Raw genomic sequence first — 71318 nt, 5'->3', positions numbered from 1 at the left:
GAGCGTAACATGAAGGAGAGCTATAATGCCGTACAGTGCTTATACAAGGTCTTAAGGGCCATGAAGTGGACAATCTCTGAAGAAGTCAACTGGGGGAGGAGAAGTACAAGCGAGGCTCTGAGAATGACAGGAGAGTACCGACAGGTTCCGATAAACACTCAAAAATATCAACAAAAGTTTTGATGATCATTTACAGCGTTTCCCCTGCCTCCAAAAAACATGCACATTGAGTGTGGAATACCAAAATAAGATATGGACAGTCAAGACATAACAATTTAAATGGACTTTTATTCTTGCCTGAGGCGTGTGCTCGAAGGTTCATGTTTCTCAAATAGGTCAACTATATAGTTTAATGTACATGACTTAATGTATGTTAAGTACCCCCTTGACATTACACTCGTAACAGGAGGCAATTCAATGTATCAAACAGGTCAGAAATAAGACAGAACTATTAGTGCATCCTGTTGGACTTGGTCCTCTTTGTCAGCTTGTTCTGGTACACTTCTCATCAGTTATACTGCTGAGAGTTACGTTTTTACCATCTTACAGTGGGATCATGTGTATTTAAAGCCTGCTGACATTTGGCAAGTAATTGTGCTATCGCCCTTTCTTTAAATGTCAAAGCTGTTATATTTCCTCAGTGTTTAACTGACTGCTGCAGCAAGGCTAAATGGTAATTGTCATTCCGCTCATTGCTAGGTGATCAGCTCTAATTTCAGACGAGGTCTCCATTATGTGGGTAGCAGTTCAGCGATTTACAAGGGACGTGCATTTAAGCACTTTGAATGGAAGTTATTTGTGAACAAATGTTCAATTTCTACGGTCACATAGTTCTATAAATAGCAGCACACAGTATTTCTGAATAGAGCACACATATTTACATAATTTTAAAAAACAGTTTATTTTTTACATACATTACACATGACAACGTGACTGCTAGTGTCAAAATACTGTTAGCACTTAACCATTCTTACGGTTACATCGCCCAATAACCAACAGATCCAGTAAGAACGTGAAATGGGGCAGGTTCCCAATACTGCTGTAATATTTGTGTGCACAGATATCATTCTAGGCAGTCGTTACATGAATTGACCAGGCAAGCCACTCCATGTACTATAGACTTCAAGTGAAGGCAGGAAACTGTATTGTAATCAGTCAAACCTGTAGAGCTGACTGATACTGACACTCAGAGCCTTGATCATTGTCCCTAACTAGGCTGTTGTTGAAATCTCCCCTCAGCTCCTCTATGGTCAGCTCCAACAGCATCCGATATGCTTGCAAATCCTTGTTCTCTGTAAAACATAGGATAAGGTCAGAATACTACAAAATACAAGAAATTTGACTAGATGAAACCACATATGAAGACACTCAGTAAAAAGAACACATGCAAGTTCACACTTACTTTAAAAGCTGTTCTAGTTCCCTTTTGATTTTGATGACAATTGGTGGACCATGATAGGTTAAAGATGTGTACAACTGGACCAATGAGGCTCCAGCACAGATCTTGTCCAGGGCATCTTGTCCACTGGCTACACCCCCAACTCCAATGATTGGCACCTTACCTTCAATGAGAAAGAACAATACTGGGTGAATGAAGAGAACATTCTATACAGCCCAGCCCACAATAAATCAATCCAAATCAAATGTATTTATATAGCTCTTCTTACATCAGCTGATATATCAAAGTGCTGTACAGAAACCCAGCCTAAAACCCCAAACAGCAAGCAATGCAGGTGTAGAAGCATGATGGCTAGGAAAAACTCCCTAGAAAGGCCAAAACCTAGAAAGAAACCTAGAGAGGAACCAGGCTATGAGGGGTGGCCAATCCTCTTCTGGCTGTGCCGGGTAGAGATTATAACAGAACATGGCCAAGATGTTCAAATGTTCATAAATGACCAGCATGGTCAAATAATAGTAATCAGGCCAGTATCAGCTGCAGCAACAACCATTAACAGTGTTATGATGATCCTTCATGGAGCCAACCTACCTTTTGTCAAGCTGTACATCTCTCTCACTGTGCGTGTAGAGAGCTCCTTGATGGGCTGGCCGCTCAACCCTCCCCCCTCTTTACTCTGGGGGTCCTGTAGGGTCTCAGGCCTGGATACTGTAGTGTTGGAGACCAACAGCCCATCCACACCAAGCTAAAACACAAACCATGATTACCTATTTGACATTACCCCATAACACCACATCAAAACAAATTTAAGTAACCCAATCATTGAGAATATTTCACGATCTATCTGTTTAAAAGTGAGTTCTGTATTCCATTGGAGTTGGTGTAGCATCCTAATAAAATTTGATTTAATTGTTCCAGGCACACTTAAACGAATACACTCAGGCTGCGTTTAGACAGGCAGCCCAATTCTAATTCTTTTGACCAATCAAATTAACTCTGAAAAAGATCTGATGTGAAAAGATCAGATGTGATTGGTCAAAAGACCAATTAGTGGAAAAAAGATCAGAATTGGGCTTCCTGTCTAAACGCAGCCCGAGTGTATTAGTTTAAGTGTGCCTGGAACAATAATAATGCTACACTAACTCCAATGGAATACAGAACTCACTTTTAAAAAAGATGGATCATGAAAAATAAGTTACGATTTGTTCATCTTCATTCTCAATGATTGGACTGTCCGACACAAATTTACCGTAACGTATCTAATACTCTTTAAATATTTGCTGTGCTTTCTATCGGTCTTTTTCCATTCGGAGTCTGTCCCCTTACATGAACACAGAAAAACAGAAACACTCCTCCAGTCACCTTAACATAGAGAGTGGATAGGAGGCAACACTAATGCATTCAAATCAATTTGGTGACATAAGTCCTCTGCTGGCTAAGACCCACGGCTGCAGGACTGATCTGATGACGGCTACAGAACACAAGCCGACTACGTGAGTGGGGTGAGAAGTGTGCTCAGGAAGATGAGCAAACAGGAAAAACACAGATGACCAAAGTAAGCAGCCCCAAGTCATTGGGGGCTATATACTGTAGGTTAAGGCTTGGTGAGTAGGCTACATAGAGAGGCCCACAGAACCACACTGACCTGTGTGGCTAGGCCTCTGACTGACCCCTGTGTGGCTAGGCCTCTGACTGACACCTGTGTGGCTAGGTCTCTGACTGACCCCTGTGTGGCTAGGTCTCTGACTGACCCCTGTGTGGCTAGGTCTCTGACTGACCCCTGTGTGGCTAAGTCTCTGACTGACCCCTGTGTGGCTAAGTCTCTGACTGACCCCTGTGTGGCTAAGTCTCTGACTGACCCCTGTGTGGCTAGGTCTCTGACTGACCCCTGTGTGGCTAGGTCTCTGACTGACCCCTGTGTGGCTAGGTCTCTGACTGACCCCTGTGTGGCTAGGTCTCTGACTGACCCCTGTGTGGCTAGGTCTCTGACTGACCTCTGTGACCACATCAGCAATGTCCTGCTTATCCTGGGCGGTGAGGTCAGGGGCAATCTTCACCAGTACAGGTGGCCTGCTCCCCCCCTGTAGGGCATCACGCTCCTTCAGCACCTGGATGGGAGAGGGGGGTGGTGGAACGGGGGGGGGGGGCGACAGGAGGGTACAGGGACATACACATGAGCCGCCACAGACACACAACCAATGCGATCCATCACATCCACACAGGTCAATGAGATTTAACAATTTACAGCACAACATGGAGACCAAACAAGAGCAATATAGCTGAGCAGTTTTTCCTAAGGTTAATCGTGTTCAATCCAAACAGTGCTGTGCTTGTGTGATGTGTATGTTGTCTAATGGGAAGTAGAAACCCAAATGAAAGATCACCGGCTATATCAATAAAAGTCAAACTGAACAGAAACACCAGACTTCAATAAAGGAAAAGTTTCAACACCATGCTTTCTGGACAGCCAACGATACATAAACTATAAACATAAAATAAATGACATAAATAGTATGATATCCTGGTTAATTAAAGGATAAATAAATCATATCTAGGTCAGTCAAAAATTGCCACCACTGACCTTGTACAGCAGTTGTCGAAGTTCCCCTTTCCCCTGCAGGTCCCTGAGGCCTGGGGTGTTGGGGCTGCTCACGTTCACCACCAGGTAATCAGCCAGAGGGCCCAGCGTCCGCACCCCCTCCAGGTAGTCTGCCACTGCGTCCTGCGACAGCTTGTTCTTTCCCAGGTTGATGCCCAGGGGCAGGCCAGCTAAGAACACACAGACAACAGGATATATTACAGTTATGAGTCCCTGGGAGAGGTTAAGGTCAGAACATAAATAGAATACATGGGAGTGAATTAAGAGAAAACACAGTCCGCAAGCGTCAACTGCGTCACGAGCGTATACCGCATCAAATGACGCCTCGATAACACAGACACCGTCATTGTATTTTGGTACACCAGAAGTACATTAACTTCCAATGGAACGCCGCGTTTGCCTCACAGCATTGAGTTGCAGAGGCAGTTGCAGTGCGTTCTGTGTGGCGCATAAATTGGATTTATCGAACGTATGCATCAAACTGTATGCGTTCACAGCTTGACAGACATGGTAGTAGAAGGTGAATGTTGCACACATGTCCAGATGATGATTTTTCTCACGTCTACGCGGAGCAATGCTGGTGAAATGCGCTGATAAACTGTCAAAAAATAGACTGTGGGTGCATTGTTACCTCTGGAATTGTGAAATGTATAGCTAAAAATGTCAATTTAGTGTTCATATGTTTAACAGCGTGCCACCATTGCCTATATAGGCTGGTGATTATGAAAAACGGTGTAGCAATACAGGAACGCAACGACATTCTACATTTAGAAACTGGATTTGTTTCAGAATTAAATATCACGTGGTCAATGTCATATCTTGACAGTATCACCGTTGTTGCTTACTGCGGATTGGATTGAAATACAGCTCAAAAAATGTGCATGGTTAGCGAGTGCCTTGGTTTAAATGAATCAGATCTGTTCCAGAGATTGAGTGGGTTGTTTGTACAAAGGGAATTCGAGGAATTGTTATGATCTTCCCTACTTTGCTATGTAAAGTTGTATGGTTAAAAAGTAAAAATTTGGTTGTAGGCTAAGGTTTATCTGATAAATACACTACATATTTGAAAGCAATACAGCGGCCTACCTGTTTTGATTTCGATCATGGGCATATAGTCTAGGCTACTATGGCTGGAAAACCTGGAATGAGGTACCTCAGATTGAGAGAGTATACAACTGTTTATAACCGCTTTCCATGACAATCGCGGTGTAATAACTGGCTTACGTTACGTCGTCTATGTGAATTAATGCTTGCTACTCTCGCACAAGTAAATTCACGCCGTTGACGGACTTCCCCCTTGTGATTTCGGCTTAATGTCCCAATCCAAATCAGTGGGGAACATTTAGACATCCCCCTTGTGATTTCGGCTTAATGTCCCAATCCAAATCAGTGGGGAACATTTAGACATCCCCCTTGTGATTTCGGCTTAATGTCCCAATCCAAATCAGTGGGGAACATTTAGACATCCCCCTTGTGATTTCGGCTTAATGTCCCAATCCAAATCAGTGGGGAACATTTAGACATCCCCCTTGTGATTTCGGCTTAATGTCCCAATCCAAATCAGTGGGGAACATTTAGACATCCCCCTTGTGATTTCGGCTTAATGTCCCAATCCAAATCACTGGGGAACATTTAGACATCCCCCTTGTGATTTCGGCTTAATGTCCCAATCCAAATCAGTGGGGAACATTTAGACATCCCCCTTGTGATTTCGGCTTAATGTCCCAATCCAAATCAGTGGGGAACATTTAGACATCCCCCTTGTGATTTCGGCTTAATGTCCCAATCCAAATCAGTGGGGAACATTTAGACATCCCCCTTGTGATTTCAGCTTAATGTCCCAATCCAAATCAGTGGGGAACATTTAGACATCCCCCTTGTGATTTCGGCTTAATGTCCCAATCCAAATCAGTGGGGAACATTTAGACATCCCCCTTGTGATTTCAGCTTAATGTCCCAATCCAAATCAGTGGGGAACATTTAGACATCCCCCTTGTGATTTCGGCTTAATGTCCCAATCCATATCAGTGGGGAACATTTAGACATCCCCCTTGTGATTTCGGCTTAATGTCCCAATCCAAATCAGTGGGGAACATTTAGACATCCCCCTTGTGATTTCAGCTTAATGTCCCAATCCAAATCAGTGGGGAACATTTAGACATCCCCCTTGTGATTTCGGCTTAATGTCCCAATCCAAATCAGTGGGGAACATTTTGTTACGAATGCTCTATTTTACTGAAAACTAGTGAAATATGGCAAATTGATTTCAATCAAACTTGAAGCAAACGCTCTCCATCAAAGATATAAATCAATGTTTTAAAAATACAATGGTGAAAATGTTTTGTCGATAACACCTGACAAAAACATTTCAGTCGTTTGCTTTTTGTCTGTCAATACAAGACAGTATAGGCTAGTACTGTTCTGACTTGGAGACTCATTTGTAAGTGTTTACTAGCTCCTCTGCCAGAGTGTGATTGGTATTAGGAACAGCCTGGGGAAAGGGAATCTCCATATACAATAGGGGCAGAGGATTATAGTGTAGTGTAGTTGGCTGTGTTCCTGAGACACTTGTCAGCTCACTGTCCAACCCATCTATCAGTCTGACAGACAGGACAGAAACATGAGTTGTGTCTCTAGTACCTTTAGTCAGCTCTACCTGGGTGCCTTCTCTTGCCTTTAGTCTCTCCCGTGCTGCTGCAAGACCACAGCTGTTGAACCCATATCTGAAACATACCCACAACATAATCAAGAGGTTAAGTTGATGTAATACACAAAAATCCATACATTTGCCAAAAAAGCAATCAGCAATTTAGGCTCCATTCCTTTATCATGCCATTATGATACAGTATGTGTTAATCCCCAATTGTCTAGAGTGCACATTCAATTAATTTGATTACTAAAATCCATAATACATGAAATCCAGATGTTTTTTTTAGCCAAATAATTGCAGTAAGTTGAGTAAAACTGTAATAAACACCACCATAAGGAAATGAGGCCTTTAATCATCTAATGCACTCATCTTGACTTTTAACTTCTGGGAAGCTGTGTTGTTGTTCACTGAGGAGTGAAAGAAGCACTCCGGGCATATTATTATACAAGCGGCTTGTTAGTCTGAGCATCTCACATCCCTGCATATCATACATGCTAAATTGAATTAATCATATTGATTCTAGCCTAATATACAAAAACTTACTGTCATTTACTAACTCCATGAAATAAAAGACAAACAATTTGGATACATCCTCAGTGAGCTCCAAAAGTACTGGGACAGTGATACATTTGTTGTTGTTTTGGCTCTGTACTCGAGCTCTTTCGATTTGAAATTATACAAAACTACAGCACTTTTTGTATATACAGTTGAAGTCGGAAGTTTACATACACTTAGGTTGGAGTCATTAAAATCATTTTCAACCACTCCACGAATGTCTTGTTAGCAAACTATAGTTTTGGCAAGTCAGTTAGGACATCTACTTTGTGCATGACACAAGTAATTTTTCCAACAATTGGTTACAAACAGATTCATTCACTGTATCACAATTCCAGTGGGTCAGAAGTTTACATACACTAAGTTGACTGTGCCTTTAAACAGCTTGGAAAATTCCAGAAAATATTGTCATGGCTTTAGAAGCTTCTGATAGGCTAATTGACATCATTTAAGTCAATTGGAGGTGTACCTGTGGATGTATTTCAAGGCCTACCTTAAAACTCAGTGCCTCTTTGCTTGACATCATGAGAAAATCAAAAGAAATCAGCCAAGACCTCAGAAAAATTTTTGTAGACCTCCACAAGTCTGGTTCATCCGTGGGAGCAATTTACAAATGCCTGAAGGTACCATGTTCATCTGTACAAACAATAGTTCGCAAGTATAAACACCATGGGACAAAGATCATACTTTTTGGAGAAATGTCCTCTGGTCTGATGAAACAAAAATAGAACTGTTCGGCCATAATGACCATTGTTATGTTTGGAGGAAAAAGGGGGAGGCTTGCAAGCCGAAGAACACCATCTCAACCGTGAAACACGGGGGTGGCAGCATCATTTTGTGGGGGTGCTTTGCTGCAGGAAGGACTGGTGCACTTCACAAAATAGATGGCATCATGAGGGAGGCAAATTATGTGGATATATTGAAGCAACATCTCAAGACATCAGTCAGGAAGTTAAAGCTTGGTCGCAAATGGGTCTTCCAAATGGACAATGACCCCAAGCACACTTCCAAAGTTGTGGCAAAATGTCTTAAGGACAACAAAGTCAAGGTATTGGAGTGGCCATCACAAAGCCCTGACCTCAATCCTATAGAAAATGTGTGGGCAGAACTGAAAAAGCTTGTGCGAGCAAAGAGGCCTACTAACCTGACTCGGTTACACCAGCTCTGTCAGGAGGAATGGGCTGAAATTCACCCAACTTATTGTGGGAAACTTGTGGAAGGCTACCCGAAACATTTGACCCAAGTTAAAGGCAATGCTACCAAATAGTAATTGAGTGTATGTAAACTTCTGACCCACTAGGAATGTGATTAAATAAATAAAAGCTGAAATAAATCACTCTATACTATTATTCTGACATTTCACATTCTTAAAATAAAGTGGTGATCTTAACAGACCTAAGACGGAATTTTTACAAGGATTAAATGTCAGGAATTGTGAAAATGTATTTGGCTAAGGTGTATGTAAACTTCCGACTTCAACTGTAGTCCCCCACATTTTAGGGGACCAAAAGTATTGGGACAAATTCACTTACATGTGTATTAAAGTGGTAAAAAGTGATGTATTTGGTCACAGATTCATAGCACACAAATACGACATCAAGCTTGTTACTCTACACATTTTTGGGATGCATTTGGTGTTTGTTTTGGTTGTGTTTCAGATTATTTTGTGCCCAATAGAATTGAATGGTAAATTGTTTGTGTGCATCTATAAATTGTTGCTCTTATGTTTAACTGGTTTGGAATTATACTTGTTTAAGAGAAGATAAAAATTAAATAAAGAAATTCAGGTAAAATAATGCCAATTTTGAGTCACTTATTGTAAATAAGAATATGTTTCTAAACACTTCTACATTCATGTGGATGCTACCATGATTATGGATAATCCCGCATGAATGATGAATGAGAAAGTTACAGACGCACAAATATTATGTCCTCTCACCATTACAATAACAGGTGGGGGGGGGGGGGGGTGACTCCAAAATGCCAAAATACACTTTACCATTCACATTCATTTCTATTGGTAACAAAATAATCTGTGAAACACAACCAAACAAACAGCAAATGCATCCAACAAATATGTAGTCACAAGCTTGATGTTGTCATTGCATGCTATGAATATGGTACCAAATACTTAACTTTTTACAACTTTAATACACAAGTGAATATTTCCTAAAATGTTTGGTCCCCTAAAATTGGGAGACTATGTGAAAAAAGTGCTTTAATTACTAAACGGTTCACCCAATTTAATATAAATTCCCTCAAATTAAAGTAGACATTGTATCATTCCAAAGTACTGGAGTAGAGGCAAAAACATTTTTAATAAAATTGCTGTCCCAATACTTTGAGCTCACTGTATTAGCCCTACTGTTGTTGTGCTAGGGTAGTGTTAACAGTCAGTCTGTGTAGAATTTGCTTTTCAAAACACTAAAGAAAATCACAGAAATGTATCGCCCCTATCCCTGAAGAAATTGGATGGTCCTGGATATTTTTTTTTTTAAATGTTTAGAACAATGTCAAGCAAGCATAGACAGCCATGACAAAACGCACACCTTTGTGTATCAATTATTTACAAATACATAGATTTACATTTGGATCTGGGAAGCTTTTTCCTGAACTAAGGATTAACTTCTCTGACAACCAATATGTCCCTTCATATACGCAAAGTAGTGTGTTCTAACAACTCGTGAATATGTATGTTCGTGCCTTGGCATCTCATTTAACAGCACTTTTCAGAGAATGAAAGCGAACGCAAGGAGTTAGCAGTGGAACACCCTGATAACATTCATTTGGCTCCTTAATTTCAGTGTGAAGAAGCTGTGCTACAACAATTGTAGTCTGTCACCAGGCTCAACGTAAAAAAAAAAAAAAATTGAAACGTGAAGGCGGCAGGCTTATTCCCTTTGAACAGAGTGGCGAATGACAAAATAAACTATCTGTGATGTCTCTGTTCGCTGCCGTTTGACACAGAATTCACAAGCTAAAAACATTCATCTATAATGAATGACAGCCATGCCATGGTTCAGTAGCCATGTCTAATTCATTCAAAACCGTACCGGTTGATGACCGCCTGGTCAGTGGTCAGTCTGAAAACACGTGGTTTGGGGTTCCCCTCCTGGGGTTTGGGGGTGATGGTCCCCACCTCCACGAAGCCAAAGCCTAGTCTATAAAGCCCGTCAACAGCCTCCCCATGCTTGTCAAATCCTGCTGCTATCCCTATGGGGTTCTTGAATTTACAGCCCATGACGTTCACTTCCTGGAATAAGAAGTAACAACGCCAGGTCAAACTGTTGCCTAAATTCCATAGAAGTACACAGTGACCAAAATTACAGTAACAACTTAGATTAAAAAGGTTAACAAAGAGATTTGACTAGTTAGGGTGAGTTATGAGACAGTGAGGAGTGAAGGTTCTCAAACAAAGCATTACATTCCATTCTAATATTACACCAGCACAAAGGCAATTCAGTGTAAGCAAGGAGTCAACACACCCAACAGGCTAAAGGGCACCTCCTCCCATACTGACCAGTGATACTGGATCCTGGTAGCGGTTCAGAGGCACCAGACCCAGGCCGATTAACCTCACAGCCATGACATGGGCTGTCTCTGCTCCCACAATCCTCTGCAGCAAGGGCATGAGCTGGTTGGTGTAGAAGCGCTCATCTCCCACAGCAGTGAGGTAGGAGACAAACAGGACGCTGCCGGACCCAATGATCTTCACTGCATCTTTCAGACGCTGCAAAGAAAAATAAAACAATGTGATGGGAATAAACTGAACTATGATGCACTGTTGTTGAAGCACATCAGGTGAACTGAGGGGAGTAGCAATTATTGTTATTTTACTAGATGACAGAGAGTGAACCATAATACCAAGAGAGACTAGCGTTACCAGCTCTGAACAACCCATGTGTACAACCCAGTGGGTATAATTTAGCATGCCTGTCTGGTCATTCAGGATCCAGCAAACAGTTAACTAGCTTATCACTTCACAGAGGCTGGTTACATGAACTTGCTAGCCACATGGTAGTAAGCCAAATTGAGCAAAGTTAGCTAGCTCACTTCATTCAACAACACTCTGATTGTAGTAGCTAACGTGAAGTGGAAACTTCCCAGTTTCGCTTACCATATAGTCAAAACATTGTTCATGACAAATACAAACTATTAAAACAACACTGCTTCATCAATGATGTTACCTTCAGTTGTCCCGCCATGGATGTTATATCACTTTGCAAACGTCTGGAAGCATTTCTTTCACGTTGCCGAGAATCACTTCCTGAATGTAATCTCACGATACTTCAAAGGCAGCTCCGAAAACGTCAAATCAGAGTTCAGTGATGATTCTGTATGATAAACATTACAATTTGTTAGGATGAATATAACAAATGAATATGAATATGACAAAGGACTCATTAGTAACTCTAGTAATTCACTGAGTAAATTTGCACAAATAAGATCAAATAAAACCGCAGATGTTCAAAATGAAGGGATAGCTTATGAGCCTAAATTAATTTTATAAGCCAATTGAAAACCAAAGATGTATTGTTACAACCCTGTTCAATGTCAATATTAGGCCTTGGCTACATCAATTGACTTGTAGATTGGGAAAGGTTTTTCTTCAAAATGTCTGCCTTTGAGTGACGTAAAGGCACTTTTTCACTTTGCATGTTGTTTGAGTGTCTGCAGGGATTTTCCTAATAATAGTAAGAGTGTATTCAAAGTTTCTCGAAAGAAAGCTTTCTAATTTCCATAAGATGGGCAGAGTCTGCCTTTCTTCTGAGATCAGTACTTGTTGCAGATTGTAGGCTATCGTAGCTCTACCATCTATAATGGATTTGTTCATACGGTCTCAAGCCCTTGAGCTGGTCTCAAGCCCAGGAGTCCTGCAAGGAGCGAGGAGGGAAACTTCTGGGGGACCTGAATTGCAAGACTAAGAGCTTCCTTCAGGACTTCTCAAAAGAGAGACACACAAAAAACCTCACTTGGTGGTTGGCTAAGGGTGTTATAGGGAAGTACCAGGGGCCGGTGATCGGTGAGTAAAAATACTGGTAACCCACTAGAAAATACTAGTAAACCACTCTATACTATGGTTCCAGGGCTGCACTGTGTCTTTTGCAGAGGTTTTGTTTGACACTGATTTCCTTATAGCTCTAATTGAAAAAATATTGGGCAATCTGATGTAGTTACATCCATTTTTGGACATATAAATGAATGAAATGTACCCATTGATTCTTGAATAATATGAGCTCAGTTCAAGTGTTGTACCCCATCAGAACTCAAAATATAAGCTTGTTTTCCTCCAATGTTTGTAAACAAACTAAATGTAAACAAACACTGTATAGCCTCAACACATTTTTAAAACTATAATGTTGATATCATGGATTGTCAGTCCTTGCATTCATAGCTCTGTCTATGAATTTGAGAGTGGTTACCCACTGGGCACAGATATCAGTTTAATGTCAAGTTTTGATTTAAATTTGTCAACCAACATGATTTCAACGTAAAATAACAAAAAATATCACCATGTCATTGACTTCATGTTAAAAGTTGGGTGAAAAAAAAGACAAAATGCTCTTACATTGATTACTTTTTTCAAAATTCTGTCAGTTTTCTACATTGATTCAACTTCATCACATGACATTATTTTGTTTTAATGATGTGGGAACAACATTTGTTGAAATGATGTGGGAACAACATTTGTTGAAATGATGTGGGAACAACATTGATTCAACCAGTTTTTGCCCAGTGGGTACATTTCTCTAGCCCCATCCCTTAGCTTTTTAGTAAAACGGTGGATGGGAGTACACTTTGTTATTGTTTCAACTGCTGATTGCAGCTTTAAGCTCTCTGTGAACCATGAAAATTTTATAGATTTTCTAATTCAATGATAAAGTTGAGTAATCTTAATTAAGCCACTGCTTATGGTCTTCATGGAATTCATGAGCTGTACAGATGCACTTTGTAAATGACAATCATGTCTTAACTGGAAACCCTGACAGTTACCATTTGTGAGCCACGTCTTCACTATAGATATATTATCAGTGTCAAATGATGACAGGAAATCCATTATTTTTATATAATGAAACCTATTTCCACCTGTCTTGGAACATAGCCATAGGGAAAACTTAGAACCAAGCTTTCACACTTGATCCGTCAGCTATAATATAAGGATTTTTTAAATGATACATTTTTGTTGGAAAACAGAATATTAAAATAACAGTATTATATGGAAAACAGTCAATTTCATAACTTTTCAATAATTGTTTCATGTGTCTGTAGTGTATAATGCTACAGGAGAGAATGATACTTCTAAGGGTAATGGGAGGGTCCCGCTCCTCTGCACCTATGTGATGATGGATCCCTTTCAGCTGGTGACCTCAACCAACTGCAGCGCTCGGCGTGGCTACCTCTGCACCCTGGGTACAGCACCTTCAATAACCCCATTTTAACATGTTTTTAAAAATGTGTCCTGATGCTTATTGTAAGCAGATATGCTGCAACATTTTCTTTCGTTGTTTAACAATAGTGTAGAGGCCTCAATGATATCCTGAATGAAATCTGTGCTGTACAATTCTTGTTCTACAGTTTTTAATATCTCTACAAATGCATCAAAGAGTATGGTAAGTGGCTTTTATTAGTGGCCTTTATCAGTTGTTGTAATCCTATGGTGCAGCGTCAGTAAAGTTATTGTGAATATGAATGGTTCTTGTTGACTTTTGTAGGACAAACAGGGAGCAAGTGGCAAGTCAAGACACTGGAGAAGCCATCAAATTAAAGTCAACCGTAAGTTGGTGGAAAGTACGGTGGCAAATTTGTTTCACGGTTTCAACCAACCATTTACTTCCACAAACTAAACGTCTCTCTCTCTTTCTCTCTCTCCTCTCCTTGTTATCCTACAGCTATGTCAAGGAGTCTGTCTAGCATGGAGAAACAAGTGACCAAGATGGATGAGCTCCTCAAGGTCAGAAATGTTGCCATGTTAAAAGTGCAGTGCGATATTTTGTCACATCCCACTGTGCACAGACGTCAATTCATCATCTATTCCACGTTGGTTCAACGTAATTTTGTTCAAATTACATGGAAACAACGTTGATTCAACCAGTGTGTGCCCAGTGGGATGTTTTAAGCACTTTTTGCTATCAAAGCATTAACACAATTATAGTTTTCAGTGGTTGGTAGTTTTGCAGTCATATCCTCTGTTTTGTTTCAGGAGGCTCAAACGGAACTGGAAAGAATGGAAAAGGCTATAGGAGAGCCTACAGACGCCAACGGGGTAAAGCATCACAATGACAATGGACCTGTATTAAGTTGGGTGTGGTCAGTGGAGTAGATGACAAAGTTTAGGGCCACTGGAACTTTCAGTCATAGTGCTCTCTCTCACCACAGAGCTATATTATTATCAAATCAGCAAACAATGAATGTAATTAAATAAGTGATACTGCTGTATCTGGTCAATTTGGACCTAACCTGTACCCTCCCCCAGCAGAAAAAGTACCTTGAGCTTCTACTACATGGAACACAGATGCTGTTTCCAAGTGCTTTGAGATTAGACAACACAACAGCTAGCCTCCTCATCAGCTGCGCTGGGGGTGTCATACTCCTCAAAATGAAAAGATGTAGCGAGGACAGTGACACTAAAGTGGTGGGTCAAGCAATGATAGCATAGTTGTACCACAGTAGGTGCACGTAAAATGTAATTGTTGGATTACATACTGAAAACCTAATGTACTGTACATACTGAAAACCTAATGTCCATACTCTAAACCTAATGTGCTGTACATACTGAAAACCTAATGTCCATACTCTAAACCTAATGCAATGTGCTGTACATACTGTAAACATATAGATCTGGTTTAGTGTTGTAACATATGACAATAGAGAGGGCATTTTGCTGATGCTCTGCTGTCTTCAAACAGGACAAGGAAATGTTTGATTTGACCTTTGAGATTTATAAGGCGGTAAGCTTAGTAATGACCACAGAACTAAATGAGGCCTTCATCGTGAAGCACCCAACAGGCAGCATCTACCAGATCAGGTTAGTGTTAACAACCTGGGCCTCAACCATCTCACTCTACACTCATAGAAAAAAGGGTTCTAAAAGGGTTCTTTGCACAAGGAAATGGTTCTACCAAGAATAGTTTTTTGAAGAAACCTTTTTGAAAGATAAGAGTTCTTTGTAAGGCAAAGAAGCGTTTTCATCCTAAGAACCACTTTCTGGAAGAAAGGGTTATTTGATGATCGTTTGGAAGGCAAGACAGATTCTTTGGAAGTCAAGAAGGGTTCTTCTGCATAGAATAACCTTTTTTGTAATTTTTTTTCTTTCTTTCATTAAAATATTTCCTGAGCATTAGTGTTTACCTCAGTCCTTAAACTTTAACATCTGGAGTTTGAGTAATCTGATCAATTTAAAAAATATATGTGTGAGGTTTTAAACTACCCATATGTCAATATTTGTGTATGTACTGTATCTGGTTAACGTAATTAACGTAACACAATTAACGTAACACTCAATGGTGTAAAAGATCCCCAGTGTTGGTGTTAATAACCAGAGTCGAGTATGATTGTGTCATTTTTACTCTGTGCACAGTCGTGGCCAAAAGTTTTGAGAATGACACAAATATAAATTTTCACAAAGTCTGCTGCCTCAGTTTGTATGATGGCAATTTGCATATACTCCAGAATGTTATAAAGAGTGATCAGATTAATTGCAATTAATTCGTCCCTAATTCGTCCCTATTTGCCATGCAAATAAACTGAATCCCCAAAAAACATTTCCACTGCATTTCAGCCCTGCCACAAAAGGACCAGCTGACATTATGTCAGTGATTCTCTCATTAACACAGGTGTGAGTGTTGACGAGGACAAGGATGGAGATCACTCTGTCATGCTGATTGAGTTCGAATAACAGACTGGAAGCTTCAAAAGGAGGGTGGTGCTTGGAATCAATGTTCTTCCTCTGTCAACCATGGTTACCTGCAAGGAAACACGTGCCGTCATCATTGCTTTGCAAAAAAAGGGCTTCACGGGCAAGGATATTGCCACCAGTAAGATTGCACCTAAATCAACCATTTATCTGATCATGAAGATCTTCACGGAGAGAGGTTCAATTGTTGTGAAGAAGGCTTCAGGGCGCCCAAGAAAATCCAACAAGCGCCAGGACCGTCTCCTAAAGTTGATTCAGCTGCGGGATCGGGGCACCACCAGTACAGAGCTTGCTCAGGAATGGCAGCAGGCAGGTGTGAGTGCATCTGCACGCACAGTGAAACAAAGACTTTTGGAGGATGGCCTGGTGTCAAGAAGGGCAGCAAAGAAGCCACTTCTCTCCAGGAAAAACATCAGGGACAGACTGATATTCTGCAAAAGGTAGGGATTGGACTGCTGGAGTCATTTTCTCTGATGAATCCCCTTTCCGATTGTTTGGGGCATCCGGAAAAAAGCTTGTCCGGAGAAGACAAGGTGAGCGCTACCATCAGTCCTGTGTCATGCCAACAGTAAAGCATCCTGAGACCATTCATGTGTGGGGTTGCTTCTCAGCCAAGGGAGTGGACTCACTCACAATTTTGCCTAAGAACACAGCCATGAATAAAGAATGGTACCAACACATCCTCCGAGAGCAACTTCTCCCAACCATCCAGGAACAGTTTGGTGACAAACAATGCCTTTTCCAGCATGATGGAGCACCTTGCCATAAGGCAAAAGTGATAACTAAGTGGCTCTGGGAACAAAACATCAATATTTTGGGTCCATGGCCAGGAAACTCCCCAGACCTTAATCCCATTGAAAACTTGTGGTCAATCCTGAAGAGGCGGGTGGACAAACAAAAACCCACAAATTCTGACAAACTCCAAGCATTGATTATGCACGAATGGGCTGCCATCAGTCAGGATGTGGCCCAGAAGTTAATTGACAGCATGCCAGGGCGGATTGCAGAGGTCTTGAAAAAGAAGGGCCAACACTGCAAATATTGACTCTGCATCAACTTAATGTAATTGTCAATAAAAGCCTTTGACACTTATGAAATGCTTGTAATTATACTTCAATATTCCATAGTAACATCTGACAAAAATATCTAAAGACACTGAGGCAGCAGACTTTGTGAAAATTAATATTCGTGTCATTCTCAAAACTTTTGGCCACGACTGTAGAGTAAAACACTCAAAACCACACCCCTCATTATCATATTTCTCAGCATGCTCTATTGCAGGTTGATTTTCAGAATTGTTTGTTTCAATATCTGTGTTTTTGCTTGTGCATTGATTGGTTGATTAATCTTATGCTACACAAAGATAAATAGCATACATTTTCCTAAACTAATTCAATCTGTTAGAAGTTGGACTAATTTCACTCATTTCTGAGATGGTTGTTCCAGTTTAGATGATTTAGGTAGTCCCAATAATCAATCTTTCCAACCCTGGCAGTCATTCTAATTGCAAATTGCGGGAGATTAAAAGTGTTGATTGTTGGATATCCTCACTCTGGCTGGATTCCAATACTCTGGCTGGATTCCAATACTACACCTTACTTTGCAAACCAGCATAATGTGACTTGCAGACCTGATGTGGCCTGTAAAACAGAATTTCTTAACACCACTTAGGGTATAACTAAGCCCTCAAAGAAAGGCCTTATGAAACATATAAAGTATTGTCATACAGAGATTAATTTTAAAGGCTAATAAGACTGGTGGAAACCGTTCATTGAGGTTCTAGTAAGAACTCTTCAAAGATATAAGGGTTCTCGGTAGAACCTTTAGAGGATGAAATAGTTATTGTTAGAACCCTTCATAGAGGGTTCTATGCAGAACCCTTCATAAAGGGTTCTAACTTGCACCAAAAAGGGTTCCCCTATGGGGACAAACCAATGAACCCTTTATGGTTCTACTTAGCACCTTTTTTTCTAAGACTGTATAACTATGCATCTTGCTGTCCTCTACTTGAATGTAAGCTGTCTGACTCTTGTCTTCTTGTCTTCCTCAGCCTCACCCAATCACAAATGCATAACAAGGTTCTAGGGTCAGAGGACGATGCATACATCAAGCTTCCACCTTTCTCAGCATTACATTCCTCTCTGGAAAACCACTCAGCTGTTAATGTACAGGTTTGTACGGTAAACAACATTGATGTTGTTTCGTTGTGCAAATAGTATTTTATTCAGATATTATTTTATTCCTCTCAGATGACCACTTTTATGGGCAACCCATATCCGTCGACTGAAAACATCACAGGAACAGTGTGTACCCTTGTACTAAGGGATGGATTGACGGAAATCAGTGTAGAAAACTTGACAGAGCTAATTGAGGTAGGCTACAGGATAGAACAGGCCAACTACTTTAACTTTAGCCTGCTGTCATTCCATCCTCATTTCCCTAACAGAGATGAGGGAACCATAAATGCAAATAGGTTTGGTTGTTTCTCTCCCTTCTCTATAGATCGTTCTGCCACGCCCAGATGCTCCTGTGCTCTCTGGTATAACTGTATCATTGGAGGAAGGGGCTCGGGTTGGGACCTCTTTCAACACTACGGACCCCAACATCACAGTCATATTCACCGTAGAGCCCAGTGTCAATGTGTCCATAGAACTGCTGCTGGGCCTGGGCTCCCCACCCAATGACACCCACTATAAACACCGCACCGTCCTGAGACACACAGGTAGAGGAGGATTCCACCACCATAGTTACCGCTTGGCATAGCATTACACCCACTGTGCTACTGCTTTCAGTCAATCTAGCTGTCTGGTACGCACGTAGATTCACATAATACTTTGATATTCATGGTGATTCACAAGCTTTAAGACATGTCTGTCTGACATTTCACACTGTAATTGGAGGTCGGGGTCTCAAACGTATTGTTGGTTTTCCTTCTTAGCCTGGGTGGTACAGAGTAATCCATGTTCATAGCCTATTGTGGTCTTTCAGAGGGTTATCGCTGGCTGGTCACCCCTGAGATGATGGAAAAGGGAACAGGCACCTGGTATGTGAATGCCAGTCTGTTTAACTCAACCTGGAGCAAGGGCCTGACACTACAGATCACCACCTTCACTACTAAGTGCATGTACTGGAACACTAAACAGCTGACATGGAGCATAGCTGGCTGCTGGGTGAGGCTGCTATTAATGAGCCCTATCCCTCCTTTGTCTCCATCAGAGTATGAACAAACCTAATTGGTAAGCTTCGAAATGTGTTTGTGACATTGCGAAAGCGTTTGTCTGTGTTGTCTTGTTCTAGGTGGGTATACAGTCAACTCCCATGATGACACATTGTCTGTGTAACCACCTGACGTCGTTTGGGAGCTCTTTCTTTGTGATGCCCAACTACGTGGACGTGTCGCTCACAGCTCAGTACTTTGCCACAGTGAATGAGAACTATGTGGTGGTGGCGTTGCTCTCTGCCTTCTTTGGCCTGTACCTGGTCACTGTGCTCTGGGCCTGCTATGCAGACAGGAGGGCCCTCACCAGGGTGAGTTTATCAAGGCGTGTACAAACACAAATACACACAAACTCATGATCACACACACACACACACACACACACACACACACACACACACACACTCACACTCACACACACACACACACACACACACATACCACACACATACACTCACTGAAACACCTTTTTTGTTCACAGAGGAAGATGACACTCCTGAAGGATAACCACCCATGTGCCAGTTATAACTACCTACTGAATGTCCAGACTGGCAGTCGGAGAAGGGCGGGTACCTCTGCCAATGTAAGATGGGGTGGTAACTGAATAGATCCTTCATTCTGTGGTCAGTTTACTTAGCATAGGAATTAGCTAATCAGAGTATTTGTTTTATGTAGGTGACAGTCAAGTTGTTGGGTACACAGGGGGAGAGTGAGCCCCACCACCTAAGTGACCCTGATAAACCAGTATTTGAGAGAAGGGGTGTGGACTTGTTCCTGGTGACCACACCCTTTCCCCTGGGGGAGCTGACGGGCATCCAGCTGTGCCATGACAACTCTGGGGGGCACCCCTCCTGGTAAGCACCAGGGCAGATGACACATCCTCCCTGTAATTATTGTGACTTATTTAAAGTCAAGGTCAAGGCATGTTTAAACATGATTTGTGGCACACTGAACTCTTAGGTTCGGTTAAGAATCTGCAGGGACAACTAGGACCTATAAATACTGGGCTGTTAAAGTAGTTTAGGTGTGACATTATCAAGCTTTGCTCCCCTCACCCTAGGAGACCTGGTAGAGTTTCATCACAATGACACTTCAAAATAGCATCCTTGCCTCCTCACCCTACCTTGTCACCTCCTCTCCTCCTGTTTAATACCTGTCTTAATGCTGTCGTATTTATCTCAATATCAAATAATTTCTGAGTAACAATTAAGTACCTTACTGTGATTATTTTCAGTTAAAATTGTCAATAAGAAACAAAATAGCTTCTTAGCAAAGGATTTTGCTAGGACTATCTGGGAGTGGGAAGGGGAAAAGTAGCTGTTATTAACAGAGAGGTTTGGAACTCTATTTCTTATTGGTCTGTTGTCCCCAGGCAGAACAAAACTCCATCCCACCAAAACAGGCTGAAATTCCAGGGTATCTTTTTAAACAGTTCTTACACTAAAAAGGCATTATCATCAATTTCATAGTATTATTCCAACCTCATAATGTGGAAATATAAAACACAGGGAAATCACGTTTTTGACTGCACTGGGCCTTTAAATACCACAACAAAAACATTGCAACCACTGCTATGCTGGCAGGGACTTGTTTTTTTTGTTTTTTTATCTCTACAGTCTAGAAATCTCTATCTCTACACAGGGAATAATAAGCAGTTTCCTGAGCGTAATGTCACGTTTCCTCCCACTAGGTATCTCAACAAGGTGACGATCCAAGACTTGCAGAGACAGAAGGTTTGGCATTTCCTGTCCTCATCATGGCTGAGCTCCGAAAGGGGGGAGGGGCTGACCAAGAAGACCCTCAATGCTACCAAGAAGAATGAGATCAGAAGCTTTAGGTGACTGACCACTGGTAGAATACAATGTTACAACATGTACAGTATGTAGAGGATTTCTAGGCAAGATCAAACATCTTGCAATGTGTCATGGTGTCACGTTCCTGACCTTATTTCCTTTGTTTAGTCTTGTGTTTAGTCTTCCTTTGTTTAGTCAGGACGTGAGCTGGGTGGGCATTCTATGTTATGTGTTTCTATGTTGGGTTCATTGTTAATTAGCCTGATATGGTTCTCAATCAGGGGCAGGTGTTTTACGTTTCCTCTGATTGAGAACCATATTAAGGTAGGCTGTTCTCACCGTTTGTTTGTGGGTGATTGTTCCTGTGTCAGTGTTTGTACCACACGGGACTGTTTCGTTTCGTTCGTGTGTTCCATCCTGTTCGTGCGTTCATGTGTTTTGTTCTCAAGTTCAGGTCTGTTCACGTCATTTGTTATTTTGTAGTTTGTTCAAGTGTTTTTCGTCTTCGTTTAAATAAACGTGATTATGTCTTTAAACTACGCTGCATATTGGTCCGATCCTTGCTCATCCTCAGACGAGGAGGAGGACGAGCGTGACAGAATCACCCACCAACCAAGGACCAAGCAGCGGGGTAACAGGCAGCGGCAGCAGGAGCAGAGTCTGGATTACACTACGTGGGAGGAGATCGACAGGTGGGCGATTGTTACGCACGCCTCTAAAAAGAGGGAACGCAACTCCCTGCTGCAACTCAACTCTCCGTGAAGCGAAAGAGGTATGGACCGTAGGTGCGAGTAAGGATGACAAAGGCAGAATTTACCGTTACTAGGATTTATTTCCTACACGGTAATATGGGGAAAAGGGGCTGGACGGAACCAAAGCAAAGAAAGTAAATATCAAAGCTTCCCCCTCTCCTATCTAACCTGCCTACCCACTACTTACCTATCTTAGCACCACCTGGTGCCCTAACCAAAATACAGGGGGTGGTCCGCCCAGGTCTTACCTAGTGTGCCTAGACAGTAAATATACTACGGGTATATGTATGCCCGCGGGCCTCTTGCCTAAGCACTCCCAAAGTGCCTTCCCCTTCCCCCCTGGGAACAAATGAAACAGAATAATTATTAACAATTTCACAAACACTCAAACACCGGACATAGCAAAGCTGCTACCAACAACAACTAATATAGTACATACCAACACTTTCTGATACACAACCAACACTATACAAAATATTCAATTCTATCTCTGATCTCTTCTCCTTCTCTCTCTAATGATCTCTCCAAAACATTCAATCTCCCTCTAATCTCTAATTTCTCTCCTCTCTCTCTAATCTCTCTCCTAAATATTCAATCTCCCTCTAATCTCTCTCCTGATCTCATCTCTTTTCTTCTGAACAGAACACTGGCTTTTATATCTTCAGGTGGCAATGGTGATTAGAGTCAGCTGCTTCTTGACGAGGGGGCGGGGTCAGCTCCAATCATCAATTAGCCTGGGGTCGACCAATCATCTGGTTGGGGAGTACTTCAGGAAGCCATCTCCTGAAACACACACTCAAATACAAACTAAAACACAGAAACTGGGGAACGTAACAGCGATCGACCCAAGGAGAATGCCGGAGCCCGCCTGGGATTCTCTGGAGCAGTGTGAGGGATACCGGCGAATGGAGGCAGCACGACGACGCGGTAGGAAGCCTGTGAGTCAGCCCCAAAAATTTATTGGGGGGGGGGGCTACAAGGGAGTGTGGCGAAGTCAGGTAGGAGACCTGCGCCAACTCCCCGAGCTTACCGTGGAGAGCGAAAGTACGGGCAGACACCGTGTTATGCGGTAAAGCGCACGGTGTCTCCTGTACGTGTGCTTAGCCCGGTGCGGGTTATTCCACCTCCCCGCACTGGCCGGGCTAGATTGAGCATTGAGCCAGGTGCCATGAAGCCGGCTCAACGAGTCTGGTCTCCAGTGCGTCTCCTCGGGCCGGCATACATGGCACCAGCCTTACGCACGGTGTCCCCGGTTCGCCAACACAGCCCAGTGCGGGTTATTCCACCTCCCCGCACTGGTCGGGCTACGGGGAGCATTCAACCAGGTAAGGTTGGGCAGGCTCGGTGCTCAAGGGAGCCAGTACGCCTGCACGGTCCGGTATATCCGGCGCCACCTCCCCGCCCCAGCCCAGTACCACCAGTGCCAACACCACGCACCAGGCTTCCTGTGCGTCTCCAGAGCCCTGTTCCTCCTCCAAGCACTAGCCCTGTGGTGCGTGTCTCCAGCCCGGTACCACCAGTTCCGGCACCACGCACCAGGCCTACTGTGCGCCTCAGCCGGCCAGAGTCTGCCGTCTGCCCAGTTCCGCCTGCACTGCCCGTCTGCCCAGTGCCGCCTGCACTGCCTGTTTGCCCAGTGCCGCCTGCACTGCCCGTCTGTCCTGAGCCTTCAAAGCCGCCGTCTGTCCTGAGCCTTCAAAGCCGCCCGTCTGTCCTGAGCCTTCAGAGCCGCCCGTCTGTCCTGAGCCTTCAAAGCCGCCCGTCTGTCCTGAGCCTTCAGAGCCGCCCGTCTGTCCTGAGCCTTCAGAGCCGCCCGTCTGTCCTGAGCCTTCAGAGCCGCCCGTCTGTCCTGAGCCGCTAGAGCCGCCCGCCAGACAGGAGCAGCCAGAGCCGCCCGCCAGACAGGAGCAGCCAGAGCCGCCCGCCAGACAGGAGCAGCCAGAGCCGCCCGCCAGACAGGAGCAGCCAGAGCCGCCCGCCAGACAGGAGCAGCCAGAGCCGCCCGCCAGACAGGAGCAGCCAGAGCCGCCCGCCAGACAGGAGCAGCCAGAGCCGCCCGCCAGACAGGAGCAGCCAGAGCCGCCCGCCAGACAGGAGCAGCCAGTGCCGCCCGCCAGACAGGAGCAGCCAGTGCCGCCCGCCAGACAGGACCTGCCAGAGCCGTCAGCCAGACAGGACCTGCCAGAGCCGTCAGCCAGCCATGACCTGCCAGAGCCGTCAGCCAGCCATGACCTGCCAGAGCCGTCAGCCAGTCCGGAGCTGCCCCTCAGTCCGGAGCTGCCCCTCAGTCCGGTGCTGCCCCTCAGTCCGGTGCTGCCCCTCAGTCCGGTGCTGCCCCTCAATCCGGTGCTGCCCCTTAATCCAGTGGGGTTTATATGGAGGGTCGACATTAAAAGGAGGCCACGGAAGCGGGGATTAACTATGGTGGGGTGGGGACCACGTCCAGAGCCAGAGCCGCCACCGTGGACAGATGCCCACCCAGACCCTCCCCTATAGGTTCAGGTTTTGTGGCCGGAGTCCGCACCTTGGGGGGTGGGGGGGTACTGTCACGTTCCTGACCTTATTTCCTTTGTTTAGTCTTGTTTAGTTGGTCAGGACGTGAGCTGGGTGGGCATTCTATGTTATGTGTTTCTATGTTGGGTTCATTGTTAATTAGCCTGATATGGTTCTCAATCAGGGGCAGGTGTTTTACGTTTCCTCTGATTGAGAACCATATTAAGGTAGGCTGTTCTCACCGTTTGTTTGTGGGTGATTGTTCCTGTGTCAGTGTTTGTACCACACGGGACTGTTTCGTTTCGTTCGTGTGTTCCGTCCTGTTCGTGCGTTCATGTGTTTTGTTCTCAAGTTCAGGTCTGTTCACGTCGTTTGTTATTTTGTAGTTTGTTCAAGTGTTTTTCGTCTTCGTTTAAATAAACGTGATTATGTCTTTAAACTACGCTGCATATTGGTCCGATCCTTGGTCCTCTTCAGATGAGGAGAAAGACGAGCGTTACACATGGAGTTTAATTCTGAACCCTTGTATCTGTCACGAGAATTATGTTCTCAATGTTCATAAACCCAATTCAATGAACTACTCAGTCTGAAACCCAGGATTTGTAAGAAACTCGTTGAAATGAATCAGACGGAGGCCCAGCTACGATAGTCAGAAAGTTTATTTACGAGAGCGCTGGTTAGTTGTACAAAACCATTCATTTTATACCGGCGTCTTACGCACATACTTTCACCCCACAAACATTAGGTCCTACGCACACACGCACATACTCTTGCACACAAACAAAATTCATACGCACATACATTTGCACACAAACAGTAGGTATCCTACGCTACCCAGCCGACAAAGATTAGGGACCGTGAGAATCACTCCCTGTCCTTTCCCCAATCTCTCAGTGGCCCCTAGCCAAGTTCGGCACCGAATCTTGCTCAGACAGTCTGTGTTTAAGACACTTAGAGACATATTGTACAGTTTATATTATTTTACCCTAATTCTGACTAAAACTACACACCTCATTAATTATGCTTTTACTGACTAAACCTAAACAAACCCATCAGATAATAAATGTATGATTCTAATCAATTTCATACAGTTATAAGGTTTCAGAGTGGGAATTATTTCATCATTATCTTTCAACATTTAAATTACTTTAACAGTATCCTAGTCTACTTTATGTCCTAGAAATATTTTCCAGACCAGGACGTCGTCAGGCTTTAGAGATCAGCACATCTGGGTGTCCATCGTAGACCCTCCCTGGCGTAGCCCGTTCACCCGAGCACAGAGGGTGTCCTGCTGCATGAGCCTCCTGCTCTGCACCATGGCCATCAACATCGCCTTCTGGAAGATCCCCAAAAACCAGCAGTCTCCTGTCATCTTCACCATTGGTCAGTCCATAGAGATACAACACTGTATTGGGTACTGGATAAGTCCTTGTTGGTGAGTCAATCAGTCCTCTTTTGTGACTGTGCCATTCATATCTGAGCCCACATCTAATGAGCTGCCTCTGATAAGGATGGGCAATTTTACTCTCCACTCACATAGAAATGGGACATTTTGGCTACCGGAAAAAGTTTTTTCTACAGTAAAAAGAGAGCAGTGCAGTACATGGGAATTATGATTAGCCTGCAATATGGATGGTAACATATCAGACTTTTTAGATGCAGCTGCGTTAAGTATCAAAGACAAGGACTGGTCTCAATTATAAATGTTAGATCCAACTCAAGGCTCTTTTCTCCTTGGTGTTCACAGAGTTACAAGGACTAGTAGTTGTAGGCAGTGGATGGCTCTTCATAACCCTTCAATAGACAACGTTTCAGCCACATTCTTTCGACTATCCAGCCCTGAAAGACCTTGTCACACTGCACAGAGTGGTTATTCAATGACCCCGAGCCCTTGATAAACCTTTCATACGGCTAAGAAATACTTGACCCAGAACAACACAAGTGTTCGGGCCATGGAATGATATATTGAGTGATATAGCCTCTGTTATTGTGCCTTGACTCCTTAATGGTGTGTGCTTTCATGTCCCAGGTTCGCTGGAGGTCACTTGGGAGGAGATCATGGTGGGGGTGGAAAGCGGTTTGCTCATGTTCCCCATCAACATCCTCATCATCACCATATTCCGCAGTATCAAGTCACGAGTTGCCCAACCAAAGGAGAAGAACCACGATATGCAGGGCCTGAAACCCCTCGCTGTTACCATGCCAACCATTCTTAAGGTCCTCTCTTTACATTTTCAAAATAAAGTGTTGCTGCTGTGTTATAGTTCTGCTCCATACTTTGTCTATAACCTTCAAACACTCCCATCGTTTATTCCTTTCAGCTGTGCCTGCCTTTTTTTACCTCCAAGGCCATACAACATCTTATTGGTTATAGCAACCATTAAGATTGGTATTTGGTATTTTATTAGGATCCCCATTAGGTGTTGCAAAAGCAGCAGCTACTCTTCCTGGGGTCCATAATACAAAACAGAATTAGACAAGAACAGCTCAAGGACAGAACTACATACATTAAGATTGGTACTAGCAACTGTGTTTATGTATGTTCTGTCCTTAAGTACTGTATTCCTGCGTACTACGTCCCTATCTAGGACACAGAGGAGATGGTGAATCTGCTCTGTAAGAGCCAGAAGAACAAAGTGCCTGAGCTAGAGAAGAAGCTGGAGTCATGCGATGACCTTTGCTCAGCCTTGGGCAGAGTGCAAGGGGTCATTCAGCTTATGCAAGGTGCTGCACTGACACTGCAAGAGCAACCTTACAAGTCACACAGGTGTTGACGTCATTGTAATTGTTGGAGATGTCCTAAAATTTGATGCGTCTGCCTACGTATCACTAGGGTTGAGTGAGAGTGACCCACACTGGGTCTACTGCAGCAAGTTTGTCCTGTACTTCCTCCACCACCTGTCCATGTGCCTGGAGCGGCTGGATCAGAGTGCCTTCTCCACCCCAGAGGCCCGTCAACACATCCTGAACACCGTCCACCTGCTGCAGAAGACGTCCGAGATGGTTTTCACCAGCCACATGGCTTACAGGTTGGACAATATACCTGTGCATAGAAGGGAATATAAATAACAGAATTAAAAGTTAAGCTTTTCAGAAAACTTTACACGTCATTCCCTTCCTCTCAATTTCCAATCAAGTTTAATTGCTCTGTATTTGTGTGAATATCATTGTCATACATTACTCTGACCAAGTACCTAAACAGATCTGTGTTTCCTTTGCCTCCTCTCCCAGTCCTCCCCGTGTTGCTAGGGAGAAAAGGAAAAGCTCAAGCTGCTGGCTGCCCTGGTGGTTTGTGTTTGTCGGCTGGTTCTTGCTCGTCTCCATCAGTGTTGTGTCCACGTACTTTACCCTGATGTATGGCTTTGCCTATGGGAGGGAGAAGTCCATCCAGTGGGTTATCTCTCTGGCCATGTCCCTCTTCCAGAGCATCTTCATCCTGCAGCCTCTTAAGGTAAGACCAGGGCGCTATATCTTACATGAAGAACATAGTCCTGATATTCAATCAATCAGTCAATCATTAGCAGATGTAAAAACAAGAATTTAGTTTGATTCTTGGGTTTATTCTCAGGTAATTGGTATGGCGATCTTATTTGCCCTCCTCCTCAAACCAGTGGCAGTAGAAGACAGTGAGGAGGTTGGACTACTCCTGAAAGGTAAGATCCTCTAGCACAGAAGACCTATTGTACAGGGCTCTCACAAAATCATTATGCTTTACCTTAGTGTCAGTTTTACAAAGGCATAATTGATCTGGGTTTCTCAGTACTAGTACTCTGAAAAGGCAATTACAAAATTACATCAACCCAACTCTCAGTATTGATGAAGGGTTTTACAGAGAGAGAAGGGTTACAGTCAGTATCTTAATAAGGGACTGTCGTAGAGAGAAAATGCAATTTTTTTCATGTCCATGCCTACTCTCGTGCAGATATACAACAAGCCTTGGATATGAATGGCTTCTGTCAAACTATTGAAACCTGTCTGTTCTGCAAAATTAATGGTATATGCATTTTAGACTGGAATAGAGCTGTAAGTCTGTTTTACTCTCAGATAGTAGGAGAAGCATAGTATTTTGCTGCCATTTTGGCCAGGCCTCTAGTGTAAAATATATGTTTAATATCAATGAGACTAACCTGGTAAAATAAAGGTACAAATATTTAAAACCTGTGTTAGTATGCCACACCATGTCAGGCTCACAGGGATTCTGTTGAGCTTCCCTTCTGAGATGTTGAAAAGAAAAGTCCTCACAAAGAGACCTGTCTTATCTGTTTTACAGAACAACAGGAGATGTGTAAATTGTACTCGGGTAGGGAGATACACTGAAGAAACACAATTTAGCTCTACATGCTGTCTCCAGAGGGTCGATGGGGTTGGAAGGCCTGATGCCCTACAACAGACATCCTCTGCTCTGCTGCACTGACTATCAATGTGGCAAACTGAGAATATAAGTTATTTGAAAATATAGTTGTTATGATTTTATTGAATACTTGTTACTCTTATCTTATAAGAAATGTATAAGGCATAATATGTATGAATGTACTGAAAACTACTGTATCATTGAAATTGTAATATTTAGTAATAAGCTGATAGTTAGAAACTTTTATTCTTGTGGATTGTATGAAGTTACTCAATGTATGGAATTACTCTGTTATATTTATTTCATCACAAACCGCTGATATATTATTTTACACTGTACATTTATATTTACTTTTCAGTAACATACAGTCACCTCCAAAATCATTGTCACCCTTGATAAAGATGAGCAAAAAAGACTGTATAAAATAAATAATAGAAAACCAGAGCTATATTGAATGTTTTCCCAGATTAAATAACACATTGGGAACGATCTTAGACTATTCCTCCATACAGAATCTTTCCAGATCCTTTATATCCTTCGGTCTGTGCTTATGGACTGCCCTCTTCAATTCAAACCACAGATTTTCAATGGGGTTCAAGTCCGGAGACTGAGATGGCCTTTGCAAAATGTAGATTTTCTTGGTCAATTAATAATTTCTTTGTGGATTTTTACGTGTGCTTGGGGTCATTGTCTTGCTGGAAGATCCACTTGTAGCCAAGTTTCAGCCTCTTAGTAGAGGCAACCAGGTTTTGGCTAAAATGTCCTGGTACTTGGTACAGTTCATGATACCGTTCGTTGACCTTAACAAGGTCCCCAAGACCAGGAAGCAAAACCGCCTCATAAAATCAAAGATCCACCACCATATTTTACAGTAGGCATGGGGTTATTTTCTGCATATGCATCTTTCTTTCAAAGCCAAACCCACCACCGGTATGCGTGGCAAAAGACCTCTATTTTCATCTCATCTGACCATAGCGCCTGGTGGCAACCCTTCCAAATATACTTTTGGCATGGAAGTGGCATATAATTGTAGATCTGGAGACTTGGTGACCCCAAGATGCGGTTATGTTCTGTCATTCTCCAACTGTGGCCCTTGGACATTTATTTTCGTCCCAAACCATCTTCATCACTGCGAGTAGGGACACGATACACTTGGGTCCTTTACCAGGCAAGTTCACCACTGCTCCAGTGGTTTTAAACTTCTAAATTGTTTCACTAATAGTGATTAGTGGTATATTTGTTTTTTTTGTACCCATTGCCTGATTTATGAAAGCCAACAGCCATTTGTCTTTTTTCATTTGTGAGTGCTTTGCCTTTCCCCACGGTGATGGATGACAAAGGGATTTTACATGTGTGTTACCTCTTTTTTATACTCCCGTGAAATGGGAAGCAATGGAAGATACAGTTGATTTTATTGATAAGAATGTTTACGGGTGCCAATCATTTTGACACCTACAGTATCTTTTTTAGATTTTGTTTTTACTTGGTAGCCCTTCCTGCAGTGAAATGACCTAGTGGCCTCATGGGTGGAATGTTATTCATATTTTTCAAAATTTCATAAATAATAAAAAGCCGTCAAATCCGGTGTTTCTATGTCAAACGGTTTTGTTATATTTCAGTCTTCTGTGATGTATAATGGGATGCAAACACACAATATAATACATTTCAACACTATATCTCGCTATTTTAAGCCCATAACCATGTGTGTGTGGTGTATACTTTTGTTTAAAAGTAGATTTGTTTAAGACTACCAAGAAACACTGTGTGACCCTGATTTAGCCCACTGCAGTAAAAGGTTCAACAAAATCTCTTTCAACTGTATTAATATAAAATAATATCTATATTTTTTTAATATGAGCATACAATAAACCTCAGTATTTGTATTATTTATTTCATACAGTCTATTTTGCTCATCTTTGTCAAGGGTGCAAATACTTTTGGAGGTGACTGTATCTGTGGGTTCATTTAGTATTATATATTTATTGGAATACATTTTAAAAAATTATTAAAACAAGGTATGTCTTTGAAACTGTTTTTCCCTAAATAAGGTTATATTCCAGTGTTCTCCCCTCATCATCACAACGTGAGTCCTATGTTCACTGTGCTCAGCAGATTGTTATGAAAGAAAGTGTAACACCCATTAGTAATACACTCATATCACCCCAGACAGTTATCTAAGTTACTGTATCTCAATGCCATGGCAGAGATTGTCTAAGAACTCCTCTGACTCATGTCCGTAACTCTGTGTGTCACTGCAAGCTATGGAGTTGATCACCAACAGCACATGTGAATAAACAGCTCTGTCCAAGTCAGTTTAAATTGTTAGGTTCTAACTTTCTGGTACAAACTCCAGGCGGACACAAAGAATGCTCAAATTAGATTCATTTCACCCAATTGGACGCTTCGGCTGACTGACATAAGGACACATAGTTACAGTCTTTTAGCTACAGTACAGTAGATGTCACAGTAGGATGATCCAGTCTGGGTCAGATGACGGTCTGGCTCTGTCCTCGAGATACGACTCCGCTATCTGCATCCGGTTGTCTTCACTCCACTCCCCTGCTACGACGTGGAAAGCCATCTTCCCACAGAAACTAGACAGTTGGATAGTAACTTAACCGTGATCTTATCATAAACCAGACAGGTGGTTTCTATAAATTTTTGCAAAACATGTTCTAACCCCAGACAAATGGCTCCTATCCAACCCTTATGGAATCATTCTTGCACTCAAGAGACAGGCCACTTTTGTACTTTCCCTATGCCTCAATACAATACACATAGATTATTCAACCTAATCCATAACAGAATAATTACTACTGATTTGCTAATTATACAAGAAAGGGTGCTCAGGTCATAACGGTCTCCAAAAAACTCACTGGGCAAAGACATGTTGGAGTTGTCAACAAATGGTTATTCAGTTTAAAATCAAACTGTTGATTTTTGGATCACAATTCTTTGATGTTGGTATTGATAATGGTAACAATGTTGACTGGACCAATTGAGTCACTCACTCCTCATTCCCGACATCAGAACTGACAGCTGATAAGGAGCTGAAAAGGTGACAGTTTAACAGTCTGATGTGACAAAGAACAGAACTCTCCTCTCCTCATCAGAAACCTATTAGAGTCTGTATAGTTGTCTTTCTCTCTCAGTCCACAATGTTAATATGTTTTTTCCTCTGCTAGTTAGCACGCACAGTGTAGTGCACAAACCCCCTGTAAGGAAAGTATGCAAGGTCACATTATCTCGAAGACTAAGAATGCTAAATAAAACAACAATCTAAGTCCTTGCATGCCTCCCTGGGTAATGAGAAACAGGCAGCTCCACCAAAACATGACATTTCTGCTGAGGGCTTTGAGATCCATTGTGCAGTACATGCAGTTGATAATGTGTTCATTCATTTTGTGAGTCTCCATAGAACTGAAGGCTGAACCTGAGAAAATGTGTGTGTTTGTGTAATCCGTCATTTAATCTCTGCAAGGCTTCAGTATCAATGGAGATTGCCATAGAGGTAAATCCCACTGCAGCAACAATGGTGGTCCAATGGTCAGACAGAACGTTATCCATTCCAAACTAATATCTGACCCCAGTTAAAATGATTTGGGCCCTCCGCAGAATAGGTTTTTAATAAAAAGCACAAATTAATGAATTCAAGTCTATGTGAGAAATTAATTTAGTACATTTCTTGGGGAATTGCCAGCTAATAAAATGTTGGAAGAGGGGATATTAATATTCTCGGAACCTAAATTGAGTCAGTCAGAGTTTGGCCATGAGCAGAAAGGAGAGGGCTTCAGGGCTTCAACCTCCGCCTGGGTGACTCATGGCAGGGAAGCAGCCTTCTCCAATTGGTTGTTTTCTTTTTATTCTTGCTATTTTAAAACCCTTCGCTAAACTCTCTCCCCTCAAACTCTATACTCTGCAGAGAGAGGGTTGTGTTGTCCTCAGGTAGAATATAATAAGAATAATATTATATTGTGTACAGTAACTTAATTGTCTTAGTTGATCTTTGTTGTTAGGTCAAACCAACCTGAGAAACCAGGACTTATTCTGCTTCATTTCCCCTATGCGCTTTACTCAATACTCCAAACAGCGGAAAATCACTGAAAATGTAATTAAACTTGAAAGTGTTTTTCGACAGTAACCTCACTCATCACCAGGTGCGAATGTAATCGTATGTGGCATCAGAGGACCTTTTCACAGAACATTATTAAAATGGGGCCGGTGGAGAGCATTGGCTGAACCGGGGCCAAACCCCAAGACCCATCAAATGTTCTCTCAACATCAACAAAAAATCCAGCACTGAACAAATCCTAGTTCTCCAGTGCGCAAACATGTAAGCCTATGTAGTTAGCAGTTTGAGCAACTTTAGGCTTATGTTTACTGTGAACACTCGGGCTGTACCCCGCAGCCATTCCTACACCACCAGACATGTATGTGCCCCTGTCTCTCTATCCCCTACTCTGCCACATACAAACTGCATGACCCCTGTCTGTAAACAGCACCATGCAGAGCTGAACACCAGTGGACTCTTAAAGACTATCCTCTGCCCTATCCCTATCTCAGAAGGGGGTAGCAGCCTTTATTGCCACCAGGGAGAGGAGACAGAGCTGTCAAAACAGCTCATCATCGTCCACAGTCAGAGACGTTTAGTGGCGATGCACAGTGACTCACCTAGCTGGGTCAGTTTGACACTCTCAGAATAAGCAAATTCATGCAGCTACAGACAACTTAGAATAGAACCTCTCAGACAGCCATCTGGACAGGACGCTCTGTGATGTGACCATGAATACAATAGGAGAGCCACAGATCAAAGACCACTCTGATGTAGCATCTCCTCTCTTTGAAGTTATAAGGACTCTGAGCACTGTAGGCCAGTGGCAACTTAATTGGGGAGGATAGGCTCATAGTAATACCTGGAACGGAGTTCATGGAATAGTATCGAACACATCAAACACATGGTTTCCAAAACACATCAGACAAAAGGTTACGTTAGCATTGACAAAAGCCTCAAGCTCCTGAGAGTTCCAGGAAAACACCCCATTGCGATGCTACAGATCTACACAAGACAATTGTCAAACAAGCCTCCCTCTGCAGGAACCTGGGTTGTGATCTGCAAGCACACATCTTGGGAAACTTCCTGAAAAGGAGCTTCCACTGAAGTACACTTATTTTTATTTCTGTTTGTTTCAAGGTATTTTCAAGGTCATTGAATGAAACCCTGCTCTCTTGGAGATGGGTCCCTCAACACTTAGGAGACACGTTTCTGTGTCCTTTGTTTAACACTTTACCTGCCACATCCACTGAGGCATCCATATCAGTCAAGCTTCACTGTTCATGTAGTAATTTACCCTCTCTAGTGGCAGTACTAGAATCTACACTGCACTACCAACTGAGTTCCTTTGATTACAGTAGAACTGCTTCACTTGACAAGATATGACAACACCGAAACAATTACATCTAAGAAAATTAGCCACCCCAGAACTTCAATTAGAAAGATGTCCTTTATTAGACAGAAAAAAACATAGGCTATTATCTGTTTTATGTGACAAGATATACGGTACACTTGCTAATCAAAGTTGGTATCAAACATTCTTCAAACAATCCTACATTACACCTTAGAGGATGATCAGTCAAAGCAGTGAGCGGGTCACTACACTAGTGTTAGTCTTATTTTAGGATGGTGGAGTAGACAGCCCTAACTTCCACCCATCATATATTAGTGAAAGCAAGCTATAAAACAAGAACAGCAAATCCACCCCCCTTTCTCACCTTCATCAAAACTACTTCTTCCATCACCAAGATTCAACACATTTTTATCAAACACAAAATCAAAACTTTGAACAACTTTCAAGAAAGATTATATATGTTACCAGTGATGTAAAGTACTTAAGTAAAAATACTTTATAGTACTACTTAAATCTTTTTTGGGGGTATATGTACTTCACTATTTATATTTGACAACTTTTACTTTACTACATTCCAAAAAATAAAAAATGTTTTACTCCAAACATTTTCCCTGACACCCAAAAGTACTCATTACATTTTGAATGCTTAACAGGACAGGAAAATTGTCAAATTCACACACTTTTCAAGAGAACATCCCATGTCATCTCTACCGCCTCTGATCTGGAGGGCTCCCTTAACACAAGCTTATTTTGTAAATTATGTCTGAGTGTTGGAGTGTGCCCCTGGCTCTCCGTAAATTAAAAAAACACAAATATTGTGCTTTCTGGTTTGCTTAATATAATTAGAAATTTATACTTTTAATACTTAAGTATATTTAAAACCAAATACTTTGACTTTTACACAAGTAGTATTTTACTTAAGTAATTTTCTGTTCAGGCATCTTTACTTTTACTCAAGTATGACAATTGGGTACTTTTCCCACCACTGCATGTTACGTGTACATATTTGAATATACTTTAGAATGGGAAGGCCTCTGATGATGGTAAATGCAGTGTGGCACATAAGACACACATTCATAGATAACATACTGAATCACACTATAAACCTCTTTTACACAAAGAGGAAGAACCCATTACATTTTGAGGGCCGTATTTACATCAAACTTACATGGTCAAGTGGTTTTTCATATAGAGTATAATTTCTGTCACTAGTCAAATCATGCATTCCATTTGTCAATTCACTGCATGGGTTATATTACACAAACACAGAAAGTGCATGTATAGGGTTAAACTAAATACTCTTTTTTTTTTTTAAGTGGATTTTATTATGAGAAAAAATATGTACAAAATAAACATATTTTCCAACTCTTGCCTTCAACCTACCAACATATTTTGGCTGTACAAATAAAACAATTCCTGTAAATAGCATTGTGTATTACATATTTCAATTTCCTACTTTATCAATCAAGTCTGATTGAATCCCTCCACCCCATGTAAAGTAACAGATCGGTCATAGAACTGGTTTCAGACGTCACCAAAGGTTCAGAGCCAGAGTACTGAGAGTAAAACCCAACAGACAGGGTGCTACGGCCTTGAATATGTCCTAGGCCTGAATTTTGACACAATGGGTGTGCCAGAAAACAGGTTTTTCTAGTATGCGATTTAGTGACCGGTAAAAAATTGTTTCATGAAACCCACAACGACAAACTATTGAGATCCTGTATTACTCAATCCAGTCTCTGGACGAGAGACACTATTAGATTATTCGACTATTCGACTATTAACCAAATATTGGCTCATACTGTGAGTCAAGGGGATACGTGACAACCATAGCAACGAGAAAGATTGAGGTGTTACATAGAGTACTAGTAACAATCAGGAAGGCCATTTTATATCCAGAGTGCTCATATAAAGATCACATCTATACGGCCCAGTTTTGATTGGACGTAGTCGATAATATAATGTACTTCAAAATGTACTGTCAAATAGCCCTCTAAAGGGCCTTCACCTGTTTGAATGAGGTACAGTTAATGTTAACATCAGTGCCAATCCAAATATTTCCTGATACTGTAGCTGCAGTGACTGACAAGACAGTATAGCATGATGGGATACTGGAGGACTAGGTCTTCTTCTTCAGATCCTCAAAGCGGCGTGACAGGTCATCAAAGTCGATGTCATCAGAGCTCGCAGTGTTTCGTCCAACTCCAAAGGAGGAAGTGGGAAGCGTGTCGGGAACTGAGGGCAGCTCAGGGAGAGCGTTGTTATCGTAGATCTGGGATGAAGGCCCGGGGCCTGTGGAAAGAACATAGGTTTAGAATGACATTACAAATACACCCCAATGCAACCCTTATGCAAGAAGCAAGCAACAATATCGTTGAAGAGATTGACGTGTAGAAAATGAAATATTATTTGAAAACAACTTACCAGAGACCTGGGATCGATCAGAAGGTTTAATAGACAGCTCATCAATCTAAAAAATACACACACATATCATTATCTCTCTACCCTGCCTGCATGTTGACATGTTCAAGTTGTATAGATACATGAGAAGGCAGAGAAAAACAATGTTTGGATGTTAGTATGTGATTGGGGGAGGAATAATCATTGAAGTAGTGCATTGCAGAGAAAGTCAACACCGCTGGGGTAAGAATTAGCTCTTGCTTTTTGCTCATAATATAACTAACCTCAAATTGCATTCACTTCACTATGAAGAACATTGCTTCCCTGCCACATCCAGTAACATACTAGTTTGACAGCAAGCAGATCTGTTTCAGCATATTATAAATCACTCAGAGCATTCAAAAGACAGTCGTATGCAGTTCAGCACAAGGTTAGTGATTAGCAGTTAATGTGGAAACGGCCATAGCTGGTATTCTATCTGTTCTTATCCAATCCCTATCACGTCCCTGAAGCATAGCACTGTGCTGCAGAGACAAGCGACGGCACAAGCAAACTATAATGAACTCCTCTTCCCTGAAAGGTGAACTGGCCGTCTGTCCATCTGTCTGGAGAAGCAGAAGGGGCAGGGGGCTCTGACACTTACAGACTGGTAGGTGGGAGGGCAGCTCGGCAGCTCAGGGGGCGGCCCTCCTCTCATTGGAGGCTGGAAGTTGTTAAAGCCATCATATGTGCCAACAGAGGGGCCGTTGAACCCTATGGGGCCGGGCATCTAAAGAAAAATACCATACATGTATAAAAACATCACATTCATATCAACATCTCTATATTTCTTAAAGCTGGAATCCTTAATGGTGAAACAGCCATGTCTGTTGGCGGTATTACAACAACAACGAAGTTACTGCAAACAACTAAGACTGTTTTCTTCCGCTCTGACATCGTCGCACACGCGGAATAGAAAAGCACAATATGTACTGCTGCACGACCAATAGCGGTCAGCGGCGCTGTTTCCCCCCTACTGCGGACTCCATCTGTAAGCAACGATCTCGCCAAACAAGAGTGGTGTCATTCAAGACACTATTGGAAAAAAGATGGTCTTACGGCTCCTTTGGGTGTTGGGTAGCTGAACGCTGATGGGGGGGCCATGGGCATAGGCATGGCTCCAGCGGTGAAGCCGCCGCCGCCACCTCCTCCGCCTGGCTTCTTGAAGTCAGAGTCCACGTCTATGAGGTCAGCCTCCTCGCCTGTACACACCTCTGGCTGCGGGGGGGGGTGTAATTAAAATTAAAATCAAATGTTATTCATCACATGCCTAGTTAACTATTTAGCAGTCTTATGGCTTGGGGGGGGGGGGGGGGGGGGGGGGGCTTTCAGGGTCCTGTTGGTTCCAGACTTGGTAGTATATAAATAGTAGAGTCAGTCAGGGGGTGGGCACAGGGAGACAGTTAGGTTATCATCATCAGCTACTCACTCTGACCATGGCGTCTGACTCGTAGGGCACGTTGTAGTTCTTGGCAATCTCAATGAGGTAGCGCTCCACCAGGATCTTAGGAGGAGCCTCTACACTCAGTTTGTGCATGAGCTATGGGGTAAAGTAGAGAAATATACCAATCAAAAGTTTAGATAACTTTAGATTGTAGAATAATAGTGAAGACACCAAAACTATGAAATACCACACATGTAGTAACAAAAAAAAGTTAAACAAATCTAAATATATTTTAGATTCTTGGCATTCTCTCAAACAGCTTGATGAGGAATTATTTTCCAACAGTCTTGAAGGAGCTCCCACTTTCCACCGGTCTAATGTCCAATGCTTGCGTTTCTTGTCCCAAGCAAGTCTCTTATTATTGGTGTCCTTTAGTAGTGGTTTCTTTGCAGCAATTCGACCATGAAGGCCTGATTCACACAGTCTCCTCTGAACAGTTGATGTTGAGATGTGTCTGTTAAGCATTTATTTGGGCTGCAATTTCTGAGGCCGGTAATTCTAATGAACTTATCCTTTGCAGCAGAGGTAACTCTGGGTCTTCCTTTCCTGTGGCAGTCCTCATGAGAGCCAGTTTCATTATATTGCTTGATGGTTTTTGCGACTGCACAAAGTTCTTGAAATGTTCCATATTGACTAACCTTCATGCCTTAAAGTAATGATGGGACTGTCATTTCTCTTTGCTTATTTCGACTGTTCTTGCCATAATATAGACTTGGTCTTTTACCAAATAGTGCCATCTTCTGTATACCACCCCTACCTAGTCATAACACAACTGATTGGGATTTCTTTCCTTAATGCGTTTGAGACACAAATTAATTTTAAGGAACACCTGTTAATTGAAATGGATTTCAGGTGACTACCTCATGAAGCTGGTTGAGAAAATGCCAAGCGTGTGCAAAGCTGTCATCAAGGCAAAGGGTGGCTACTTTGAAAGATCTCAAATAGAAAACACTTTTTTGGTTACCACATGATTCCATGTGTGTTATTTCATATTTTTTGATCTACAATGTAGAAAATAGTACAAATAAAGAAAAACCCTTGAATGAGTAGGTATCCAAACTTTTGACTGGTACTGTATCTTGAAGCAGATCATCTCAAAATGCATACCCTATCATTGACTGTCCCGATTTGGTTTGTCCTACAGAGCTTGCCATACTCCTTGCTGTATTTGGCACACAGCTGATCAGACACCTGTATGGAGAAAGCACAGTATCAAGGATCACAATACAGCAAAAAGTGTACAAACTGCATTACATTTTTTTTTACTGAGGACTAGTTTCAAGTTTTATTAGTCGTATGTAGGGGATACGCACTGTATACATGGTCCAACTAAATGCTTACTTGCAGGTTCCTTCAACAATGCAACAACAATAAATAATAAAAAGATAAGAATACGAACATCAAGTAAATGGCTCAGTAGAATAGAATAATACATAGCATAAGTATAATACAGAAAGGCACAATTTATAGTCCAATAGTTACATGTGTATTGGGGAAGGGGCAGGGGTGGGATGCAAGGATTTAAATTAGGCAGTATAATAAGACTAGTCCAAGCGACTAGACATGTTAACGCACATTGCATACTACTCACAATTTTAAGCTCGTTGACCTCAGACTGCAGACGTGGGGCTGCCCAGATGAGAGTGGACACAGCCTCCTGCAGGCCAGGGTCCAGCTCCCTGTCAAGAAACAGACAAATAGGTGTTAAGGACATGGCGTGACAGATCTTTTTCACTCGTCTGAATGCTCAAATGAAAAATGGTCTGTAACATCATGGGCCAAAAGGGAGACATAAAATTGTGTTGTATGATGCAAGGAACCACTTTACAAAATACCTTTATCATTACCATACAGAGAATCGTAAAAATGTAAGCCACCCTCCGCCTATTGACTTCTTTGCATATGTCAAAAAAAAATAGAACACAGCCCCTTAAAAAAAATACATGTTTTGTCACATACACCAGATAGGTGCAGTGAAATGTGTAGTTTTACAGGGTGAGCCATAGTAGTACTGCAGCCCCTGGAGCAAATTAGTGTTAAGTAACTTGCTCACGGGCCCATCTACAGATTTTTCACCTTGTCGGCTCGGGTATTCCAACCAGCAACCTTTCGTTACTGGCTCAACGCTCTAACCTACAGGCTACCTGCTGCCCTTTTAAGGCTCTCCTGGAGAATGGTTGGCAATCCTTAAAATAGCGTAAATCATTTTTACACTTACAAACAAATACTATTTAATGAATAAGGGATCAAATGGCTTATGTCGGCTACTTCAAAGCAAGGTAAATTACTAACCATATGAAGGTTTTCGTGGAGAACTATTGACAGGATAGGAGTAATTTCAAAATTAGGCTACTCTTAGGGCCGGGGCGATACTCGTTAGTACCGTGGCATGGAAACAAAACACAAAGCAAATTTAACTTCTTTATGAAAACAGCCCTAATGTTGGAAACAAACATTATGTTGTCATCCAGTCATTTATGTATTTTTCTAAGCTACAGCACACAATATTTTACATACAGCAGGTTTTTAAAAAGGAACAAAGAATTGGATCCGCTTCGGGTTTTCATTTTTGCCATGGAAGAAATATTGCGCCACTGGTATCGTCCAGGCCCTAGCTATTCTAATAGTATGTTTTAACACTGTCAGAATGACATGCCCAATGTTGAATAGAGGGGAATACAGTCAACTCCCAATTGAGTGTTTGAGATGCGTGTTTTATAACAGGAGTAGGTTAACGCTTTCATCTGCGTGAAGGTAATTTATTCAAGAGCGCTAGACAACATAGGTCATCGGGACATGACATTAATACATGCTATTAGCTAAATACTTAACTAACCAGGCTACACCATATGTTTTGAATTGGCTAACTAGTCCGTTTGTTTGTCTATCATTATTTTATAGGCCATAGTCTAGCTGCTGCAATCTCTCCCCGCAGGCCCAATGACACTGGCATATACTCATGGGATGCACACATGACTTTTCCAGGATTTTCATGGCCGTATGATCCGTTTGTAAACCAAAAATGTACTGTCTCTGGGCAAATAACTCACTAACTAGCAAGGAATATCAACAAATACCCTGTCAATGCAATAATTCTGCTCCGATGCGCTCTGCAGAAATTGGGAGAACAGCACGCAACACATTGCATGCTGAAGATACTGGTCCAATTCTGATCGGAGCAATTTTAGGATTGAATTTTTTTGCATGTCCATCCAGACAACTTACAGTAAATCTATATTCTTCTGGTCCAACTACTTGTTTTACCTGTCCCGGACAAGCATTAAATGTCAAGCCCTGAAGGATAAACTCAAACACCGATAATAGGGCAAGGAGTTTTTCCTTGACCAGAAGAAATTTTGTCTCTTCTTTCAATTGCCTTTACTCGATTCCTTGCATCCTCTCTCGTCTCGGTCTCAAAACGCATTGGAAGAGAAGTCCCAAGGCTTCTCCCCTCATCCAATGTGTTTTGAGGAGGCGGCAAGGGGGCAAGGAAATAAACAATTGAGAAAGAGCCTCCTTTTCCGAGTCCTCTAGGCTGGCTCATTTACTTCATGGACTGGATGAGGCCAAAGCGAGCCAGCAGCAGGTCACAGTACAGTTCTAGGATCTCCATGGCCTCTACCAAGTAGTCCTCTCTGATGATGTGCTCCACACGGATCCGTGCTCGCTCATCCTTCCCTGTTGACAGGTAGTCTGCAATTTCCTTCCGCGCCTTCTGAGCTAGCTCAGCTACAAAGAGACAGAAGATCCATTCTGTAAGCATTTATTTTAAAGACAACCCGAGATACAAAAATGTCAATTAACAGAGACGAGGCTACAGCTTGCACGTTGTTTGTGTGTATGTACAGTACCAGTCAAGAGTTTGGACACGCCTATTCATTCATGGGTTTTTCGTTATTTTAACTATTTTCTACATTGTAGAATAGTGAAGACATCAAAACTATGAAATAACACATGGAATCATGTGGCAACTAGAGGTCGACCGATTAATCGGAATGGCCGATTAATCGGCCGATCATAACAATCGGAAATCTGTATTTTTGGGCGCCGATTTAATTATTTTTTTGAACACCTTTATTTAATCTTTATTTAACTAGGCAAGTCAGGCAAGTCAGTTAAGAACACATTCTTATTTTCAATGACGGACTAGGAACGTTCTGCCTCGCAGAACGACAGATTTTTAACCTTGTCAGCCCGGGGGATCCAATCTTGCAACCTTACAGTTAACTAGTACAATGCTCTAACACCTGATTACATTGCACTCCACGAGGAGCCTGCCTGTTAGCGAATGCAGTAAGCTAAGGTAAGTTGCTAGCTAGCATTAAACTTATCTTATAAAAAACAATCAATCAATGACTGTCATTGCTCCAATGTGTACTTAACCATAAACATCAATACACAAGTATATATTTTTAAACCTGCATATTTAGCTAAAAGAAATCCAGGTTAGCAGGCAATATTAACCAGGTGAAATTGTGTCATTTCTCTTGCGTTCATTGCACGCAGAGTCAGGGTATATGCAACAGTTTGGGCCGTCTGGCTCTTTGCGAACTAATTTGCCAGAATTTGACATAATTATGACAACATTGAAGGTTGTGCAATGTAACAGGAATATTTAGACTCATGGATGCCACCCGTTAGATAAAATACGGAACGGAATAAACGTTTTGTTTTCGAGGTGATAGTTTCCGGATTAGTCAAAGGTATATGGTTTAGAGAGAAATAGTCAACGCTTTATAATTCCTGTAATAACTTGCGGCTGAACTTGAAAGGGGTTCCTTAGTTATTTTACCGTTCATGTCTTCCATAGAGAATGTCTTGATCTACTTCAAATAAGGTCTGTGTTTCGTGCAGGCATAAACCGCCTCAACGTTTTGATTCTAGTGAGATTTACACGGGTATAAGGTAACATTTGTCAACATATTTTCATGAATCCACTCTACAAAAAGAATTATCTTCGCTTATATTTAGCCAATATTGATCAGAGTTACCTTGTCCTATGCATATCTACACAGTTATAAAATTGGCACGGTGATGTAAGCCTACACGAAACACAGACCTTATTTTAAGTGAATCTAAAAATATCCTATGGAATAAATGAAGGAACCGCTTTTCAGATTTTGCTAGAAGATGTCATGGGAATTATGACTCGCACTTTGGTTGTCAATTCTTACCATGCCCATTATTAAAATAGGATTTCCTGCATATAGAAATTCAAGTTTTTGTTTTCAACATTCATCACAGGTAACTTAAACTCTATTTTTATTCAAACAGTTGAGAGTATTTGTCTCCTAAGCAGACTCTTCAGTATCATTGTCACTTCAGAGCTGTGTGTGTGTGTGTGTATTTATGTATTACATTAAGTTAAAATAAAAGTGTTCATTGTTCATTCAGTATTGTTGCAATTGTCATTATTACAAAAATGTGTGTGTGTGTATGATATATATATATATAAAAAACATTTTTTTCTAATAAATCGGCCGATTAATCGGTATCGGCTTTTTTTGTCCTCCAATAAATCGGTATCGGCGTTGAAAAATCATAATCGGTCGACCTCTAGTGGTAACCCCCAAAAATGTTAAACAAATCAAAATATATTTTATAGTTTAGATTCTTCAAAGTTGCCACCCTTTGCCTTGATGACAGGTTTGCACAGTCTTGGCATTCTCTCAACCAGCTTCACCTGGAATGCTTTTCCAACTGTCTTGAAGGAGTTCCCACATATGCGGGGCACTGGTTGGCTGCTTTCCCTTCCCTCTGCGGTCCAACTCATCCCAAACCATCTCAATTGGGTTGAGGTCGGGTGATTGTGGAGGCCAGGTCATGTGGTGGGAACCACACATGCAGAGATCAGCCGTTCACCTACTCCGCGTCTCACAAAGACACGGCGGTTGGAACCAAAAATCTCAAATTTGGAGTCATCAGACCAAGGGACAGATGTCCACCGGTCTAATGTCCATTTGCTCATGTTTCTTGGCCCAAGCAAGTCTTCTTATTGGTGTCCTTTAGTAGTGGTTTCTTTGCAGCAATTTGACCATGAAGGCCTGAATCACACAGTTTCCTCTGAACAGTTGATGTTGAGATGTGTGTTACTTGAACTCTGAAGCATTTATTTTGGGCTGCAATTTCTGAGGCTGGTAACTCTGATGAACTTATCCTTTGCAGCAGAGGTAACTCTGGGTCTTCCATTCCTGTGGCGGTCCTCATGAGAGCCAGTTTCATCATAGCGCTTGATGGTTTTTGCGACTGTACTTAAAGAAACGTTCAAAGTTCTTGAAGGTTAGTCAATCTGGAAAATGTCATGTTTTAGTAATGATGGACTGTTGTTTCTCTTTGCTTATTTGAGCTGTTCTTGCCATAATATGGACTTGGTCTTTTACCAAATAGGGCTAAATTCTGTATACCACCCCTACGTTGTCACAACACAACTGACTGGCTCAAATGCATTAAAAAAGACAGAAATTCCACAAATTAACTTAAGGCACACCTGTTAATTGAAATGCATTCCAGGTGACTACCTCATGAAGCTGGTTGAGAGAATGCCAAGAGTGTGCAAAGCTGTCATCAAGGCAAAGGGTGGCTACTTTGAAGAATCTCAACTATAAAATGTAGATTTTTTTAACACTTTTTTGGTTACTTCATGATTCCATGTGTTATTTCATAGTTTGATGCCTTCACTATTCTACAATGTAGAAAATAGTAAAAAGAAAGAAAACCCTTGGAATGAGTAGGTGTCCAAACTTTTGACAGGTACTGTAGTTGCCAGACTCACTTTTCTTTTTCTCCAAGAGCTTCAGGCGATTGATCACCAGTCGGAGATTGACCCGGAGTCTTTCTGCTTTGAATCCTCCACCGAGCATGATGGCCAGCTAAGGAAACAAAATAAGTTGGTATTAAAAAGAGGAGCCAATACATTCAGGCAAGTCTGACTATTTCTTTGCCACACTGACATCACCCACCATATTGTTTCCACCTATCCTTTGATCAGAGAACGTGAAGATGAAGGAGGTGGGGGAATAAGGAGAGGGAATAAGGAGAGGTTTCGACCCTAGTGAGTCATCACCATCGTATGAGCGTGTTGATGGCCACACCAGTAACTACAGGCAGGTAGGACTGAAGCGGGCATATAAAACAGACAGCCATTGAGCTAACAGTAGTATCCATCCTCTGAAACCAATAACTGGCTAACTTACATCGCCTCTATCAGCAATTCAGAAAGCATACACATTTTACTTAGTTTAATTAACAAAATCCACGTTCATGGATCACATAGTAAAGGAAATGGTTAGCTAACTAGCTAGTTTGCACAACAAGGATGAAGAAATCTAGTTAGCTAGCTACTAGTAGTTATGCTAGCAAGATAGCTAGCTAACGTCAGCTAGTTTGATAAACAAAGCAGTGATGTTAGAATCAAAACGTTTCCAGCTAGTTACAGTAATGTTACCTATAAAAAACGATCAACCAATAAAAGCATAGTATATATAATAATGTACATTTTATATCTAATACACCATTTGTTTACATTACCTGTTAGGATCGTTAGCTAGGTAAACAGCAACTTGTCGAGTTGCTTGACTTCCGTGAATGTGAGCCTTCCTATCCCACAAAGAAACAGATGACAGTGACGTCACGGGACATTTTCAAAACGTGGCCGGTTTACACCTGCTGTTTACACCACTAGAAGGCGATGGTGGATTGGAGAGGCATAAAATAGATTTCAAAGAAATTAGACCCAATGCCATAAATGTACAGTACACTAGCTACATAGCCAGATATGTTTTGAGAAAGACAACCACAATATAGCTGGTCAAACTGCACAGGGCAGCAAGACCGAGTTTCAAAACTACACCCCGCAGCTCTTTTTTCTTTAGACCATAAAAGCCCTTTAAATATTCACTCACATGAAAAAGAAGCTGCAAGTAGTAGTAGTGTGAACTTTGAACAAGAAGCACTAATTTAATCAATTATTTATCTAAATAATAATACTACGTTTTTATCACGTACACAGGAGGTGCAGTAAAATGTGGTTTTACGGGATGTCTACTCATTCCGAATACCTGCGGGTTTTCGCTCCTCCCTTGTACTTGATTGATGAATTAAGATCACATTAGTAAGGAACTCCCCTCACCTGGTTGTCTAGGTCTTGATTGAAAAAAAAAAAAAACAGCAGACCTTCCATGGAATGAGTTTGGCTCCCGTGTTACAGGGTCAGCCATAGTAGTATGGTGACCCTGGAGAAAATGATGGTTAAGTGCCTTGCCCAAGGGCACATCAGCAGATTTTTCACCTGATGCTCACAGATCGATTAGCTGAACAGATTAATAGTGTGAATCTAATTGGTCACAAAAAGTTAGAATAAATTACATCGTGACAAGTTTAGCTTTTTTTATTGCAAATTACAAACTTGCGAGCACTGGTTAACATAAATTGCAGCTTTCTCTTTAAAAATCTGTACAAAGAAATACGCATTACCATAACACATACATCATCATAACACAATCTAAATGTTACAACTTGAGTTTGCTGGCTGAGACTTCTTTGTGTTTCTTCTTCTTGGAGCCCGGGTCCTTGGCTCCTTTGATCTGGCTCTTCACTTGGTCTTGTAGTTGGGAGAAGAAGGCGGAGGAGGAGCGGAGAGCTTTATCCTTCCCCTCATCCTTGAACAGAACAAATAAAAAAAGCTCAACATCTATTTTTAAGAAACTATTTGCAACTGTGACAGCTGAATCCTAGCTATTGTAATAAATACAAATGAAAATGTGTGGAGTACACAATGGCCTTATCAGTCTATAATGATCACACAAATATAATGGAGGGGCTTTCATTTGAAAAACAATGTTAACTAAATATAAAAACGAGACATGCAGAAAGAAAACACTGACCTTTAATAATGTTGCTTTGCCTCCCTTTGTGAGTTTCTTGAGGTTTTCTGCCACCTCTGCTTTTGATTGTTTCTTATTCTCTCCAGTTCTGTTAGCCTCCTTCAGTTTCTGTCTCTTCTCCTTCTCGTGGATCTTGATGCGCTTCACCTTCTTCTTCTTGCGTCTCTCTCGTTTCTTGTCTGTGGGGGTCTTTTCAGAGTCACCCAGCACGTCTCCAGCCTTGTTCTTCCCCTAAGATCAGAAAGGAAACGGTGTTACCCTGGCCTCAGAAGCATCTACTAAAAGGCTACTATGATGGAAAACACAGTAGTTCATTGGCTGTCTTCAACCCTTGAATGCTTTTGTACACGTCAGTATACTCCACTAGAATACGATTTCCCATAACATGAAACATTATGGAGAGGAATGCATGACAAACCTTGACTTCCTCTGGAGCCAATAGAGTGGCATTACTGGCACTGACTGGAGCAACTTCCTCCATAGCAATAGAAGGCAAATTGGAGACAACTTTCACTTCAGGAACAGGCTGCAGGACACAAAGAAAAGGTCAAACATATCAACATTGTGCAAAAGCGTTCCCTTCATTATAAACTGGGTGGTTCGAACTCCGAATGCTGATTTTCTGACAGCCCTGGTATAGCACTGTATTCAGGTATGACAAAACATTTATTTTTAAACCACGGCCCAGGGCTGTATCCAGGCAGTCCGCCATGCATAACAGCCCTTAGCCGTGGTATATTGGCCATATACCACATCCCCTTGAGCCTTATTGCTTAAATATAGCATCTTTAAAAGGCAAGCATAAATTCTGGTTGTCATGCAAATGCTACAGTTTTCCACATAAAACATACAAATACATGACAAAGTACAGAACAATAATAGACAAGAACATCATAACATATTACATTAAATAAATAAGTTATATATAGGAAAGACAGAGACAACAAAAATACTACTTACGCACTATTCTTATATACAGTACAGTTAAATTAGATCTTTAAAAAGATTAGAGATGCTGTGATACAAGATGCTTTTTTAAAGCAACTCACCGGTTTGGGTGTGAAGTGGAAGTTAGAGAGAGCGTCAAGTTTAAGGAATAGAGAATCCATGAGCTTTTGAATTTCTGCATGGGCTGGGTTTTCTTCATCCTCTGTCTTTTGCTGAAATACAAGGGAAATAGATAGAAATAATATAAATAATTCATTCAACAAACAAAAAATGCTTTAATTGCAATATAGAAAAAAGCCAAGTATGTTCACACTAAAATATAATGGAATAACGACCTGATTCTGCTTGAGGTACTCTTGCTCATAAACCTCTGCAAGGCTCAGCTTGCTCTTCTCATGGTCCAGAGTCAGCCTCTTCTTGTACTCAAATACCTCTTCCTTAGGCTTCTCCTTGTGCACCACATCATCCCACACCTTCGAAAAAAACACAAGACAGAAAATAAAATCACCTTTGAAATGTGCCAATGTGGTTACATCGGAACTAAATACTGGATAGACCTATACTTGTTCTACCTATTTACTCAATGAAACAATGATGACACGATGATGACATTCAGCTGGATCCAACTGAGAATAGTTGTTCAGTATGTTGTCAAGATTGAGTTATGTCTCTAGAGACGGGTTAGCTAACAACGTCACGAAAACGATGCACGCGATTCAATGGTGCAGACGTTCGTGTGATGTTGTGATTCTGAATGGCCAGATACAGTAGCTAGCAACAATGACTGACGCTGCCATGTGGAGAATCATAGGTGGCTCTTTTCAGCTAGTTTTATCTTGTTCTTGATACTATGTCTTGTTTTGAATGATGTCTATGCTAAAATGGCTCAAATTCACTAGCTAGCAAAAACTATAACAATGTACTTGAAAGACAAGTTCTCATTGTGCAAATGTATGTTTTCAATAAACAGTGGAGACGAAATATAGTTTACATGTTGTCAACAATCTAAGCCAACCCAGTCTGTTTTGCCCCCTAGTTGAGCATTGGTCAGTTTCGTTCCTAAACAACCGACCGTCTATACACTGACCTGGTCTTTAATCCTCTGCTTGATTATGTCCTCCAGCTGCAAAGTGGTTTCCTCTGTTACAGCAGGGGCTGAGAGAAAACAGAGCAAAATGTTACCTGACTGAACAAACACCCTCTCTAACACACACAAACTTGCAGTAAGTAAAATACTAAACCATCTCCAACGGGACTGACAGTTAAACTGAACAGACTGACAAGCATGTGGTACGTACCCATCCTGGAGGCTGAGTCAAATGCCACATCCACCTCAAGAAGGCTGTTCTCTGGACGAGTCTGAGCAGACACCTCTCCTGTTAGTTGCCATGGCTTTTCTCCCATGGCAGCCTTTTCCAAATCCTGTATCTTTTCAGCCATCTGTGTAAGGTAAGAATTTACCATTTCATTAGTCTGCTACATAAAGTTATATATACGGCAGATGAAAAAAATAGTAAATTAAATGACACCCAACCCAATTTAGATATTCTAAAACAGCCCCTGAGGAAAAGCTTGCCTTGTCTTGTCGTTTCTCAAAGGATGATTTGGGTTCAGGTTTTGTTGCATTTTGAGATTTTCCTCCAAAGATGTCCGCCATGTCTTCTCCCTCACTGTCATCACTTTCTGCAGGTAAGTTAAAGGTCACCCGTTTCAAAGCCTCCTTGGCTTGTCTGCACTCTTCATCCTCAACGAAGTCCCTAAAACAGCAAAGGAACAAACAACTCTTATCTTAAGTACAAAATTATTATCCCTGCCCTATATTCCTTTTTGATGCAATTCCAACCATGACATTCATATGAGATTCCTGCATCAGCCACTTACTCATTTTCTTCTTCTTCGTCATTATCATCACCTTCTTCTTCTTGCATCCCATCTATACTGTTTTTCTCATCCTCTGCATCTGATTGGCCAGCTGTTTGTGCAGGATCATCATCCACAGCATCAAAGAAGTCTTTGTACTTCAGATTCCTCGAACTTTTCAGCTACAGAAAGAACATAGTACATTAATAGGAATTCAGTGTGTCTGTCTACAATAATGACCAGAAACACCACAGAACAGTAGCCAGATCGGGCAGAGAGAAAATCTATGATACATACTGTGCTTGTTTTTTTTGTTTTTTTGGAAGAAACATCTTCACAGAAGAGGCCTATGTCATCATCATCTCCAGAGGGCAAGTCCTGGAAGTAGTCTACATCACCGTCCCCCTCCTTCCCCTCCCTTCTGTCCATATCATCCAGAAAGGACTCCATCTCTGAGAGCTTGAAGAACCTGTCATCAACCTCTGATGGAGGACCCAGTGGTTTTGACTCTCTCACCGCTGAGCATTTCTTCTGTTTAGCTTGTTTTTCTAATGCGTCCACATCAAAATCTACATCAGAGTCCTCGTCTGTGTTATCCCCTCTCAAGGCATCCATAGCAGTTTTAAGCATGGGTGGTTCTTCTCCTTGCCCATCATCTTCCAAATCCCCATCTCTCGTCTCCTCTTCTATGTCTTCACCATCTTGTTCAACCCCTTCATCTGGCTCCGCATCAGCATCCTCTTCATCAAACAGGATACTCAGAGCTGTATCCAAGGCAGCCTGACTCACTGCTGTCTCAAAGTGCTTCAGCACTGCAGTATTCTGGAGCTCCAGCTCCTGCCATATCTGTTCCTCGTCAAAGTTCTCAACCACCAGCTGGTCCAGAGGGCTTCCCTTTGAGCCTGCTGGCTCGTGGGTTTTGTGTAAATCATACAGGGTCTTCGTGAGATAAGTGAAGTCTGTTGCCACGGCACCCTGAAGACTATACAAAGAAAAAATACAAATAGCAATGTTTGTTAGTATTCTTCAAGTAGTACAGCGGTTAGTAACGTTAGCAGTCTTCTTCAACCAACTCTGGCCTTGAAAACCCACGGGGTGTGCAGGGTTTTGTTCTAGCCCAGTACCCATACCTGGCTCAACTAATCAAGTGTAGCTAAATTACTAGAATCAAGTTTATCGGTGCTGCTGGGCTATCTTTAAGAATATTTGATGACGTGGTCTGGCTAACCAAACAGGGAATGCTTGCAGATGTTTGCTTGCTATATGCTAGTTAGCCTTAGCATTGTGTAACGATGGCAGCAAGTAAATTAATTGATTTTTGAGTTAAACATATCTGGATATTATTATAAAAATGTTGCACTTACCTAAGAAAATGTTCTGGATGTGCAGTTTTTATGTTTAGTAGCGTTAGACAGCACTCCAACGTGTTACCTATGTCCCCGGTAGCCATCGTTGTTCCTCACATGTGAACATGTGTGTAACAAGAGGATATGCTCCCCCCGGAAACAATCTCTGTTGTGCTACAAAGATCCGGATAGCAGGTCAGGTTAAGATTTAGCAAGCTGGATAGACAACATTAATATCTAAAATAACTGTATTTACAAGTGCAATGTACGGTTTTTAATTGAAAAGCAATATAAGGGTGCTCTATCCCATTGTCTTGACATTCAAAGCGATTCGCTATCCTAAGTTGCACGATTTTTCGAAAATATGGCGGCGTCCGTGTTGAAGGTTGCACGTAAGTATAGATAGCTGATATCTGATAAATATTGTTTCACATGTCAAAAACAGTCTCGTTAGACTTGATCTCAGGCTACACAACAAAGTAAGCTAAATCCACCGTTGTTAGTGCAGATTTACTTTTAGCAAGTGTTCCCTGTTGCTAGCTGCTTGACCTCTCCAGGTAGCATATTCAATCAAATAAGACCCGTACTCCGGAAAAAAAACAGCATGGCATGGTATGGCTGTACTAAACACTTAATTTATTTTGTTACAGGTCTCTCAAAGTGTGTTCGTCACACTTATTCTCCAACCCTGAGGACACTTTCAACCTCAACACCACTCTGCCAAGGTATTCCAGGATCTGTCTGGAAACTGGGAAGGCTAAATCACATCGCTATAGCTGTACCAGACATGGAGAAAGCCACTGCTCTTTACAGAGATGTGCTGGGGGCTCAGGTCAGCGATAAAGTTCCCCTTCCTGAGCATGGAGTCTACACTGTCTTTGTGGAGCTGGGTAACACCAAGCTGGAACTGCTGCACCCACTCGGGGAGAAGAGCCCAATCACAGGCTTCCTACAGAAGAACAAATCTGGTGGGATGCACCATATCTGCATTGAGGTGAGTCAGTCTGAGCAATGCTGCATATGCTGTTCAGCCCACGTGAATGGGCTGTATTCACTCACTCTATCCTTGTCTCCTCATCTGTTCTCTAATGGAATTGTATGTTATTTTTGTGATTTCAGGTTGATGATATCAGTGTAGCGATAGTGGATCTGAAGGCTAGGAACATAAGAACCCTGTCAGCTGAACCACGGATAGGCGCTCATGGGAAACCTGTCATGTTCCTCCACCCAAAAGACTGTGATGGAGTACTTGTGGAACTGGAGCAAGCCTGAATACCCACAGGTCTCAAAAACTCTGTAGTTCACAATTATGCGGTTTGAAAATTGATTCATTATAGCACTTTTTCAACCAGTAATAATGATAGCAAAGGTAGATTTTTAAAAATATGTTTAATACCAGGTTTTTGATCCATTTAAAAAAAATCTTTATCTTCATTAAAAGTAAGTGTCTATTTGCCTCTGCTGTGAATAAATTATATGATTGACTCTAAGCACTGTATGGTGTGTAAAAAATGTCAAATGTATTAATTAATTTCTCGTGCAAGTCAAACGTGAAGTATACATAGATAAATGTTTTTTATGTGAAACAACTCAACATTTCTTTTCACACTGATTTTAACTGAGATGATAGAGCTGCTGGGAAATATTTATTAGGAGCAAATTCAATAATCATGCACCTTTCAGCTGGCTCAGAGGAATGCTCTCTCTCATTGTGAAGAAAAGCAAAATGGCCTTTTGATTTGCAACTTCTGATAATTTCATTTGAGCTTGCTATGCAACAGGACAAATGTCTTAATATAAAAATGTATAAACAGATATGTTAAGCATATATTGAGTGTAATAAGGTTGTTTCAGTGTACTAAAAGCATTTAAGTTTAATTGCATGGACATTTTAAGCAGCCTGTCCAGTCTTATCTTTAGTGTTGCAGCAGGCTTTTCTTATTTCCTCAGTGCCGTAGTTCCCCAGGCTGTTGGGAATTGGAGTGAAGAAATGCAAAAGGAACTTCCTCACAGTTTCTGCATGAATATAAATTCATAGCCTTTAGCATATATTCCTAATGACATTAGTCAGGCTCTTGTTTTGGAACTACATTTCAGGCAATATGTTTATGTCGCTGACTTTCTGCAGTGTTAAACATGTAATCGTTTAATTTGCTGTGAAATAGGCACATTCAGTAGCTTTGCCCATCATTTGTCACCAGTCTGGTGCCTAGATCAACTCATCCTCTGCAGCAGAGATAACTCTGGGTCTTCCATTCCTGTGGCGGTCCTCATGAGAGCCAGTTTCATCATAGTGCTTGATGGTTTTTGCGACTGCACTTGAAGAAACTTTCAAAGTTCTTGAAATGTTCCGTATTGACTGACCTAAAATAATGATGGACTGTCGTTTTTCTTTGCTTATTTGAGCTGTTCATGCCATAATATGGATTTGGTCTTTTACCAAATTGGGCTATATTCTCTATACCCCCCTACCTTGTCACAACTGACTGTCTCAAACGCATTAAGAAGGAAAGAAATTCCACAAATTAACTTTTAAGAAGGCATACCTGTTAATTGAAATGCATTCCAGGTGACTACCTCATGAAGCTGGTTGAGAGAATGCAAAGGGTGGCTTTTTGAAGATACTCAAATATGAAATATATTTTGAATTAACACTTTTTGTTACTACATGATTCCATATGTGTTGTTTCATAGTTTTGATGTCTTCACTATTATTCTGTAGTATAAAGAAAAACGCTTGAATTAGTAGGTGTTCTAAAACTTTTGACCGGTAGTGTATCTTGATTACATAACTATTCAACCCTCTGACAGTGATTACAGCTGTGAGTCCTTCTGGGTAAGTCTCTTAAGAGCTTTGCACACCTGGATTGTACAATATTTGCACATTATTCTTTAAAAAATTATTCAAGCTCTGTCAAGACATTTTCGTGTCTTGCCATAGACTTTCAAGCCGATTTAAGTCAAAACTGTAACTAGGCAACACAGGAACATTCAATGTTGTCTTGGTAAGCAACTCCAGTGTATATTTGGTCTTGTGTTTTAGGTTATTGCCCTGCTAAATGGTGAATTTGTCACTTAGTGTCTGTTGGAAAGCAGACTGAATCAGGTTTCCCTCTAGGATTTTTCCTGTGCTTAGCTCTATTCCGTTTCTTTTTATAAAAGAATAAACTGTAGACTCACACAGTGAGTCCTTGCAACTTATTATGTGACTTGTTAAGCAAAGTTGTACTCCTGAATTTATTTACATTTACATTTAAGTCATTTAGCAGACGCTCTTATCCAGAGCGACTTACAAGTACATACATTCATACTTTTTTTTTTGTACTGGCCCCCCGTGGGAATCGAACCCACAACCCTGGCGTTGCAAGCGCCATGCTCTACCAACTGAGCCACACGGGACCATTTAGGCATGCCATAACAAAGGGATTGAATTATTATTGACTCAAGACATCTCAGCTTTTCATTTTTAATTAATTTGTAAAAATGTCTAGGAACATAATGTCAAAGTGGTATTGTGTGTAGGCCTGTGACACAAAATCTCAATTTATTTCGTTTTAAATTCAGTCTGTAACACAACAAATAATGTGGAAAAAGTCAAGGGGTGTGAATACTTTCTGAAGGCAATGTAATTCTTTCATAACTTGCCACTGGAGCAAAGATTAATGGATTCTATTGCGTGATATGAAGTACGATGGTTTCCAATTTCGTCCTCATTCTGTTATGTAATGTCATTTTGCTAAATATGATCACTCAGTGAGATGCACACGGATGCATTAGGAATAATTACTGGCTTATAGATACATTCACTCCCCATTCAGTGAAATGTCTTTAAATTCGTTTTTAAACAAAAATGTCACCCTGTTATATGACTGGTTATCTTAGGTAAAAATAATATAACCTCTCATATCCAATTATGCAACAATAACATTGTAGTTACTTTTGCCACTACCATAAAAGTGATTTGAAAAGTGAAGAAAATATGATTGAGTTTTTTTTCTCCCATCTATGCATCATTTCTGTTAGGATATAGATTGGCTATAGATTTGCTATAGCCTATTAATTGTGACCAACGCAAAATAAATAGGATGTCAAATTATGGTGTTTTGTATGGATCGCACTGCACTCTTTGTAAGCCTATTTTTTTCTCTCCATTACCTTTTCCGTCTCGGTGATCGGGTGGGGTTTGAGTCTAACGCCTCTGGATGCCGCCACTCCACCGTAACGACCAGAGAAACACAGATGTTTTACAAACTCTGTGGGAAACCCAATGGGGAGAACTGCAGTGGGGTCTTTATACACGTTCCGGGGCCGCTTCAACTGGTACTTATATTTTTCAGATTCCGGGGCTGGTCCGCTTTCTCTCGATGTAATCTGATCCCGTGCAAGTGTCTTGGAAGCATCATCAGCTTTCACAATTCTAAAAGGGAGGTGACTTGAGCGACCGAAGAACATACGTTGAATTCAGCAGGTAAGATAGTGTGGCCTTCATTTAACTACATAGAAATGTTTGATTTATCATTACCGGTGTGTCGAAAAGAAAGGTGCTTTTTGGTCCATTATTCCTAGAGCATCTTTTGAAGAGAGCGGACAGCAACCATGGCATAGGCTCATCATCTGCAACTAGCTCATTCACCAATATGGATTTTTAACCGCCTGTTCGACACACTTTTAATGCGGGTAAATGTGTCTAATTATTCAATACATGCTGCGTTCTCATTTGCTTAATTGCTGGGAATGTAAACCTAATCTGAACAAATTGATTGTCAAAATTGTATCTGTAATTTATGGTGTTATATGGAGAAAAACATTCCGTGGCCACATCTACCTCAGATGTTGTCAAAATCGTAGCATAAAGTAGCCTAGCCATTGATAAATATTGAAAAAATTATATTTTGTTGACTTGTGTAATTGTAAGGTGATCTATGCCCTCTCTGTCTGTCTCTCTCACACACTCTGTCTTTCTTTCACACACACACACACACACACACACACACACACACACACACACACACACACACACACACACACACACACACACACACACACACACCAGCTCCATAACCATGAACAAAAAATTGACTGCTAATGAGAACTGTCTACTTTTAATGCTCTTAGGGTTGATTTATTTTGTCTGTTGTGTACGACTCTGTTCCAGAGCTAGCCATACAAGAGGACAGAGCAGACAGCACACTCACTGTAATTATTTTTGGTGTGTTGTTCTATAGAAACTCAAGGAGACATGTCAGGGTTGGTAAGCTCAGTGGAGTCAACTCATGTCCGGTCTGTCTGATGCTGCTGCATATTGATAGAAATGTATTTGAAAGCCAACATAAAAGAAAGCCCAACTAAATCTGAAATTGGCATTTAAATTAGACAAAACCATGTTCTGATTACATTTTGATTGTCCTTTAGTCAGGCTTGGTAGGAATTATAACTGCTTCAAGGCTGTAGAATTGTAAGATGACAGCTTAATGACAGCATGTTTGGAATTTTTGCCTTAGGGGTTTGATGTCAGTCTTAGCTCAATACAAATTTTAATGAAGGTCTTGATGTTTTTATTCATTTACACTATATATACACAAATATGTGGACACCCCTTGAAATTAGTGGTTTCGGCTATTTCAGCCTCACCCATTGCTGACAAGTGCATCAAATCGAGCACACAGCCATACAATCTCCATAGACAAACATTGGCAGTAGAATGGCCATACTGAAAAGCTCAGTGACTTTCAACGTGGCAAGTCCGTTCGTCAAATTTCTGTCCTGCTAGAGCTGCCCCGGTCAACTGTAAGTGCTGTTATTGTGAAGCGGAAACGTCTAGGAGCAACAACTGCTCAGTCGCGAAGTGGTAGGCCACACAAGCTCACAGAACAGAACTGCCGAGTGCTGAAACGCCTAGCGCGTAAAAATCTTCTGTCTCGGTTGCAACACTCATTGCCGAGTTCCAAACTGCCTTTGGAAGCAACGTCTGCACAATAACTGTTGTGCTTCATGAAATGGGTTTCCATGACCGAGCAGGCGCACACAAACCTAAGATCACCATGCACAATGCCAAGAATCGTCTGGAGTGGTGTAAAGCTCGCTGCTATTGGACTCTGTAGCAGTGGAAACGCGTTCTCTGGATTGATGAATCACGCTTCACCATTTGGTAGTCCGACGGACGAATCTGGGTTTGGCAGATGCCAGGAGAACGCTACCTGCCCGAATGCATAGTGCCAAGTGTAAAGTTTGGTGGAGAAGGAATAAGGGTCTGGGCCTGTTTTTCATGGTTCAGACTAGGCCCCTTAGTTCCAGTGCGGGGAAATCTTAATGCTACAGCATACAATGACATTCTAGACGATTCTGTGCTTCCAACTTTTTGGCAACAGTTTGGGGAAGGCCCTTTCCTGTTTCAGCATGACAATGCTCCTGTGCACAAAGCGAGATCCATACAAAAATGTTTTTTTGAGATTGGTGTGGAAGAACTTGACTGGCCTGCGCAGAGCCCCTACCTCAGTCTCATCGAACACCTTTGAGATGAATTGGAACGCTGACTGCGAGCCAGGCCTAATTGCCAAACATCCGTGCCCAACCACACTAAAGCTCTTTTGGCGGAATGGAAGCAAGTCCCCGAAGCAATGTTCCAACATCTAGTGGAAAGCCTTCCCAGAAAGTGGATGCTGTTATAGCAGCAAAGGGGGGACCAACTCCATATTAATGGCCATTATATTGGAATAAGATGTTCAACGAGCAGGTGTCCACATACTTTTGGCCATGTAGTGTATCTTCCTTTCAGAATGACTGTAAATTAGATTACAGTAACATGATGACTGATTTTGAAGATTAATAAATACCGTTTTTTGGGTTGTTTTACATAATACATAATTTCAATTAAATTACGTTGAACCAACGTGGAATAAACATTAAATTGACGTCTGTGTCCAGTGGGTAGTGTCATATCATGAGCAAGTTCATCACCAAATAACATTTGCGTGATAATACTTGCACTTTGTTGTGATTTTACATTCACATTTGGAAATTCTACTTAGTAAATGGGCATTCTGTCCTAGATTAGGTGTCTTGTTTAAAAAGGTCCCCCTGGGGAAGGTGTGCAGCTCTGGAGGCACCTTGGTCCCCAGCAGGTGGGCTCACTCCATGGCCGAGACCTGCTTCACGTTCTGGCTGGCTGGCGCCTGGCGGCCTGCCTTCTCCTGACCCTCTCCCCTCTCCCAGCTGTCAGAGAGGGTGCTTCTCTACTCGTTCCTGTTTTATGTGTGCCACAGGAGCTGAAGGACAAACACTGTGTCGCAGCAGCCTGCTGGGATGCTATTCATGCAGCAGCAGGAGAATTCTAAATTGGACTCTTGCGGATGAGAGAGAGAGAGCCAAGAGAGAGGTTGTACTTGGGGATCATGTTTCCCTTCTGCTCAGGCTGACCAAGGTGACGATTATTATGACTTGGACAAATTAATCAGCTAGGCTTGATCTCTGATTTAATAGATAAATAAAATCTCTGCTTTAATAGATACATGGCTATTACCTTATTTACAGCAGCATACTGTACACGTTATCAAGATAATTCGATTCGGCTGTGGTCCTGTGAATGACAGAAGCAAGTGATGTCTCCATAGTTCACATATTATGTTTGAACAGAACTGTTTTCACCTCAAAAGCTACTGTCACGCATAGCTGTTTAGGATGTAGGATGCGTCCTTTCATTTCTTTGCAAGCCAGACATGTAGGCTACTGATGTCCAAGGCCAGAGTTGCCCTCTGGCGGTGGGTTGTGTCCAAGATGAGATGTGTTGAAGGTTGGAGAACTCTCTCTACTGCCTCTTGTGGTGTTTGTAGACACGTCTCTCAGCCTGCAGCGATCCCAAGGAAATCAGTTTGACAGTTGATTAATGTAGGAACTCGTTTGAGAGATGACAATCACCACCCCAGTTATTGCATGGTATTACTGCCCGGAACGTTAGTGTATTTTTGTAGCAGTACAAATGTAAACCTTTTATCAGTAGTCTTTCTATTTTCAGATCATTTAAATGTCATATGCTATTTCAAAATAAAAAAAACCTATGGTTCAGGAGTAATTTGGATAAAACAGTCTTTGTGATCAGATTTTTCGACCATTTTCGTGATTTGTAACCTGGCTCAGAAAGTAGCAAAAAATATGTTTTATATTTGACACACAGACACCTCTGTACGAAGTGTGTCTGTGAGCTGACGTTTTAAACCTGTGGTAATGTTCCTTTAGTACAGGATGTTAACCCTGCAGGAGAGCTGTCAGCCGTGTGCTATCACTGGGTTATGAATGATGTGAATTTGGGATGAGGAGTATAATCAGAGGCTACTCTTTGATCTCATGGCATTGGGACAGCTTTTTACACTCTAAAACATCCCTGTATGGCCCCATGCATTTCCTTCCTTCAGAATAGCTTAACTGTTTAGGGGGAATCCATCACATGGCCACTTTATGTTGTTGCTTGTCCACAGTTAAAAAATGCTCTTGAATTGGGATTGGTGTGAGTTTTCAATTTCCATGATGGTTGTAGTATGTCATCAGGATGTGTATGTTGGAAAGGGGATTTGCATGTTTTCTAGAAGTCGTTGCACCACAGACACAAGCTGTGTGATTACAATCTTTCATGTTTTACATTTTCAATGCATTTTGCTGGGGACCTCAGCCAACATCCAGCCGTGTGATGGCTTCAGAATACTCTGCTCATCTACCTTCACTAAAGCGACATAACAAACTCTCCATCTCAGTCGAATGCTAAAAGTGAACAGAGAAATACAACTTTGGAACATCATTAAAGAACTCAACGTTGGATTATTTCCGTCTTTTTAATCAGAATTGTTCATTCAAAAACTGAAGCTTGTGGCTATATATTTGTCTTTTGAGGCACATATGTTCATTAATATGAAAGCAAAGTTAAAAACAGAAAGTCAGCAGGCGTTTTAAATGCTCTAGTGGTTAGTGAGTGATGATGGCAGCCACCATTATGCCCTGCTATGAAGATTAGGTAATTAGCAGGGCCACCCGACCTACCTGCTGTGGAGGGATGGGAGGGACGCTGGTTACGTATTTTTAGACACTGCATTTGCCATTCCTTACCCACTAGGTGTTCAGTTAGCACAGTCTAGTCTAATGAATGATGGGGCTCTTCAAGGGGAAATCATTTCTCGGTCCACATAGAGGTTTGATTGTTCAATCAAAGTCATAGCAGCAAGGATGACTTAATACCAAGTCGTGATACCATTGACTAGAGACCCCCCCCCCCCCAGATCTTTTACTTTGTGTTGAGGACCGAGAGGGCCCAAGGCACTCAAGGCTGGTTTGGTTAGTGGCATATTGATTCAACACCCTTCTCGTTGATAATTTGTAACCATCATCCTTCAAAATCTAATGCCTTCTTTAAAGTGTGCTGTTTATCTGCAGGGATGAGAAATGAGGAGCACTCTGATATTTAGCCTTTTGAGGGTTTCATTGCTAGGGTGGGAAGCCTTTTGATGTGAGCTGAGCAGTTTCCTGGCAGAGGGAAAACACAGAGAGCCAGCCCCCCTGCCTGTGAATAACTCCCACAGTGTGTGTGACTCATATCTGTCTCTAGTAGAGAGCATGTTCCTCCTCATGCTCCTCTGTCAATAACTGCTTTACACTGCTTGCCTGCCACAGTTATTTCCCTTCCGTCTGTTGTTGGCGTCACACTGAACGTAATCACACCCACCTACTCTCCCCGACCCCCGGCCGAGTGTGAAGTATGAACCGAGTGTGCTGCTGGAGGAGAATGGTCTGTCTCGTCAGTGACCTCTAGCCCTGGTGGATGACCCAGATGAAATGGTTTTCAGCTATGAGAGATGTGGATGTCTGACAGTCCTCATATACCAGGAGGGCATTGGGTCTTATAGGCTTTGCTGAGTGTTCTGAATGAATGCTGAGACATTTACTTCAGATTTAAGGCCAAAGCTACCAGGACATGGCACTTTAATATTTAGAGCAACAAGGGTATGCCATACAGCTGGAGAGAGTCACACACTGTGTGGAGTGAGAATATAGATGAGTGTCTAGGTATGTAGGCTTTGTATTGTAAGAATTTGAAACCCTTACTAGATATAATCTTAAAGAATTAGTCACTTGTTTTTGAGAAACTTACCCTAGCTGCCGCAATGGACTTCCTCATTGCTCATTGTGCAGTGTGGGGGCGTGCAAAACACAAAAAAATGAACAAAAGCTTCAAAAACACCCAAGTACTGTTATAAACGGACACACTGTCTGTATATCGATGTAGGTCTTTAGATATTGTACACATGACATTGTTTCCTTCTGAACCTTATCCTCAAGGCTATATTCCATTTTGTGTGACTTGAACGGTTTCCCATACCCAGCTGGGTCATTCTCCGTGTAGCCTGCTGCTAGAGTGGACGGGAGAGATATTTCAAACATACAACATGCAGATAAAGTTCAGAATGACACAATTTTATGTGTACAAGACCTGCCTCACTATAAAGTGTCTGTTTCTAAAAGAACGTATTTGGGTGGGTTTTTTAAAAGCTTTTTTTCTTGTTTTTCAACACCCCCACAATGCACAACGAGCAACAAGGAAGTCTATTGGGGTAAGCTGGGATAGTGTTTCTCAAAAACAAGTGAAATCGCCAAAAAAGTGTTTGTACCCTTCTATAACATGCCATTTAGTGAACCACTCATTTAACTCCATTTTACATGTTAACTACAGTACATTATAGGGCTGGCACAGTTACCGTATAACCGACAGTTATGGATGAAGACCATCATGATTTCTGACCGCGTCACAACACCAGTACATTATATTATGTGCTGGTTTTATCGGCAGGTATATCCGTGTCATGTAGGCGGAACGAATGCTTCTGTTGAATTATCTGAGCTTTAAGGAGCCCTGATTCAAAACTCTAGACATTATGTTAATGGCGAGCTGGTGTCTCTCAGAATCAATGAGGTGATATCTGCATGTCATTTCCATATACATTAGCATTTAAATGAACTAAACCCAATTACACAGACTTTCAGAGGCTGAATGGAGCCACCTTTTGGAAAAATAAAAATTGGCAACAAAAAAAACCTTGAAACCCCTAGAGAATGGCCCATTCAAGCCTGTATAAATCATGGGTGGCACTAAAGGAAAGCTTATTAACACCCCAAGAGGGAGGCAAGGAGAATTCTCCTGTGCCTTCAAAACACCTTCAATTGAGCAAAGCGTGGAACGAAAAGCATGCAGACCGACAATCCATATTACTCTTTCATCTCGGTTCGATTCTTTCTTTTGTAAAGTAACGGGGGGCTGTAGCCTAGAGATGCATAATTTATCATTAGTAGTGACAGCAGCTTTGTGACAAGTCCGAGAGAAACTTTAGCTCCTGCCTACATTTTGTCTGAAAGTCCCTGTTATCTACATACTCTTGTTTCTCATAGTAGTTAGTATGTCTGTCTGCTTCTATTTGTCCTTGTGAATATGTAGGCCTACATTATGTAGTAGGGTTAAAACTTCTTCTCAATAGGGCGTGCTGTTTGCACTTTGTAATAATTTCGTTCCCAAATTAAACTGCCTCGTACTCAATTCTTGCTCGTACAATATGCATATTATTGTTACTATTGGATAGAAAACACTCTCTAGTTTCTAAAACCGTTTGAATTATATCTGTGAGTAAAACAGAACTCGAGTTGGAGCATTTTTCCTATGAGGATGTGAGAATGCTGAATTCTGCAAGCTGTTCTCAGGTCAGTTTATTAATTTGCCTGTCTTCTATTGGTTGAGATGCACTGCATACGCCTTCCCCTGGATGTCAGCGAATAGTGAGAATTGAAATGGTGTTTCTAGGCAGATCTGAGAGGTTATAAATGGCCTGGGAACGTGGGGTCCGGCCTTTGTTCACTTCGCTCTGACGCAGGAAGGACCTCTGGCTATCGTTATAGAAAGCTCCCTTTATAGCTCTTAGATATATCCGGCTCTGTTTTTATTTGATATAGGTGTTAAAGACATCATAATGTTGTTATATTAAACCGAGTTATATCAGTTTATATCGGTATATTGCGATTTTCGGATATTTATTTGTACTGCGTTTTAGTGAGTCGGACACGTCTTTGCCACATGGCTAATGTTTACTGCTAATTCGAACGTTGAAGAGGACAATCTACAACCAAGCAACGATTCTTTTGGACTAAGGACACCTTGCCCAAGATTCTGATGGGAGTTCATCAAAAAGTAAGAACTATATATGATGTTAATTTGTTGTTCTGTTGAAAAATGTAGAGCTCATATTCTGCCATTAATCTAGGTGCGGTCTCGCTTTAACGCACGCTGTATGTTGTAGTAATGTTAATTTTAAAAATCTAACACAGCGATTGCATTAAGAACTAATGTATCTTTCATTTGCTGTCCAACCTGTATTTTTTTGTCAAGTTTATGATTAGTTATCGATTAGAATAGGTGCCTCTCCCAAGATTTCTCCCGACATTTTGTTTGCATTTTGGCTACTATTCATATTGTATAACCACGATTTGTGCCGCTAAATATGCACATTTTCGAACAAACTCTATATGTATTGTGTAATATGATGTTATAGGACTGTCATCTGAAGAAGTTTGAGAAGGTTAGTGAAAAAATTAATATCTTTTGCTGGTTTATACGTTATCACTATTTTTGGCTTGAATCAATGCTGTTGTGTGGTTGGCTATTGTAGTAAGCTAATATAATGCTATATTGTGTTTTCGCTGTAAAACACTTAAAAAATCTGAAATATTGGCTGGATTCACAAGATCTTTGTCTTTCATTTGCTGTACGCTGTGTATTTTTCAGAAATGTTTTATGGTGAGTATTTAGGTAATTCACGTTGCTCTCTGTAGTTATTCTAGTTGCTTTGGTGAGAGTTGTGATGGTGGCTGCAATGGTAAACTATGATTTATACCTGAAATATGCACATTTTTCTAACAAAACATATGCTATACAATAAATATGTTATCAGACTGTCATCTGATGAAGTTGTTTCTTGGTTAGTGGCTATTTATATCTTTATTTGGTCGAATTTGTGATAGCTACCTATGCAGGAAAAAAATGGTGGAGTAAAAAAAGTGGTGTCTTTTGCTAACGTGGTTAGCTAATAGATTTACATATTGTGTCTTCCCTGTAAAACATTTTAAAAATCAGAAATGATGGCTGGATTCACGAGATGTGTATCTTTCATCTGGTGTCTTGGACTTGTGATTTAATGATATTTAGATGCTAGTATTTACTTGTGACGCTATGCTAGGCTATGCTAGTCAGCTTTTTTACTGATGGGGGTGCTCCCGGATCCGGGATTGGGAGGAAGTAGAAGTTAAGCTTAGGCTACTACATTATGTGTAGGTGGGTATAGTGAGGTTGCAGGTGTGTGTGTGACCTTGCTATACCTATTACCAGTCATCCTTTACATTGCTGCAGTGTTGTGGGTAGTGGTGGAAAAAGTACCCAATTGTCATACTTGAGTAAAAGTAAAGATACCTTAATATATAATGACTCAAATAAAAGTGAACGTCACCCAGTAAAATACTACTTGAGTAAAAGTCTGAAAGTATTTGGTTTTAAATATACTTAAGTATCAAAAGTAAATGTCACTTCTAAAATATACTTAAGCATCAAAAGTAAAAGTATGAATCATTTCAAATTCTTTAAATAAAGCAAACCTGACTGCATCATTTTTAGGCAGGGGCATACTCCAACACTCAGACATAATTTACAAATGAAGCATCTGTGTTTAGTGAGTCCGACAGATGACCAGGGATGGTCCCTTGATAAGTGCGTGAATTGGACCATTTTCCTGTCCTGCTAAGCATTGAAAATGTATGGAAGCATTTTTGGTTGTCAGGGAAAATGTATGGAGTAAAAAGTACATACTTTTCTTTAGGAATGTAGTCAAGTAAAAGTTGTCACAAATATAAATAGTAGAGTAAAGTACACATACCCCAAAAAACGACTTAAGTAGTACTTTCAAGTATTTTTACTTAAGTACTTTACACCACTGGTTGTGGGTCAACAAAGCCCACCTTCATCTTTGTGTGCTTCCTACGTTATATCATTATTCCTACTTTGGCTTGACTGTATTCAGTGGGCCTGCTCATTAGCCACTGTGTTTCTGGGAGGATTGCATGACATTAGCATTTAGATGTAGAGAGGAGAGAGGGCTCTGGCTATCTGCTACAATACAATGCTTACTGCCACACAGCTGGATTGTTTTCTCTCTCTCTGCAAGAGATGGATATTATAAACGAAAACTACCATTTCTACAGCAGCCATGAAAACATTTACTTATTTTAAGTTGTGATTTAACATGATACATTACACTGCAAAGGGCTAGCCTGCAATCAAATTTTATGAGTATAAAAAAAAACATGTATTTTTATTCTGGTTGACATGTTGCAGTAGCTCTTGTGTCTTTGGCAGTTTGAGACATTTCAGATGATGGTTAATCAATGCCATGATGGAATTAATTTAGAAACACTAGCTGAGGGAGTATGATCTATGGCATACACTGAAAAAGCTCCAACAGCTTCTGCATGGCGGACAGAGAGAGAAAGAGATGTCAAGCAAGCCATCACTTCCACTGTTACAAGCAGGCAACCTCTTAAAATACAATATAAGAGTGCCCAAACAATCACAACTTTGTTTGCAAACAGCCACATGTCCCCTTCATTCTTAACCTCCAAAGGTTGATGTCCGCGGCCGCGCAGAAATTGAATTAGCATAATAAAAAAATCCCCATTAAATTTCTGTCAGTTTAAGATAGAGAGAGATTTTTTGCATTGGATGTGTCTCAATCCACCGCATCCTCCCATGTAACATTTCCGCATCTGTCTGTGAAAGGTGACAGAGCTAGAGCGTTGTTTGTCAGACCATGAGACGTCCCGAAAATCGGTTTTCTCACAAAATTGTCTGTAACGGTTTGGCCTACAAAACTATTACTGACCCTCTATGGAAAGATGAGGATCACAAACACGATTGTATTCTCAGTTTTGCTCTACGACCATAAGCGTCTTGTGGCTCGTCTGAAGTCGGTACAGCCGATCTGCCCACTTCTGTTTGTAGTTTCCGAACAGTTTGGGTGACACACTAATATGACTCCTCTGTATAAAGGTGGGACTCTCACGTACATGTCGTTTGTTTTGCTCTAAGATGCGCACAGGCCTTACAAGACTCGTCTGAAGGTCCCAGGTACCAGTTTTAAAAATATGGAAGTACAGTGCATTCGGAAAGTATTCAGACCCCTTGACCTTTTCCACAGTTACATTAGAGCCTTATTCTAAAATGGATTTTAGAAATATTTGCAAATGTTTTTTTTTGTTTTTTTTCATGAAATATCACATTTACATAAATATTCAGACCCTTTACTCAGAACTTTGTTGAAGCACCTTTGGCAGAGATTACAGCCTCGTGTCTTCTGGGGTATGATGCTACAAGCTTGGCACACATGTATTTGGGGAGTTTCTCCCATTCTTCTCTGCAGGTCCTCTCAAGCTCTGTCAGGTTGGATGGGGAGCGTCACTGCACAGCTATTTTCACCCCCCCCTCCTACCCCGGCTTAGACAGGGCTTAGAGTATTTTAATGGAGAAAGGATATAGATTTATATTTCATGTGAGGACTGCTGGGTGATGTAAAAAGGCTGCAAAACACTGTGCTGTTGCCTTCAAATGGAATCCAATTTAGTTTGATATCTTTAAAAACCATCAGAGAGAAAGCGAGGGTGGGAGAGAAAAAGAGAGGGATGAAGAAAGTGAGTAAGCGAGAGAGAGAAAGAAAAGGGGGGGGGGGGGGTAAGCCTTCATGAGACAGACTGCCAGTACAGCCTAAGCTCCTCAGACATCTAGCCCTTACATCCATCTGAATGTGATCTGTTCTATCTTTTGTTTGACCAAATATTTCAGAGACATTTCACTTGAGCTAGGCATCGTAGGCATCATAGCACAAAACGTGATGAAACCTGAATGTACAATTTTACTTTGTCAATAGTCCTACTTATGAAGTGCACCATGTTATCCTTATGCTGTTCAGCACCTTGGACAGTTCCTTTCTGGAGTCAGTTGTAAACACATTGTGTTGTATCTGATATCCTGGTGGAACAACTGCTTTGAACTACTGTCTTGTGAAATATCATTAGGTTCCTCACTGGGACGATGGGCAGATACCCCCTAAATTGTCACACAGATGGAGTGTCACATGTTGAAGGATGACAAACAGCAGAAACATCAAAACCCTAATCCCTTTCCCACATCAGGGGTCCTGATATGGGAAAGGGAAAGGGGGATACCTAATCAGTTGTACAACTGAATGTATTCAACTGAAATGTGTCTTCCGCATTTAACCCAACCCCTCTGAATCAGAGAGGGGCGGAGGGCTGCCTTAATCGACATCCACGTCTTCAGATTCATTCGTTGTAATGACTGGGGTTAAAACACTCATATCAGGGTATGTAATGATAAAGGGGATGTAATGGTAGAGTAGAAACAAAGATGGATATTACAAATAAGAATGTTTTTTATGTCAACTCTGCATCACATCAAATTGATGTATTCCATCTCGGCGTTAAGGTTTGACTGAACAAATGTTATGCATCATTATTTTTCTACTGTACGTATCTGACGCGTCGCTGTGGTTGGGAATAAATTAATATCAATTGAAAAGTCTGACATGCCTCTGTCTTTCTCGCAGAAGTAATTCTTTTTAACAACGTTTTAAAAAATATTGGATTGTACTTTAGAAGACAGTGGGGGTTTTAGGTCTGACTTAGAAGTGCTTCAGCCCATGTTATTCTCTCTCCTGCTCTGAAGTCTCACACTGAGAGGCAGCACACAATGAAGGGGCGACGACTAAGGCATAGAACCCTGAGAAGTCTCAGCTTCACTTGCAGTGCTGTAATTTATATACCCTCCTACTGACTCGTCATGTATATCAGTTGTCAAACTCTGCTGACTAATATAGGGGGAGACAGGAGGGTAGAGCTAACACAGAACTGTCTGGGCGCTGAAGTAAGATAGTCAAAATATGAGGATGACACAGGATGAGTGTTGAACAAGAAGAGTGGCACTTCTTGACAGGGCATTCTTCTTAGTGCTTCTTAGTTTCAGAATTCGAACATCAGAATAACCTTGCTTTGTTTTCGCCATGGTGAAGATTCCACCTCATGCATTCTAATGAGGGAATTAAGTGAAGGCGTTTGAAGGGAAGAGATAGTGACTGAAATAATATTACAAGCTCTAGTGTCAGCACTTACAGCGTTGAACGTACCCGACCTGCATGTCACCCCTGGTTTAATTCTAATCACATTCACTGGAGCAAGATGTTAATAGCCAGCCTCTAACCTCTATAATGTATTACCTGGTGTCGCAGTCATACTGCCTGGCCATGTATAGTTGAAGTCGGAAGTTTACATACACTTAGGTTGGAGTCATTAAAACTCGTTTTTCAACCACTCCACAAATTTCTTGTTAACAAACTATAGTTTTGGCAAGTCGCATGACACAAGTAATTTTCCAACAATTTTTTACAGATAGATTATTTAACTTATAATGCACTGTATCACAATTCCAGTGGGTCAGAAGTTTACATACACTAAGGTGACTGTGCCTTTTAAACAGCTTGGAAAATTCCAGAAGATGTCATGGCTTTAGAAGCTTCTGATAGGCTAATTGACATAATTTGAGTCAATTGGAGGCATACCTGTGGATGTATTTCAAGGCCTACCTTCAAACTCAGTGCCTCTTTGCTTGACATCATCGGGAAAATCAAAAGAAATCAGCCAAGACCTCAGAAAACAATTGTAGACCTCCACAAGTCTGGTTCATCCTTGGGCGCAATTTCCAAATGCCTGAAGGTACCATGTTCATCTGTACAAACAATAGTACGCAAGTATAAACACCATGGGACCGCACAGCCGTCATACCGCTCAGGAAGGAGACGTGTTCTGTCTCCTAGAGATGAACATACTTTGGTGCGAAAAGTGCAAATCAATCCCAGAACAACAGCAATGGACCTTGTGAAGATCCTGGAGGAAACATCTACGAAAATATCTATATCCACAGTAAAACGAGTCCTATATCGACTTAACCTGAAAGGCCGCTCAGCAAGGAAGATGCCACTATGGTTTGCAACTGCACATGGGGACAAAGATCATACTTTTTGGAGAAATGTCCTCTGGTCTGATGAAACAAAAATAGAACTGTTTGGCCATAATGACCATCATTATGTTTGGAGGAAGAAGGGGGGGCTTGCAAGCCCGAAGAACAACATCCCAACCGTGAAGCACGGGGGTGGCAGCATCATGTTGTGGGTGTGCTTTGCTGCAGGAGGGACTGGTCCACTTCACAAAATAGATGGCATCATGAGGTAGGGAAATTATGTGGATATATTGAAGCAACATCTCAAGACATCAGTTAGGAAGTTAAAGCTTGGTCGCAAATGGGTCTTCCAAATGGACAATGACCCCAAGCACACTTCCAAAGTTGTCGCAAAATGGCTCAAGGACAACAAAGTCAAGGTATTGGAGTGGCCATCACAAAGCCCTTACCTCAATCCTATAGAAAATGTGTGGGTAGAACTGAAAAAGCGTGTGCGAGCAAGGAGGCCTACTAACCTGACCCAGTTACACCAGCTCTGTCAGGAGGAATTGGCCAAAATTCACCCAACTTATTGTGGGAAGCTTGTGGAAGGCTACCTGAAACGTTTGACCCAAGTGAAATAATTTCAAGGAAATGCTACCAAATACTAATTGAGTGTATGTAAACTTCTGACCCACTGAGAATGTGATGAAAGAAATAAAAGCTGAAATAAATCATTCTCTCTACTATTTTTCTGACATTTCACATTCGTTAAAATAAAGTGGTGATCCTAACTGACCTAAGACATGGAATTTTTACTAGGATTAAATGTCAGGAATTGTGAAACTGAGTTTAAATGTATTTGGCTAAGGTGTATGTAAACTTCCAACTTCAACTGTATATACCGTAGACTCCAGGCTAAGGCAAATACATCTGGAGGTCAATGCGTACTATTTTATATTTTAATAACCATGTGTTTATCACAGTTCTTGCCTCAAAGCCCTTTAATTTCCTTTCCTGCTGATTGCTGCCGATATGTGTCTGCAATTTAGAGGAGAGTCCAATGATTGCTTTGGGATGCAAGGGCATGGCATCACAGAGGTGGGAAACCTTGTAAAAGGTTGATGGGGTGTAAAGTGGCCTTGGAAAAGCTTAGCAAGCCTTTAAAATGAATTGTCTGCTGAAAAGGAGAGGGTAGAGGAGATCGATGGGAATAGATTTCCTTCTGGACCTCACCTGGTGGGGGGGGGGGGGGGGGTGCGCGCATGCGTTCCCCAGGACTGCGGAGGTGTCCATGTGCTGAGTCAGGCCTTATGTAGAGGATAGTTGACTTTCACTTATTCACCCATTTAGAATGGAGAATATTTCTGTGCATGCAGAGCAATTGAAGCCCTGTGTGTGTAATTAATGATGGCTGATTGCATATATTCCTGTGATTTGTCTGATGAATCTAATGGAGTTGACCGAGTGTTACGGCAGAGATCAACGAGCATGGAGGATGTAATGTAACTTAATGGACGTCAGCTCCTGCAGCTAAGAGGAGTTATTGACAGACAGCAGTGTGCTCCTCAATGTTTGATCTCCTAGAGGTGTCGCCCACACCGCAGCCTATTCTAGGGTCTTAACATTGTCTGCAGAACACTGGGAGAAGATCAACACATAACCTGTCTGTCACCTTTCTCAAAACGGATAAGAATGGCAAATACCCTACACTGTTAGCAGACACTGAGAAGCTACTACACTGACTCATACTACAGTCATCACTTCCTAAGGACAGTATATGATATGTTCAACCATGTACAGATGTAGGATCTTCATTTGAGCCAGTTTGCTACAGCAGGAAAATAATCTGGCAGCAACAGGAAATGTTTAAACAGGTTAAACATAAGGCTGGGCGATATGGTCTAAAAATCTTATATAGATTTTTTTCAAAATGATGGGCGACTAATGATATGTATAAACAAAAATATATATAATAATCTCTAGAAGCGTTGTTGTACCATTCAAGTTAATATACACTACATTTCAAACAGTCAGCAATAGTCTAATGAATTCAGGGCTTGTAAAGTTATATCTAGGCTAAATATAATCCTTCCACAACCATAAGACCCAATAATAATTGCATTATTTTATCAAAATAGTTGAACCTGCTTTTTTTTTGCAATAATCAATTATCTGGCTTTCAAGTCTGTCTATGA

At 41.5% G+C, this 71318-nt stretch overlaps 4 protein-coding genes across 6 annotated transcripts; 1 reads left to right on the top strand and 3 right to left on the bottom strand.

Moving 5' to 3' along the window:
• Nucleotides 1-882: 882 nt before the first annotated feature.
• Nucleotides 883-11467, bottom strand: LOC120025264 (dihydroorotate dehydrogenase (quinone), mitochondrial-like). The gene is made up of 9 exons (XM_038969760.1): nt 11388-11467; nt 10721-10930; nt 10254-10453; nt 6636-6718; nt 3978-4165; nt 3391-3504; nt 1988-2141; nt 1403-1562; nt 883-1292 (listed from the first exon to the last, which is right to left on the bottom strand). The coding sequence occupies exons 1-9, from the start codon at nt 11403-11405 to the stop codon at nt 1208-1210; spliced, it is 1212 nt and encodes a 403-aa protein (XP_038825688.1). The 5' UTR covers nt 11406-11467; the 3' UTR covers nt 883-1207.
• Nucleotides 11468-35360: 23893 nt separating this feature from the next.
• Nucleotides 35361-45611, bottom strand: LOC120024994 (IST1 homolog). 2 transcript variants are annotated; one of them, XM_038969407.1, is made up of 10 exons: nt 45536-45611; nt 44781-44877; nt 41557-41737; nt 39600-39687; nt 39116-39199; nt 37994-38104; nt 37624-37782; nt 37169-37294; nt 36550-36595; nt 35361-36417 (listed from the first exon to the last, which is right to left on the bottom strand). In XM_038969407.1, the coding sequence occupies exons 2-10, from the start codon at nt 44866-44868 to the stop codon at nt 36245-36247; spliced, it is 1056 nt and encodes a 351-aa protein (XP_038825335.1). In that variant the 5' UTR covers nt 44869-44877; nt 45536-45611; the 3' UTR covers nt 35361-36244. The 2 variants fall into 2 exon arrangements, with proteins under 2 accessions (XP_038825335.1, XP_038825336.1); XM_038969408.1 differs by having other exon boundaries at nt 36550-36556.
• A 767-nt stretch (nt 45612-46378) lies between these two features.
• On the bottom strand, nt 46379-51195 carry LOC120025159 (U3 small nucleolar ribonucleoprotein protein MPP10-like). The gene is made up of 11 exons (XM_038969612.1): nt 51063-51195; nt 49996-50680; nt 49720-49880; nt 49415-49595; nt 49137-49278; nt 48926-48993; nt 48174-48311; nt 47940-48050; nt 47309-47416; nt 46891-47121; nt 46379-46665 (listed from the first exon to the last, which is right to left on the bottom strand). Exons 1-11 carry the CDS (start codon nt 51146-51148, stop codon nt 46516-46518), a joined length of 2061 nt encoding a protein of 686 aa, XP_038825540.1. The 5' UTR covers nt 51149-51195; the 3' UTR covers nt 46379-46515.
• Nucleotides 51155-52500, top strand: LOC120025160 (methylmalonyl-CoA epimerase, mitochondrial-like). Of its 2 annotated transcripts, none has more exons than XM_038969613.1 (3): nt 51155-51239; nt 51695-52038; nt 52164-52500. In XM_038969613.1, exons 1-3 carry the CDS (start codon nt 51170-51172, stop codon nt 52314-52316), a joined length of 567 nt encoding a protein of 188 aa, XP_038825541.1. In that variant the 5' UTR covers nt 51155-51169; the 3' UTR covers nt 52317-52500. The 2 variants fall into 2 exon arrangements, with proteins under 2 accessions (XP_038825541.1, XP_038825542.1); XM_038969614.1 differs by having other exon boundaries at nt 51213-51436.
• The last annotated feature ends 18818 nt before the right edge of the window (nt 52501-71318 follow it).

The sequence above is a fragment of the Salvelinus namaycush genome, chromosome 30 (assembly GCF_016432855.1).
Source record: "Salvelinus namaycush isolate Seneca chromosome 30, SaNama_1.0, whole genome shotgun sequence".
Taxonomy (NCBI): Eukaryota; Metazoa; Chordata; class Actinopteri; order Salmoniformes; family Salmonidae; genus Salvelinus; species Salvelinus namaycush.
Note: the sequence above shows the minus strand (reverse complement) of the source record. Positions and strands in the feature narration are given on the sequence as shown.

Excerpts from the sequence above, each read along its gene's own strand:
- LOC120025264 (XM_038969760.1), bottom strand. Across the intron at positions 10,454-10,720 it reads ACCAGGATCCAGTATCACTG|GAAGTGAACGTCATGGGCTG; the intron begins GTCAGTATGGGA and ends TTCTTATTCCAG. Across the intron at positions 1,563-1,987 it reads GATGTACAGCTTGACAAAAG|GTAAGGTGCCAATCATTGGA; the intron begins GTAGGTTGGCTC and ends TTCTCATTGAAG.
- LOC120024994 (XM_038969407.1), bottom strand. The coding sequence starts at position 44,868 with ATGCTCGGTGGAGGATTCAAAGCAGAAAGACTCCGGGTCAATCTCCGA. Across the intron at positions 39,688-41,556 it reads GGCCTCATCCAGTCCATGAA|GGAGCTGGACCCTGGCCTGC; the intron begins GTAAATGAGCCA and ends GTTTCTTGACAG. Across the intron at positions 36,596-37,168 it reads GCCCTCCCACCTACCAGTCT|ATTGATGAGCTGTCTATTAA; the intron begins GTAAGTGTCAGA and ends TGTATTTTTTAG.
- LOC120025159 (XM_038969612.1), bottom strand. The coding sequence starts at position 51,148 with ATGGCTACCGGGGACATAGGTAACACGTTGGAGTGCTGTCTAACGCTA. Across the intron at positions 49,881-49,995 it reads AAACAAAAAAAACAAGCACA|CTGAAAAGTTCGAGGAATCT; the intron begins GTATGTATCATA and ends TTCTTTCTGTAG. Across the intron at positions 48,312-48,925 it reads AGCAGAGGATTAAAGACCAG|GTGTGGGATGATGTGGTGCA; the intron begins GTCAGTGTATAG and ends TTTTTTTCGAAG.
- LOC120025160 (XM_038969613.1), top strand. The coding sequence starts at position 51,170 with ATGTGTGTAACAAGAGGATATGCTCCCCCCGGAAACAATCTCTGTTGT. Across the intron at positions 51,240-51,694 it reads TACAAAGATCCGGATAGCAG|GTCTCTCAAAGTGTGTTCGT; the intron begins GTCAGGTTAAGA and ends ATTTTGTTACAG. Across the intron at positions 52,039-52,163 it reads TGCACCATATCTGCATTGAG|GTTGATGATATCAGTGTAGC; the intron begins GTGAGTCAGTCT and ends TTGTGATTTCAG.